Source organism: Prionailurus bengalensis, chromosome C1 (genome assembly GCF_016509475.1).
Source record: "Prionailurus bengalensis isolate Pbe53 chromosome C1, Fcat_Pben_1.1_paternal_pri, whole genome shotgun sequence".
Classification (NCBI taxonomy): Eukaryota; Metazoa; Chordata; class Mammalia; order Carnivora; family Felidae; genus Prionailurus; species Prionailurus bengalensis.
The window spans coordinates 196,435,512-196,496,459 of NC_057345.1; the positions used below are offsets into that span (position 1 = coordinate 196,435,512).

The 60,948-nt window shown below is 39.4% G+C and overlaps 1 protein-coding gene and 1 long non-coding RNA gene across 5 annotated transcripts; one reads left to right on the forward strand and one right to left on the reverse strand.

The window, feature by feature from the left end:
- Nucleotides 1-20,538: 20,538 nt before the first annotated feature.
- LANCL1 (LanC like 1) lies at nt 20,539-58,091 on the reverse strand. Of its 4 annotated transcripts, none has more exons than XM_043577718.1 (10): nt 58,035-58,091; nt 57,630-57,726; nt 53,713-53,830; nt 38,162-38,369; nt 29,830-29,965; nt 29,131-29,277; nt 26,743-26,925; nt 24,759-24,935; nt 24,247-24,319; nt 20,539-23,625 (listed from the first exon to the last, which is right to left on the reverse strand). In XM_043577718.1, the coding sequence occupies exons 2-10, from the start codon at nt 57,708-57,710 to the stop codon at nt 23,549-23,551; spliced, it is 1,200 nt and encodes a 399-aa protein (XP_043433653.1). In that variant the 5' UTR covers nt 57,711-57,726; nt 58,035-58,091; the 3' UTR covers nt 20,539-23,548. The 4 variants fall into 4 exon arrangements, with proteins under 4 accessions (XP_043433653.1, XP_043433655.1, XP_043433657.1 ...); XM_043577720.1 differs by having other exon boundaries at nt 57,814-58,062; XM_043577722.1 differs by having other exon boundaries at nt 57,902-58,046.
- On the forward strand, nt 43,696-46,164 carry LOC122481725. Its single transcript, XR_006296928.1, has 3 exons — nt 43,696-44,076; nt 44,166-44,234; nt 44,333-46,164. It is a non-coding gene; the product is annotated as an uncharacterized LOC122481725 (long non-coding RNA).
- Nucleotides 58,092-60,948: the final 2,857 nt, after the last annotated feature.

Genomic DNA, 60,948 nt, shown 5'->3' on the forward strand with positions numbered 1-60,948 from the left:
GAAACACCACTTTTCTGGACCCTGCCCTATTTTAATCCTGATTAAGTCTTTATTAATCTTTGAAATCGTTTCTCCAATTCATTTAAAAATATTAACTTTGTTAATAAATGGCAATAAGGCTTAGAATCTAGAGTTCCTGGGGCGCCTGGGTGGCTCAGTCGGTTAAGCGGCCGACTTCGGCTCAGGTCACGATCTCGCGGTCCGGGAGTTCGAGCCCCGCGTCGGGCTCTGTGCTGACGGCTCAGAGCCTGGAGCCTGTTTCAGATTCTGTGTCTTCCTCTCTATGACCCTCCCCCGTTCATGCTCTGTCTCTCTCTGTCTCAAAAATAAACGTTAAAAAAAAAAATTAAAAAGAATCTAGAGTTCCTAAAACAAATCCATTTCAGTAATTAAAAAGTAAGAAGATAGATTTCTATTAAAAAGGTTATTTTTCTATTTTTTTTATTGAGATGTGACTTATAAAAAGTACAAAATGAATTTTTACTACCACTTAACACAAGATATAGACCACTCTCGACAGCTCAGAAGGTCACCTTATGCCTTCTTGGGAAGCCATTTTGATGATTTCCAGGTATAGTGGATACTCAAATAGGCGTACTAATTTGTTGTCAAATTTCATATTTGGTCTCAAACCCTTTGCATTCAAAGGCTCAAGAAACTGTTATAATAGCAGGATTGGCAATTTCTTCCTAAGTCTCCAAGGAAAGTAGGAAAGGAATGGAGGGGTAAAGGAGCAAACGGCAAGTTCTATGTTCATCCCAGATAAAATTATCTAGGATAAACATAGAACAAGCACTGTCCAGCTCTTCTTCCTCCTTGATCATTCCAGAAATGATAAATAGCTAGTTGCATCTTTTTTTTTAATGTTTTATTTATTTTTTGAGAGAGTGTGAGTGGGGGTGGGGCAGAGGCAGGAGAAGAGGATCTGAAGCTGGCTCTGCACTGATGGGATGAGAGCAGCGAGCCTGATGTGGGGCTCGAACTTAAGAAACATGAGATAATGACCTGAGCCAAAGTTGGACACTCAACCTACTGAGCCACCCAGGTGTCCCATCAGCTAGTTGCATCTTTAACATTTGAATATTGAGTATTCACTAGGAGCCTGGGAGCCAGGTGTGCTAGACGCTTTTTGTACTTTATGTACGTTGCCCTGTGGAACCCTCAAAACCACTCTATAAAGTGAAGAGCAGTATCATTGTCTTCATTTTATACTTAGGGAATCTAACGTCCCAGAAATGTTAAGCAATTTGCCTCAAATCACACAACTTCTAAGTGTAGGAACCAGGATTCAAGTCCTTTCTGCCGTTACACCAGTTTTCTGCCAACAATGTAAATGCCATTCCAGTGCAAACTTCTCATCTATAAAATAAAAGATGGACTTGCCATTGGTGAAATAACTTGATTGGCGTGGATAGTCTCCAGTCAACAGCACTCGTGTGCAGTTTACCACTAGTTAGGCAGATAGGGAAAGGGGAGGATAAAGCTAATAGCAATCAGCATTGACTTCTTTTACTCCTTATTCATTTGCCTATACATTCTTTATATTTTTGTGGGCAATATATGAACTTGCAAAGAGGAATTCCAAAAGATGTCTACACAGGGAAGTAAAAGAGAGAGCTGAGCCAATTATCTGGACATATAAATAAATATTATGTGAATAATAAATATTTATGTGAACCATATGAAATTGCAGTTTTATGGGTCAGAAAACAGTAGCATATCAGCGAGGTTATGATTCAACTATTACTGCAGTGGAAGAGAATCTGTGATTTGAATATGAGCTCTTTTCAAAGATGAAGTCAGGTATTATTCTTTAACTCTACACCTGATGCTGTCTCTAAAAGCCAAGTCTATTTGCTCACTCTATTTTTTTATTTTTTTATTAAAAAAATTTTTTTAAATGTTTATTTATTTTTGAGAGAGACAGAGACAGAATACTAGTGGGTTAGGGGCAGAGAGAGAGGGAGACACAGAATCCGAAACAGGCTCCAGGCTCCAAGCTGTCAGCACAGAGCACGACACGGGGCTCGAACTCATGAGCTGTAAGATCATGACCTGAGCCAAAGTCAGACACTCAAACGACTGAGCCACCCAGGCGCCCCTATTTGCTCACTTTTTAATCGTGATCTTAAAAACACTCTATTTCACCCAGGAAGTGTGGGAAAGTGTAGGAAAAATCGCTCTCTCAGGAAGACTTCATTAATTTATTTTTGAGGAGAGATGATTGTAAGCATGTCAAGACAAGGAGGCCGCCTCTGTGATGTTACGGAACAGCTGCACAACTGGTTTGCTGCATACTGGCTTGCAGGACAGATGCAGCATGTGGTGCTTCTACTTGAGGAAGCTTCCCTCAGGGTTAAGGCAGTGTGGGCTTCACCAGTGAGAAAGTGCTAGGCCTTAAAATGGGAGCAAAGGGACTTGGGGACTAAAATAAAACTAAACCAAATGGTGGAAACATGCTCAAGTCCTTAATTTATCTGATTAGAGCCAACAGGCACCACAGCGTAGAACATTTGCTCCCATCCCAAATACCATTAAGGAACAGAGAACTATTTCTAGGCTTGGCTCCAGATTGGTGAAGGCATGAACTAACCGTGGATTTGGTTTCAGCTTGGAGTCACTGTCGAACGGTGACAGACTGCAGTCACTGCAAAAGTCTGTAGGCATCAAGTGTCCCCAGTACTGCCTGAAGAGGCTTCCCCGCCCCTCAGAAACATTCCTCTGACCCCATCCCAGTCCAACCCCACCTCTTCCCCTATATTTCTCTGCTTTGTTCTTTTAATACAGGAACATGGTTGCTTAGACTTAAGAGTTTTGAGTAGAGTTTGTTACGCGTAGTAGGCTACCTTAATACAGTAGTTAATCATTGCCTGTTAAAATTGCACTATGAAGAAGGTACAAAGGGGGGTAAACTATCTTTTGCTCTTCTGGGAAAATAGCTATCAGCAAGAAAAAAAAAGAGAAGGCTTTGTTTTAAGGCAGTGTATGGAAATTCTGACAACCGTCTCCTGACCTTCCGCCAAATCAGTAGGCCTATGCCTGCCCCCTTCCCTCTTCCCTCCATCAATCTGTTGCTAGCTGTGTGCCCTTGCATTACTTAACCTCTTTGGGACTGACTGTTCACTCATTTACAAAGGGAAATGTTTGAAGATCTCTTAGGATTTTCAAAGTGCCAACATGTAAATGCTATGAGTATGAATGTGAAAGTGGCTTTAAAAAGATTAAAATTTCTGTAGAGAAAATTATTACATAAAAATCTTCCCCAAATTAGCCCCTTCCAACTCTGTTGTTAGGTGACTGGTCAATACCACTAACTCTGTTCCACAGAAGTAGAGATGATTTTTCTAATAATTTAATTGAAATGTTTATTGAGCCCTTGTGCTAGATACAGAAGTGTGTCCAGGTTTGTGGGAACTGAGTCTTCTATGATTTGGGAGATGCTGTTTACAAAAAGGCAACTACAAATAAAACCTTAGATGCAAACATTTATTTGGAATGAGAAAGGCAATCATAGCAAGATACTGAGGGTTACAGGTTTAAGTCCCTTTCTTTGAGCATTCTTTAGGCAATTTACCAGAATTGCTTATGTAGAAATGCTTCTGATTGAAACCTGGCTTCATTTCCTTACCTAGATAGAACATTCTACGGCTTCCAGCAACTCCTAGTGCTCAATGGAGCCTATGCCAGCGAACATCCCTGAAGTTTAAGCTTCATGAAGCTTCACGGTAAATCTGCTTCTAATTCCCTAAGTTCTTTAGGGAATCAAGACACATAAAATAGGGTTCCCAGCCTCAAGAAAAATTACAGTGGTTTATAGCCACTACCCCAAGAAGAACTGTCTGGTAGTGTTTATTTATCCGGAACAGTTCCACAGGCCAGCAGAAGGATTCAAATGATGACAGTTATTTATTTAAAAATTAATTTTGAAATACATTTAGACTTACAGAAAGATTACAAAAATGTTATGCAGAGTGCCCATATAGTCTTCACCTACCTCCCTTCATGTTAACACTTTACTATGTGTAATTATGGATGCCAGGACATTAACATTCTTACAATACTAAATTACAGATTTTAAATTTTACCAGTTTCTCACCAAATTTTCACCACTGGTTTATTGTGTTTTAGGATCCAAGTCAGGATCCTACATTGCATTGGGTCATCCTGTCCCCTTAGTCTCTCCTGTTTGTGACAATCCTTCAGTATCTTTCTTGACTCTTCTGAAGAGTACTGCTCAGGTATTTTGTAGATGTTTGTCAGTATGTTAGTTGTCTGATGTTTCCTCATGATTAGATTGAGGTTATGTATTTTTGGCAAGAATACTACAGAAGTGATGTGCTCCTGGGCCATAATCCAATACTATTATTTATTTTCTTGCTAAATTTCTTCAGCTTTGGCTCTTAGGAGCAGCTTCGATTGGCTCTTGTGTCATTTCAGCATTCCCTCAATATTTTATTGAGCATTTCCTTACTTTGTGGCACCCAAAGAGGTTTCAGGCTCATCCTAGCTTTCCTCTTCCCACCCAAATCTGGATCAGTCACTTCCACAAGAAATTTAATATCTGGTCTTTTTGGTTAGTGGTTTCTTCTCTTCGTTCCTAAAATCCTGGGTCTTGAATAGATTCTTTCCTAAAACAACTCAAATACATGTATCGTCAATCACTAATAATAGGACTGTATATTTCTTTTTATTTTAATTTTTTTAAGTTTATTTATTTATTTTAGACACAAAAAGAGAGAGAGAACAATGGGAGGGGCAGAGAGAGAGGGAGAGAGAGAATCCCAAGCAGGTTCCATACTGCCAGCACAGAGCCTGATGCCGGGCTCAAATCCATTAACGAGGAGATCATGACCTGAGCCAAACCTAAGAGTCAGAGCTCAACTGACTGAGCCTCCCAGGTGCCCCTGCATATTCCTGAAATTGTAAAAGAACACAGTATGTGAGTTCTGACCACACTATCAAAGGCCAGGTGTGCTTCAAGGACTTCCAAGCAAGCCTTTCAAAGCAGTTGCTAAATAGATCATCATTGACATTTCCCTCCCCTTATCACCTACATTAAACTCGCCCCCCACCTACAGTTATGACAAGGCTACCCCCTGTGTTCATCTTCACTGCCACTTTTTGAGTTCTGATCTTTTCTGGGTTTCCCTGGGACATTGCACAGCCTCCAAATGGCCTTCTTGCCTCTAGCCTTTTCTTTCTTCCAATCCATTTTCCATGTGAATAAATCAATAATCTTTCTATTTGCAATTCTAGCCATATCATTTATTCTGCTGAATATAGAAGAGGATCATTTTTCCCCTCCATTTTTGGTGGTTTCTCTGAACCTATCATTAGTGATTTGGCTCCCTAATGTTCTCAAATTTTAGTGTAAATCAGAATTGGCTGGAGGGCTTGTTAAAACACAGATGAGTAGGTTCCACCCTCAGATTTCAGAGTCAGTAGGTCTGGAATGGGGCCTGAGAATGTACATTTCCAACAAGTTCCCACGTGATGCTGATGATGCTGGTTCCGATAACACTAGCCAACAAGGTGAAATCCAAACTGCTTAACAAGAAACCTAAGACCCTGTCACAGTTATGTCCTTGCACTTACTTCCCACCTCTCCCCACCTTTTCCTCAACTGTGCCTTCGCTTTTCACATCTTTGCATGACCCTGAATGTACTGATCCCGCGAATGGTTTTCCCATGCCTCCTTGTCACCCACGGTTTTACACATGTTGCAGACAACTATCCTGGTTCCCCGTCATTTCTTTATTTTTCTCGAATCTCAGAAGGACTGTCTCTCTTCTGTGGTCCAATACTACTTGGTAGCACTGGCCATGAGAATTACAACTTGGTATTGGATTAGTGGTTTACTTATTTGATTCTCTCTGTAGTTAATGAGTTTTCTAAAGGCAGGACAGTGCCAAAGTCTTATTCGGCTTTGGCTCCTCAGCACCCAACCCTTGTAGTATCTGGCTGACATCACATGGGCACTGAATAAATGCTGTTGAATGAAACACGACCTTTTCAAGGAAGGTATTGTGGTCTTCACACTAAAAAAGGTAATAAAGAGTTTATAAGAACACTTCAAGGTTTATTACTGTTATAGGTGAAAAGGATATTTTATTTATTTATTTTTTTATATATCAAATTTATTGTCAAATTAGTTTCCATACAATACCCAATGCTCATCCCCAAAAAAGGATATTTTATTTATTTTTTTAAGTTTATTTATTTTGAGAGAGAGAGGAAACAAGCAGAGAAGGGGCAGAGAGAGAGAGAGAATCCCAAGCAGGCTGTGCACTGACAGCTCAAACTCATGAACCCTGAGATCATGACCTGCGCTGAAATCAAGACTTGGATGCCTAACCAACTAAGCCACCAAGGTACCCCAAAAGGATACTTTAAGAGAGTACACTAAGATATGGAATTAGCCAAATGACTTAGGGGCTCTGAACAGTTCTTTAAACCAGGTAATTAGAATCAGTGTCCTCTCACAAGTCTGGGATGGGCCTATATGGTCTGGAAACACGGAATGAAATGGAATGGATATCTGACAATGCTGCTGTGATTGAGATAGGTGGTTCAGCCCTCATATCTGTCTAGGCTGTTAATTAGCTAACTAAGGAATTGCAAATTGCCCTTTGCATTCTGTTTTTGCCATCCACACTTGCCAGCCTAGTGACCGCCCTTAGTCTTAATGGCATCATACACATCTACCTAACTATAGAACCACAGTTCTCAACCAACCGTGATGGTTGTTAAGTAGATTTGGTGGTCTACAAACATGGGTGGAAAACAATCACACTTTAGTTTTTGCCATGTTTTAACTGAACTTAACCATTTCCCTCAATTATTTTTTTAAAATATTTATTTTTGAGAGAGCACAAGCAGGGGAGGGGCAGAGATAGGGGCACAGAGGATCTGAAGTGGGCTCCACACTGATAGCAGTGAGCCCAATGTGGGGCTTGAATTCACAAACCATGAGGTCATGACTTGCATCAAAGCCACACGCTCAACTGACTGAGCTACTGAGGCTCCACTCCCTCAATTATTAATGTAGGTAATGAAAACAGTAGTATTTGCACTCCCTGAGACTTTGTCATTGCTGGGAATGACCCATATTTTTAAATCACATGATAGCAATTATTTCTATTTGTCATACTTCAAAATAATAATAGATACAGAACTAGATTTAGTTATTAGATGTGCTAATAAAAAAGTACATATACAATATCACAATGAAAACTACTTTGGTATCTATATTTCAATACAGTTGTTTTCCTTTGTAATCTTACATATTAAGATGTTATTTACACACTGAAAACAAAAATCCTAAGTATTTATTTTATATATTTAAAACATGTTCTAAGAAGGGATCCATAGCCTGCAATAGATTGTTAGAAAGATCCATAACACCAGAACAGTTAAGCACCCTCATTGTAGAAGGGAAGGTTAGGATTGAATTTTGTTCACATTTACTCTGTAGCATAAATTTGGTAGGAGAAATTTTTAAAAGCAGTACCAAAAATTCAAATTCACTCTGGGTGCTCAAGTTTCCATTTAAAGTGTTTGTAAAACAATAGAATAGTTAATGAGCAGTAGCAGAACATTCTCTTCTATTGTTGTGTACAAACTGCAAGTGAAGCATTCTTTGATTTCTTGGGCTACATGCTCACAGTGCAGTAATAGTTAAATTAATTTCTAATATGTCTCATCTCATTATAGATCTATGCAATCGTCTCTTTCAATTTTAAATTGAGCTTCAGGGAAGATTAAGTACTTAGGTATTCCAGTTTGTATAAAATTTCTAGATCCATACAAATTAAACTTCCTCTGTCTAAATGACCCTAATCATTCTAATTTAACTAGATGGAGCCTATTTCCTTTTGACAGAGCTTGTCATGTTGAATCTTATCCATGGAGATGAACAGCATGCCAAATGGGTAATAAGTATTCCAGATGTTGTCTTGCCACTTTCCAACAAAGTTATTAATACAAGTCAGTTGCTTCTTGTCTTTTTTTATCCTCTAATGTTGGTGAGAATATAAACTTCCTTTCTCCCCATTAAGATATGGTAATTTAAAAAGTACAGTAATGGGGTGCTGCAGAGGAAAGTGATTTTATAAAAGTACCTCTCCATCGTGAATGGTACCTCAGGGACTCAGGGTAGTGTGAGACGTGTTGGGACTGTGGATGGGGGAAGTATTAGGGGATCTGAAGAAGACTATTGAGCCCTGAGGTTGAGATCGTGTGTGTGTGTGTGTGTGTGTGTGTAGGAGACTGAGCTTCAAAAGAGCCATTTCATTTACTGTTGGTTAGGAATAAGCCGATAAAATGGAAATAGCTGCTCAACTGACAAGGACCTGTCCTGGCTGAAGTGTGGCAGGATGCCCAAGGCCTGGCAGCCTACCTTCTATCTGCATCTCCCTGCACTATCCCTGGGGCTTCAAGAGAGACCTCCAACCTGTGACCTCTGAGGTTTTTTGGTGGGATTTCATGAATCTGTCCTTAAGGCAATGGAAGGAAGATGTGGGTGCAGTGTGGAGAAGAACAATGGAGGCTGGAGGGGAGAGTCAGAGGCCAAAGGACACCGAGCTTGATTCCAGGACAATCTGTGCTAGCTGAAGATATTTCTTTTAAGCTTTACCAGAAGGATCTGACGTTTCTTAGCTATAAACAAATTAGACATTCAGAGCTAGGAAAAGCCTAATGATACTAATGATAATTATAATATTTCCATTGTGATGGTTTCATCAGTCTCTTTCAAAACGCTTTGGGTTTTGTGAATTTGAAATGGATTTTCCTTCAGTAACACACACACACACAGTACTTTTACTTTGCCCCCTCTGTTTTTAAATGTAAAGCCATGGAAAGGCCTTTCTATTTCTAGAAGTATAAAAGTATCATTTAATATTACTCTACAGAAAGAAGTCCAAATAATTGGTGAAGTGAAATAAAGTTCTGGTCTTCAGAAAACAGTCTCACCAGCATCATAATCCACATATGAATAATCTTATATATACAGCCTTGCTCTCCTCCCCTCACTAACGACTTTGACTCTAGTTAGCAATAACCTGATGTTCAGTGTAAAATACTTTGAACTTTGAAGTGGAAGAAATTTACCATTAAGGCCATGGTTGTTTTGAAGTCATATACTGTTGTGAAGTCAATACTTGCAGCATTTCCAATATGGCTGAATTGTTGTAAGGAGTTTTTGTTGCAGACGCCATTTCTTAAATGTCAACAAAGAAATGCTATTCTGGTTGAAAGTATTTTCCCTCTCATCATCTCCATTAATTTTTCAAGTTCATTAACAACAAAATTATTAAACTGAACTCTACTGACATCTGCTGGACAAAACCTGTTTTTCATTGTTACCAACTCTAATGCTCAGGTTTTACTAACTAGATGGTTACTATTAAAACAACCAAGCAAAGTTGTACTTAACAAATAGAAAATAGAACTAAGCTAAATATAAGATCAGCATGTAGTAAATCTAAGTAAAGGTTTCTAAGTCCATTTCTCTAGCTGGTCAAATCGTATTTCAGTTGAACATTTAACATACATTTTCTCAGTGCTCTGTGTGTGCTATACAAGTACTTACACATTGGGTCCAGAACTTGGAAGGGCCCCTTCCTGCATGAGGTGCTGACTTAATAGGTCTTGGTTGGGCCTTAGAATGTGCATTTCCAACAAGTTTCAGGTAATGCTACTTAATGTGGCTGGTCCAGAGACCGTGTTTTGAGAACGAAGTGGGAGAATGTTAATTAACCTTTTTTGGCTTAAGCAGCCAGGTAATACCATTAACTGAATTAGGAAATTCAGCTGAGGGGCAACTTGAAGGAGAGGTAGAGAAGATGATAAACTTGGCCTTTTCAAGGAAATGGAAGAAAAGATCATCAAAGCCAGACCTAAAGAGGTTCATTTAATATATTTCAATAAAATATGAATGCAACTCCATTTTTAACAGGACACGTAAGAACTTGTAAAAGATAAACATTCTCTGTAATATGTGGTAGGAAATGTACTGGTAATGTGAGCCATCTAAATTTGGATAAGTTCCTAGTACAGAACACCCAGGAAATACCCAGGAAGCTTATGTGAACACGAGTATATGACCACACATTTGTATTAGCCTTTCAGTTTAGGAGTTGAGAACTAATGGGTTCTTCCTATTTCCAGTGAAGTTTCCAGACTTCCTGGGTCAGCCCTGTTCTTTAGTTCTGAAGTTTTCCTGGATGAATGGCACCTGAGGCACTGTAGACCCATAGCCCTTGATAAAATTCTTATTTAGGAAACATGGCAAATGAGAGACGATGGTAAATAAAGGCAAACAACACCTCTAGTGTCCATTTACTACTCAGAACATGCTGAGGAAAAAAAGTGGAAACAGGAATGTGATTGACCTGCTTTTGTGTTTCAAGCACCTTCAAAAAGTTGGCTGGCTAATTATGGCTCCTCATAAATTCTAAACAAGGGGCAGAGGGGTCTGATTTTCCTCATACAAGCCTTGACGATCCTAGATGACTCAAATTAACTTATTTTATTTTATTTTAATTTTTAATTTTTTTTAACTTACATCCAAGTTAGTTAACATATAGTGCAACAATGATTTCAGGAGTAGATTCCTTAATGCCCCTTAACCATTTAGCCCACCCCCCCACACACAACCCCTACAGTAACCCTCTGTTTGTTCTCCATATTTGAGTCTCTTATGTTTTGTCCTCCTCCCTGTTTTTATATTATTTTTGCTTCCCTTCCCTTATGTTCATCTGTTTTGTATCTTAAAGTCCTCATATGAGTGAAGTCATATGATATTTATCTTTCTCTGACTAATTTGGCTTAGCATAATACCGTCTAGTTCCATCCACGTAGCTGCAAATGGAAAGATTTCATTCTTTTTGATTGCTGAGTAATACTCCATTGTGTGTGTGTGTGTGTGTGTGTGTGTGTGTGTGTGTGTGTATACACCACATCTTCTTTATCCATTCATCCATCGATGGACATTTGGACTCTTTCCATACTTTGGCTATTGTTGATAGTGCTGATATAAACATGGGGGTGCATGTGCCCCTTTGAAACAGCATACCTGTATCCCTTGGATAAATACCTAGTAGTGCAATTGCTGGGTCGTGGGGTAGTTCTATTTTTAATTTTTTGAGGAAACTCCATACTGTTTTCCAAAGTGGCTGCAGCAGTTTGCATTCCCATCAGTGATGTAAAAGAGATCCTCTTTCTCTGTATCCTCGCCAACATCTGTTGTTGCCTGAGTTGTTAATATTAGCCATTAGGTGTAAGATGGTATCTCATTGTGGTTTTGATTTGTATTTCCCTGATGATGAGTAATGTTGAGCATTTTTTCATGTGTCGGTTGGCCATCTGGATGTCTTCTTTGGAGAAGTGTCTCTTCATGTCTTTTGCCCATGTCTTCACTGGATTATTTGTTTCTTGGGTGTTGAGTTTGATAAGTTCTTTATAGATTTTGGATACTAACCCTTTACCTGATATGTCATTTGCAAATATCTTCTCCCACTTTGTCAGTTGCCTTTTAGTTTTGCTGATTGTTTCCTTTGCTGTGCAGAAGCTTTTTATTTTGATGAGGTCCCAATAGTTCATTTTTGCTTTTGTTTCCCTTGCCTCTGGAGATGTGTTTAGTAAGAAGTTGCTGCAGGCAAGATCAAAGAGGTTTTTTCCTGCTTTCTCAAGGATTTTGATGGCTTCCTGTCTTACGTTTAGGTCTTTCTTCCATTTTGAGATTATTTTTCTGTATGGTGTAAGAAAGTGGTCCTGGTTCATTCTTCTGCATGTCGCTGTCCAGTTTTCCCAGCACCACTTGCTGAAGAGACTGTCTTTATTCCATTGGATATTCTTTCCTGCTTTGTCAAAGATTAGTTGGCCATACGTTTGTGGGTCCATTTCTGGGTTCTCTATTCTGTTCCATTGATCGGAGTACCATACTGTCTTGATGATTACAGCTTTATAATACAGCTTGAAGTACAGGATTGTGATGCCTCATGCTTTGGTTTTCTTTGTCAAGATTGCTTTGGCTATTCAGGGTCTTTTCTGGTTCCATACAAATTTTAGGATTATTTCTTCTAGCTCTGTGAAGAATGCTGTGCCAGTACCATACTGTCTTGATGATTACAGCTTTGTAATACAGCTTCAAGTCCAGGATTGTGATGCCTCATGCTTTGGTGTTCTTTTTCAAGACTTCTTTGGCTATTTGGGGTCTTTTCTGGTTCCATACACATTTCAGGATTATTTCTTCTAGCTTTGTGAAGAATGCTGGTGTTATTTTGATAGGTATTACATTGAATATGTAGATTGCTTTGGGTAGTATTGACATTTTAATGATATTTGTTCTTCCTATCCAGGAGCATGGAATATTTTTCCATTTTTTGTGTGTGTCTTCTTCAATTTCTTTCATAAGCTTGCTGTAGTTTTCAGTGTATGGGTTTTCATCTCTTTGTTTAGGTTTATTCCTAGGTATTTTATGGTTTTTGGTGCAACTGTAAATGGGATCAATTCCTTGATTTCTCTTTCTGTTGCTTCATTGCTGGTGTATAGGAATGCAACTGATTTCTGTGTGTTGATTTTATGTCCTGCCACTTTGCTGAATTCATGGATCAGTTCTAGCAGTTTTTTAGTGGAATCTTTTGGGTTTTCCGTATAGAGTATCATGTCATCTGCGAACAGTGGAAGTTTGGCCTTCTCCTGGCTTATTTGGATGGCTTTTATTTCTTTGTGTTGTCTGATTGCTGAGGCTAAGACTTCCAATACTATGTTGAATAACAGGGGTGAGAGTGGACATCCCTGTATTGTCCCTGACCTTAGGGGGAAAGCTCTCAGTTTATTATTGTTTTTATTTCGCTGTGTTAGTTGTGATCTCTCCTCTTTCATTCTTGATTTTATTTATTTGGGCCCTTTCCTTTTTCTTTTTGATCAAACTGGCTAGTGGTTTATCAATTTTGTTAATTCTTTCAATCAGTTTCTGGTTTCATTGATCTGTTCTACTGTTTGTTTGTTTGTTTGTTTGTTTGTTTTGGTTTCGATAGCATTGATTTTTGCTCTAATCTTGATTATTTCAAGTCTTCTGCTGGTTTTGGGTTTTATTTGCTGTTCTTTTTCCAGCTCTTTAAGGTGTAAGGTTAGGTTATGTATCTCAGACCTTTCTTCCTTCTTTAGGAAGGCCTGGATTTCTATTTACTTCCCTCTTATGACTGCCTTTGCTGCTTCCCAGAGGTTTTGGGCTGTGGTGTTATTTTCATTGGCTTCCATGTGCTTTTTAATTTCCTCTGTAACTTTTTGGTTAGCCCATTCATTCTTTAGTAGGATGTTCTTTAGTCTCCAAGTGTTTGTTATCTTTCCAAATTTTTGCTTGTGTTTGATTTTGAGTTTCATAGCATTGTGGTCTGAAAATATGCACAGTATGATCTCGATTTTTTGTACCTGTTGAGGGCTGATTTGTGTCGCAGTATGTGATCTATTCTGGAGAATGTTCCATGTGCACTGGAGAAGAATGTATATTCCACTTCTTTAGGTTGAAATGTTCTGAATATATCTGTTATATCCATCTGGTCCAGTGTGTCATTCAAAGCCATTGCTTCCTTGTTGATTTTCTGATTAGATGATTTGTCCATTGTTGTAAGTGGGGTGTTTAAGTCCCCTACTATTATGGTATTATTATTAATGAGTTTCTGTATGTTTGTGGTTAATTGATTTATACATTTGGGTGCTCCACATTTATAACAATTGTTTACAATTGTTAGGTCTTCCTGGTGGATAGACCTCTTAATTATGATATAATGCCCTTCTTCATCTCTTGTTACAGTCTTTATTTTAAAGTCTAGATTGTCTGATGTAAGTATGACTACTCCAGCTTTCTTTTGTCACCCATTAGCATGATAGGTGGTTCTCCATCCCCTTACTTTCAGTCTGAAGGTGTCTTTAGGTTTAAGGTGGGTCTCTTGTAAACAGCATATAGATGGATCTTGTTTTCTCATCCATTCTGTTACCCTGTGTCTTTTGATTGGAGCATTTAGTCCATTGATGTTTAGAGTGAGTACTGAAAGATATGAGTTTCTTGCCATTATATTTCTTGTAGAGTTGGAGTTTCTGGTGGTATTCTCTGGCCTTTTCTAGTCTTTGTTGCTTTCGGTCTTTTCGTTTTTCTTTCTTTCTTTCTTTTTTTTCCATCTTTTGTCCCCTCAGAGAGTCCCCTGAAAATTTCTTGCAGGGCTGGTTCAGTGGTCATGAACTCCTTTAATTTTTGTTTGTCTGGGAAACTTAATTTCTCCTTCTATTTTGAATGACAGCCTTGCTGGATAAAGAATTCTTGGCTGCATATTTTTCTGGTTCAGCATATTGAATATATCCTGTCATTCCTTTCTAGCATGCCAAGTTTCTGTGGATAGGTCTGCTGCAAACCTGATCTGTCTTCCCTTTTAGGTTAAGGACTGTTTTTCCCTTGCTGCTTTCATAATTCTTTCCTTGCCTGAGTATTTTGTGAATCTGACTAGGATATGCTTTGTTGATGGTCAGTTTTTGTTGAATCTTATGGGAGTCCTCTGTGCTTCCTGGATTTTGATATCTGTCTTTCCCCAGGTTAGGAAAGTTTTCCCCTATGATTTGCTTACATAATCCTTCTACCCATTTTTCTCTCTCTGCATCTTCTGGGACCCCTATGATTCTGATGTTTCTTTTTCACAAGTCACTGATTTCTCTAATTCTTAAATTGTGCTCTTTTACCTTAGTCTCTCTCTTTTTTTCTGCTTCATTATTCTACATAAGTTTGTCCTCTATATCACTGATTTGCTGCTCTGCCTCATCCATCCTTGCCACCATAGCATCCATTCGAGATTGCGGCTCAGTTATAGCATTTTTTATTTCAGCCTGACTAGTTTTTAGTTCTTTTATCTCCACAGAGAGGGATTCTAATCTATTTTCTACCCCCAGGTAGTTATTCTTAACATCGTGATTCTAAATTTTGGTTATGACATCTTGCTTGTATCTGTGTTGATTAAGTCCCTGGCTGTCATTTCTTCATGTTCTTTCTTTTGGGGTAAATTCCTTCGTTTTATCATTTTGAAAGAGGAAAGGAATTAAAATAAAAAAAATTAAAAGAACACACACATACAAATCACATAAATGATGCTAGATCCTAGGTGTGTTTTGGTCTGGTTATTGAAGGAGCTTGATAGAGGAAAAAAAAGGAGAAAAAGAGGGAACAAAAAGAAAAGAAAAAAAGGAAAACATTTTAAAATTTGAGAAAATGAATACAATGAAATAGAATAAATTGAAATGATGGAAGTAAAATAAAATTTTAAAAATTTACAAAAAAGTAAAAAATATAGTAGAAAAAAATATATATATATATATTTTAACGTTTATTTTTATTTTTGGGACAGAGAGAGACAGAGCATGAACGGGGGAGGGGCAGAGAGAGAGGGAGACACAGAATCGGAAACAGGCTCCAGGCTCTGAGCCATCAGCCCAGAGCCCGACGCGGGGCTCGAACTCACGGACCGCGAGATCGTGACCTGGCTGAAGTCGGACGCTTAACCGACTGCGCCACCCAGGCGCCCCAGAAAAATATTTTTAATAAAAATTGAAAAAGTAAATTTTTTCTTTCTGTATTCAAGAAAAAGAAACAAAAAAAATTGAATAGGTGGACCAGTGAACAGACTGAAATTCGATGAAATTACATCGTTTTCCCCTAGAAATAAAAGTATGAAGTATTTTATAGTCTGTGAACTAAGCAGGCAGAGAGATTTGTGGTGTCCCTGAAGAGTGAGGTTGCCCCAGGTTAGTGTAGCGGCTCCATTCTCCATTAGATGGCGCTGCTTAGCTTACTGGGATGCATTGTTGTGGCGCTTGTAGGTGTGTATGTGCACACGTGGGAGGGGTGAAAATGGCATCACCCAGCTACCCAGTCTCTAGTATCGGAACTCTGCTCTCCCATACCAGCAATCATGCACGGGTCCTTTGTCTCCAGCTTCTGTCCACTCCCCGTTTTTATCCTGTGACCAAGCCATCAGGTTGCCAGGCGGCACCTCCCTCCAGAGTTTTATCTCATATGTGGCTGTGTTTCCTGACCCCTCACTTCTGAGGGACTGTGGCTTTGACCCATTCAGATCCTCTGGGGAGGGTCTCACCGAGCAATAGCTGGGTGCTGGCCACACCCAGGAACGTTCGTGGGACTGCTGCTGCTGATGCCCAGAGACTGCAGCTGGGTGTCAGCCTGCCCCAGAAAAAGTTCATGCAATCGTGTAGCAGCAGCATTTCAGGGATTATGGAAAAACAGCACACATTTGGTGCCAGGCTTCACCATGAGCAACCTTGTTCCAGCACCAGCATATGTGGTTGTTCTCTGGGGTCTGCTGGGACCGAGTGGCTGCAAAGCCTCTACCAAATGTCCTTCTAGCAGTGGAACTGCTTCTCCCTGTGTGGCCCGAGATCCTCCCAGACCTCACTCTGCTCCTGGGGATTCACCTTTCCCATCAGAGAACCACCAGGTATTGAGCTGCAGAGTTTCAGACTCTGTGCTCCCCCTGTTTATAGAATCCTAATGGAATTTAAACCCTCTCCTTTCTCCCTTTTTAGTTCAGTCCCTGCAGCTGTTTCCACTTTTCCACTTTCTCTCCAGCTGCTTTTGGTGGGAGTGCTTTTCCTGTACTCTCCCATCTCCGTCCTCGCTCTGAAAGCAAAAACAGCTCCTTGCCCTCTGTGGCTTCTCTCTCCCCCAGTATACCTCTACGTGCTGCATACCTGCTGAGTTCTGTGGTTCAGGTTGTGCAGATTGTTGTGTTAATCCTCAAATCAGTTTTCTAGGTGTGCAGGATGGTTTGTTTAATGTTGATCTTGCTGTATTTCATGGTCTCGAGACACACACAAAAAAAGACTTCCATGCTGTTTCACCATCTTGGCTCCTCCCCTCAAATTAACTCTTTAATATAAATATCTTCCATATGATTCTTAAATTACCAGAAGCTTATTACTCTCTTTGGATTGAAAAGATACCAAATTTTGGCAAATTTTCCATTAAAATTATAAACAAATATATGTTCCAAATCTGTTTCTTTCACTTGCTACCATCACCACTACAGAAAATTAATCACCCCAAGACCTATTGCCTGATGTTATGTGCAACTGAGTCACATCAGAAATCAGACTCCAGGGGTGCCTGGGTAGCTCAGTCGAGCATCCGACTCTTGATTTTAGCTCAGGTCATGTTCTCAGTTTGTGGGCTTAAGCCTGGTGTCAGGCTCTGCACTGACGAAGCAGAGCTGCTTTGGATTCTCTCTCTCTCTCTCCCTTTCTCTCTGCCCCTCCCATGCTCATGCCCTCTCTCTCTCAAAGTATGTAAGTAAACATTAAAAAAAAAATCAGACTCCAATCATTCCAGCTTTTATGCTCTTTGTACTAGTGCTCGTGCTCTTTAATTTACACGTATCAGTCCTATCAATTCATCAGCCAACTCGTGACCTCACTTCCTTCTTGTCTACTAAGTCAGGATTCCATGCTGGAGTATCTGGGTCCATCGTACTGAAAGTACCCTCTGTGGACAGCAGTACAGGTATTGTCTGAGAGCTTGTTAAAACTGCAGCATCTGGGGCGCCTGGGTGGCGCAGCCGGTTGAGCTTCCGACTTCAGCCAGGTCACGATCTCACGGTCCGTGAGTTCGAGCCCTGCATCGGGCTCTGGGCTGATGGCTCAGAGCCTGGAGCCTGTTTCCGATTCTGTGTCTCCCTCTCTCTCTGCCCCTCCCCCGTTCATGCTCTGTCTCTCTCTGTCCCAAAAACAAAAAAACAAAAAACTGCAGCATCTCAGGCCCCATCAAATGGCATTTTGGTATCATTTTAACAAGATCCCCAGGTGATTTGTATGCATATATGGTTAAGAAGTGCTGACCTCAAATTTTTCTTAACAAGTTTCCTTCACTCTCCAACACCTGCCTTTCCCCCACTCACAAAGAGAGAGTCCTGGTGAGGCTCTGTATCATACCGAAATTATTTATTTATATTTATCTCCAGATGTAAACAGTCTTTTGTGAGCAGGTATCATCTTCCGAATCCTAGCTAGATGCTGTACCTAGCATACGCTAGTAGCACACTTAATATTGTTGGGATTGAAGCGTAGGTCATGAAACCAGGTACTAAAATGCTAATGAATAAAAGCAGGTTGATTACCTTTTTAAAAATTTTTGCATTTTAACCAGATTCCCAAAGGAAATGGATTTAACCTAAATTATTAATAATGCTGATGCTGGGAGTTTTGAGAAGTTAGCCAACTGAGTGAAAGTAATTTTGGGGGCAAGTGACTTTATGTGCTCAAATTTCCCTCCATCTCACCCATCATCAGGGTGATCCAAATGAAAGAACTCTGAGTGCTTCTCGACCGGCCGAGTGGCTTTTAAAGTGTCTTCTTCCCTGCAGGATTATAAACTCCAAATCTCCAATTATAGCCAGACACTGTGGATCACAGGAAAGATCTGGGCATTCTTGAAATTTGTGGAACAAGGAAGAGTAGGTGGGGGCTGAACAGGAATATTCAAATACATTTCATTGTAACCTATCTCATCACTCGTCTTCCTCACAAGGCTGAGTCACCAGAGTAGGGATGTCTATCCTGTGCACACAGAATGCCCCTGCCAGGCACCTTGCATACAGACATCCATGCTTAATGAGTTTGGGGGATAAAATGGTTTTAAAGCATTGCTCATGGCATGTTTAAATAAAATGGCATGTTTGCAGCATATAAACAGTGCCACCACTTTGGATTTTACCGGCAAGGGGGTGCCCATCTTAATTCCTAAATGCTGAATCCTGAGAGACCAATATTAACCATCCACTTTCACAGTGAGCCACCGCAGTATTTTTTGGGTCACAGATGCCTTTCTTACTATCCCAGCTACATCAGGGAAGAGAAATTAGGCAACTATGACATTACTTTATAAACTGATTTATCAAGAGTCCTGCCTTTCCCTGCGTAATGACTAAGTGCCTCAGAAAGGCTTTCCAAACACTTATTTGTAGAGTGACAGAACATTAGCTGCAGATTTAATGTCACCATGGTTGTCATTTGCATGTGCATGGAAGTTAACATAATGTAGAAATGTGAAATTGAACTGGCTGAGTATGAACAGTGGTCCTGCTAAGATCCATTTCTCTATGCTCATTATTTCACCTCTTGGTTTATTGTGTGCACTTTCTCCCATTACTCACAAAATTGTCAAAGAAGTCCCTGAGGATGCACAAGCACAGGGCTTCTGGAAAATACTGTTTCAATACTTTACATAATGGGACCAATCAAGCCAATATGTTCTCCATTGTAAAAAAGCCAATGTTCCCTTGCTTTGTTAATTGACCCTCAGCTTTAGAAGGAAAAGGGCAAGTCTGGATGGGAAACAGAATGTGAAAGCAAATCATCAGGGAGTGACTTATAGGTTTTTCTCAGTTTCAATGACGCTTAGAAGAATCGAGAATGCACAAAACTTTTAATGACACTGAATCCACAGAGGGAACTATCTAGGGAAAAAGAAATGACACAAAAAAACTTATTATTCTATTCAGAGAATGTAGGGGGAGGGAGACAAAGGTCTTTTCTAATGCAAAGTTAGGGGAAAAAAAACAACTATGGGTTAAATCGCAGGAGACTTAGTTCTTCAGGTTTTATTTGTTCATGAGCTTACAAGTGTGGTGCAATTTAATATGCCTGTCATTATTTTTCCTCCATTCGAAGGACGAGCCAGGGAGTGGTAAACCAGACAGCGGGGCTGGCCAGCCTTACCCACTGCAGTGTAATCTTGCCGACAGGGAGCAGGAATGCTCCAGACATCAATTTGGGGTCTCTGGGTGGCCTCTGTGAGCCACTGTCCCCTTCACTCCTCATCACCTGCATCTAAAGATGTGATTATCACCAACTGTACATTCATTCATTCAAAGGAGTGTAATAAAAATAACTGTGCATTTATCCTTCCTATGATGAGTCATTTAGACACAACACTAGAGGGATGAAGGGCATTTTAATGATACGTGCCAGAGGATGAAATCTTAATTCAGGGATGAAAATAAGGATTTATTATTTGGCAGATCTCTGTTGTGCCATCACACTACACAGCTGTGGCATGAAAGTTAAGTGCCACAAGGTCCTGCCAGGTGATACAGCAGAGCTCCTTTCCTACCTCTGAATATACACTTCATAATTATGCCTCATGTAATCTCTTCCTCTCTTCAAAGTTCCTTTCAGAATTGGTCAGCAGGGAAATCAATTTCTAGAATTAGGCCTTTACTTATTAACCACAGGGTGGATTCTCATATGTATGAGATGGTTAATACACTGCTCTGTTTGGATCCTAGTAGATTCCTCCTAATTCTATAATAATCAGATTTAAAAATATTTCCCTCTGAATCTATCTTGTTTGATAAAATAATGATGAAAAGTCAGGAACAAATCCTAGGGAATGAGAGTATAGAGGAAAAGCCCTCATTTACCATATAAAGAAAAGATTTCTCAAGTTTAAACCAAAGCAAACAGAAAGCACATGACATATATAGTCCTAATAAGATTTTATTGAGAATCAGTAAGTGAAATCCTTTACAGAACATACAAATACCTATGACCCCAGCCCTTCCCAATAAATGGCAATATAACACTGGGGTGGGTTCCCTGAATATTTCACTCTGTTCTGTATCTACAGGAGAAACAGTTCTACAGCTCAGTACTAGAGAAATGGGGTGCTCTGACCTATTGATGGGAAGCAAAGGTGGAGTTAGAATTTGGTATGAGTAATAAAGGACTGCAGATAAGTTCTAGTAGCCAAAGGAGTAGATGAATAAATGTTCACTCTTCACATTTTGTATTTCAAATCAGCCAGTAGCAGGCGGGATCAATCTTGGGTCCACTTTTACCTAAAACTCTTCCTACCATGAAGGCTTTTGATGCCAAATAATTGGAACTGACATCAAAGATGAAAAGGAAATCAATGACTCTAAGGATTAAAGACCAACAACTCGAAGGAGACCAAAACCCAATGGGATGATGGAAATGGCTGTGAGAATGTTAACATTTTTACATGATGAAAAGTTAACTACTGTAATTTCTCATCACCACAGGAACAGAAATGCATGGCAAGATAAATGAACACTGCTCAAGAAGCTTTTAGGATTTTACTACCTCATTTTTGTATGGGGAGGGAAGAGATACTATGAAGTTTTTTGGGAGGCAACTTTTGGAAAGGTTTTTTTTTTTTTTCACCAAAAGAAAAGAAAATATCTGAGGGAAAAATGATGTAACAGAAATAGAACTGCAATGATGCCTCTTCCTTCTAAAACTAATAAAACTATAAAAGTTTCAGTTTCCTCCATGGCTTTAGGATATTGGTCTTAGTTTTATGGCTTTTGCTGGAGTTTAAAATCCTATCCGATTTTCTTACCTCTTAAGCATAAATAAAAGAAATAATGGCATGAATAGAAAATCCACCAGTTTAATTAAAGTCCTAAAAAGCTTAAGAAAAAAAAAAAAAAGAAACCTGAATTGTGTTTGTATTGATGACTTTGTTAATGGATGACAGTAAATTGCAACCTAAATATTAATGACTCTTATTCAGAATGTTCTTCTCCCCACCTAGAAGTCTTCCTGGGGTTAAATTAATCAAGATGCTGGAGATGCACTGTGATCAAGTTTCCTCTGGCTAAGAGAAAGTGTGTTTTGCTCTCTTTCCCTTGGTAATTACAGTAGCTAAAAGTACAGGCACAGTATTGTAAGACATTTAACTAAACCAAATGGGTTTTTTTCTTTCAAGTTGGATATCCAGCCAAAGGCAAATTAGCTTTACTAGGAATGCCAACAGTGCTCATCTGAAACACCCAGGAGAAAGGCAAAGTTTACCAGCGGCTTCAGACATCTGAGAGGCACAAGGTTTTCCCAACTAGTGCGAGTCACTGAGGAATAAGCTAATCCTAGGAACTGAGCAGTGGGCTGGTTTTTAGATCCTTCCATCAGAAGCCTTTAAAGGGTCAATTTCCAATAATATAAGCTATTTTGGGACTAAATGTAAAATAATAGGGGACTACTATCCTAAGGAACCAACATATACCCATTGGGATTTGGTTCCAATTTAAAATAAAAACAGCATGTTTTTATGACCAAGAAAGCCATGAAATAGGCACATTTAAAATTCTTAGACCCTGATTTTCAAAGCTGCAAAATGTTCTAAAATCAGTCAGAACATGCACAAAATGATGAAACAAGCCTGGGAAAGGCAGCAAAGGAAGGAGGAGGAAGGGAAGCTGATGAGTGAAAACATTTGTAGAGAATGTGAAGCACCAGGGACCCTTCATCTACCAGGTTAAATACAGGATCCTGAGGGCTCAGAAACTGATGAGTGTTAAACCTAGGATATGCAAAGAGATGGGATGTGTTTGTTCTAATCCTTTGCACTGGATAATACCTCCCAAATAAACAGCATTTCAATGGAAAGCTTAGTGTTTTCATTCAAGTTATTGGCTATATAGCACCCTTTCCCCCTTTTAGAGAGATGCAGAGTACTGTACTATTCAGTGAAAAGACAAACATCCAGATAGATTGAAAGGAAGGAAAATATCTTATGGCTTGTACCAAACTGCGAGCAGTAACGCATAGTCATTGCCAAGTAAGTAAAACACAAATCTAAGTTTACAAGGTCAATTGGACAAGGTGAACTCAAATCCTAAGTCACCACATACTCACATATAGAAAATCATTTCCTGATCTTATACTACATCCAAGGAACAAACAAATATACATAAATAGTTCAAAGATACAATAACTTATTTTAGGATAAACAATAAACTTTTTTGTTAGCTTATCTTAAACTAATCTTCAAACCAGAATTTTCAAAACCACCATTGCATTTTAGAAATCTTTGATAAAAATGTTGACTAATAGAACCTGGATGCTTTACTACCAAAAAGAAGTAAATCTGAAAGTATCGTTATCTAGTTAAACAAGCACTATGGTCCTTAAACCAGTTTGCATCTCTTGCAACTTTTGTCTCAGAAGCATATAGTTAATATTTTTGTCCCCCTTCATAATCAACCACCTAAAGAAAAACAAAGTTATAAAACTGTCCGCCCTGTTGGAGGAAAAATACTAAGGAGGTGGATAGCAATATCCAGCAATAACCATATATTTTTCTTTATCTACATTTTTAGTTTCTTTTAAACAGTTCTAGAACAGCAAAGGATGGTTATATTCATAAGCTTAAGTAAGAGTAAGGTTTCCTCCAAGTTCTGAAATATATACATCTATGCCCTCAAAACACTGCACATATCACTCACCCTTCCTTTAGGAAGAAACTGAAGTTAAAGTTAAAGGATTTCCTTGGATACTTTTAAGTAAAAGTAAATGATAAACAGAAGCAACTGAACTGAAGACAAATTCCAAAATTAAAAAAAAAAAATCAACTAAATCAAGTACACGGTTTGACCCTATGTCTCCTTGAAAAGCAATAAAAGCATTTTGTCCAGGTTTGATATACAGAAAGGCTCATGCAGTGAGTTGCAGGGGGCAGGCTTTCCTTTTACAATTCAAACGCAGGGAACCTGGCTTTTGTGGGCACTAGAAGGTCAGCCAGGAAATATATTGTTCCAGCCATTCCTGAAGGAAGAAAAAGAGGCAAAAGTTATCACACTACATGACTCCGTTTTATAGAGTGGCTTCATTCTCTAGCACCAAAGACATTATGATACTAATGGCAACGACTTAAAGGAACCAAGTATCTGTTTAATATATGATACAGGTCAACACGCGAGGAGATCACTAGTGAGGTGCTCAGTCTCTTCATCCAAGTGGAAGACAGGAGGGAGAGTTGAACCACAGAAGTTCAAGGCACAGCCCTGTCATTTATCACGTCAGCTCCTTGACATGGCACCACGGGCCACTTACCTGTCTGAGCTTCCGTGTCCTCATTTGTGACATGAGGATAATAATGTCTGTATGCTTTTGCTGAGATGATTTATGGTGGCATCTGCAAAATGCCAGGCCTATGCTTGGCCCCATAAAGGGTAGTCACCATTATGACTACTTGTATTAGGTCTGAGATGGTCCATGTACTACTTGATTTTTAATATTGAGTTGTCATATTAGGAAGTAAAGAGGTAGTTTAAGAATGACTATAAAATTAACTTGTTGATAAAGCTCAAATTCAAATACATTAATTACCAAGCAGAGAAGTAGATGCTGACATTATAAGGCAACTAAGTAAGGAGTGAAAAATACCTTCAAAGAGGGAAAAGGGGGTGTCCGGTGTTCTGCATCCGTGTTCTCCGTAATCTAAGCACCACTCAGCAAACTGAAAGTGAGACCATGTTAATTATGGTGATTTCTTCCAGAGACCCCCAAAAGTTGATAAGGATTCCGTAAGAATTACTCTGAAAAGTCCAAAGCTATCTTCAGGGCAGAAAAAAGGGGTTAGTACGGAGAAACAGATGGTCTGAAAGAGTATGAAGGATGGGAGGGAGGAATGTCATGAGCCATCTGAGCCACTGTCTCCAAGGTTATCAGAGAAAAATTTCTTTCTTTTTTTTCCCCCCATAAATGTTGAATAGAACTGTGTCCTTATACAAGAAAGCTAATTCAACTGAAGGGGTTTAGAAGGCTTTTCTTAAATAACTGGATTTGTTCTACAGACTCGTGGTTATAAAGGTAAATGAATTAAATCAGATTGACTGGAGCCCTCTCTACAATCTCCTGGGGGAATGTGTTTTCTTGCCGGTGGTTCTGGTGCCTACCTTACAGGCCCTATACAGGTACTTCACGTCCTGTGTGAGGTTGTACAGTGTCAGGAAGGCATAGGCGTTCCCGGCAGTGCCGTGGCACAGCCCGTACCCCTTCTTCAACAACCCATACTGCCAGATCATGTCAGCACACTGGTACGCATCATTGAGGTAGTGTTCTTCTCTGAACACCTGCAGAGCCAAGGGAAAGTTTTATTACAAGGGATATAAAAAGAAACGTCTATTGACATTCCTTCCTGATGGGAAAGGGGGGGAGATAGGGCAAGAGGGGTGAGATAGAGGTGGCTTGGTAAGAAAGGGTAAGGGATTTAGAGCCAGAGAGATGTGTCGTGTGGGTGGGGACAAATTATAAAAGCTTACTAGCTTTGCTTTTTTTTTTTTTTTTTTTTTTTTTTTTTTGCTTTTAAATAACTGCACATGACCTTGTCTGTGCCATCCACGTTTTGTGTGCGCTCTGTGTTTATGTACATAGGTGTTAGTGGTGAAGTAGCATTGATTTTACTTGTGACTTGCTATTATCATCAGTTAATTTCCAAAGAACTGCATGCTATCTTCTTTGGTTAACAATAATGCCCTTCACTGTTAGGAAGTTTCCTTATAAATGGGGAAGAAACTGTATATAAATTGATTATAAAAACTGATTTGATTACAAAATACTATGTCAGAAAAATACAGACACATCTCTCCAATCTTTTGTGGCCTCCTATATATTGATCAAAGACTCAAGAAATATTCTCAGTAGACAGCTTTAATATCTCATTGCAAACTAAATGTTCTTAAAAGTAGAATAAGGTGGTTTAGAAAGTTCTTCCATTATATGCAACTTTCTGAAAGTAAAATTTGATGTACTAAATGCTTACTTATGAGATACCAATGCCTATTCATAGTCCACAGATTTGTAATTTGTAGATTGTGCACCAACAGACAAAGATATCTTGGTTTACTTCTATTTTTTTTTCTTTTTCTTTCAAATAAAACCCTGTTCTTTGATTATGGCTCTGCCATCACATGCTTTTTAAGAAATGATATTTGCATTTCTTTTATTTGGTAAAGTAAGAGAAAATATAAAAGTTGTAAATTTTGTCATTTGAAGTGTATAATTCAGTGGCATTAACTACATTTACAATGTTGTATAATCATCACTACTATTTCCAAAACGTTTTCATCATCTCAAACAAACTTGGTGCCCATGAAGTGATCCTGCACCTCGTCCCCCATCCCTCCCACCGGGCACCAGTCCCTGCTAGCTTCTGTTCTATTCTCTTCCTGTATGCATTTGCCTGTTCAGATATTACATATTAACCATCACATCATATAAAAGGAATCATAGAGTATTTGTCCTTGAGCATCTGGCTTATTTCACTTGGCATAATGTTTCCAAGGTCCCTGCTGTTGTAGTATGGATCAGAAGTTTATTCTTTTGTATGGCTGAGTAACGTTCCAGTGAGTGTGTAGGGGCGGGATATCACATTTTGTATTTTGGCAATTGTGAATGATGCTGCTGTGGAACATATGTGCACAAATATCTACATGAATCCTTGTGTTTAAATTTTGGGGAATATAAACCTAGGAGTTGAACTGCTAGATCATATACTAATTCTACGTTCAATTTTTTGAGGAACTACCAAACTCTCTTCTATGGCAGCTGCACCGTTTTACAATCCCACCAGCAATGCACAAGAAAGGTTCTGTTTTCAACCGAACTTCTGGGATACTTCTCTTGGCTCCACTACTGCTGCTACCATCTTGACTATTCTACCTGTCAGTGAAGCAGTCTCCCGATCTAGGAAAATAGTATCTGCTTTGGTACAGAGGGATACTGTAAGAATGATTAGAGTCCATTTAGCAAAGTGATCTTAGGTCCAACAAGTAATGTATCTACTGCTCCTTTAAAGATTATACATAAAAATAATTTTAAGTTATAGAATTTTATGTCACATTTTCCAAATTATTTCAAAAATGAGAAAACTCACAGTACCTTATAGGCCTGGATGAGCATGTAGATTACTCCAGGTGAACCATGACACCAATGGACTAGCAGATCTCGATTATCATCCACACAAGGAGGGTAATTGCCAGAAGGAAATTTCAGCTGGCAGACATAGTCTACACTGGGCTTGACCAAACCATGTAACTTCATATGGCTCACCTGAAGGCTGGGCTAAAAATGAGGAAAGGAATCATTAGTTCTGCTGAAGCAAACAGATCTTCCTAAGTCTCAGGGATGAGATTTAAACCAGAAAGAAAACATGACCACAAGGAACTAGATTTGGATTCCATTCCATATATTTTAACCTATTGGAACAAACTAAAATTAGGCTATCAGTTAACTCTTGAGATCTACGTACATACTATTTTTCAATATTTATCGTTGTATACATACATATAATTTTCCTAAGTCAATGCAGGAGCACAAGAGACCTTTCCTAAGGTTTTAATACCTTAAGCAAACTCTGAAAGCCACAAAGAGATGCATTAGACAACACAAGCATAACTTTCACCATTACATTTAGAGAAATGGTAGCTGTTTCCAATAGAGGAGGATACTAACAAGTTGGAAGACCTGGAATTTAGATCCAGGTTCTAGATTAAAGCCTTTTGCAGAGGATTTGGGACTGATATTTATGCAGGATTATTCTGATACAACGATATATGGATTGATGGGACACACTGCCATAGGGCATATGAGCCTCATTTTTGATCTAAGTTTTTAGTTTCTCCTTTGGTCCTGTCCTTAATTCATTGCATTGCTCGCTTTTTCAAAGAAAAAAATCAAAGTGTCTTTGCCAAGCAGCGGGTGGGCATGTGGGGTGAGGGAACGGGCAGGGGCATGAAGCACATGTACTGACCGTGCACGAAGTTCTCAGGGCATGTACAGATTTCACTTTACCCACGGAATATCGTACAAGCTCAGTTTAAACTGCTAGAGGAGAATTTTCCTTAAATTTGCAGAATTTATCTCAAATGAACTACAAATAAGTTTGTTTTATGTTGATACATAAGCACCTACTGGAATGGACTTTTTGGATTAAGAATTAAATCATTTCAAATAGACAATAATCTGCCAATGGAAAATTTGGAACACAGGTTTCCAGGTTTCTCACTATAGCCACCAAAAGGAGGCAGATGGACAGTAAAATGACTCCTGATGATCTGCTTCAATGAAAGGTCATGAGGCTGTCCAGTCACTGACATGTAGGACTCTACTTCACCTTTAAACTTCAGAATACAACTCTCTTTTCCTGAAAACTTAAGAATATATATTTACTTCTGGAAATACAGAGCCAGTGGAGGCTTATGCCAGAAAAACAGTCTAAGTCTGAATTGTCAAAACCCCTCATTCTAAAACTCTTAATTGAGAAGCGCAGAACAAATACAAAAGTTGGTCTCTTACTGCCACTAACACTCCAAGTGTGACTTTGCATTCAAAGGCAATAATAACCTTGAGTTTTTCAGCTTCGTTGTCATTGTTTAGCTATAGGGAGAGGGAAAGTCTGACATTGATTTTGCATTATTGCAGCCGGCTACTCAACCAGCTAATAGTATGTATATCTAAGCACTCATGTTGAACATATTAATGAAACACTTTTCTTTATGCTGCATTGTACTTTGGGAAGGTGAGGGGGGCACCTTTGCTGCCATTAAAAATCAATTTTCTTTTGTTATGTATTTTTATTCCCGAGTGCCAATTTCTCCTTAAAAAGAGCTACATAAGCCCCCAGAAAGGATGCTTTCATGAGAAGTCCTCTTCTGACCTCCCCTACCAGGTTACGCTTGCTGCAGTAAATTTTATTTGGCCTTAGTCTTTTCGACTTTGGCTAACGTCCCTCTATAGTATTAGATCCAAAGAGCTGTTGGGCACAGTGCATTCAGCTATTTTTCAGGTAAGTTACACAAAATCCGCCAAAAAGGCTCTGTGGCTTTGCTCTCTAAGTGAACCTAAGGCAACATATGGTCATTTGTTTTCTATTGATTTTGTTCTTACTTCTGGAATTTGTTTCAATGGGTTGTGTCTAATCATATGCAATAATATTAATCCAAGGCATCTGCTGAGACAGCAGAGTAGAGCACGAGGCACTGCGTGCTGAAGGACAGGAGAACACTTCAGTCTGCAGGAGTGGCACTAGGTGGGCAAGGGCGGTCACCTACAAATTGAATGTCATCTCACAGCGCGGTGCCTTTTATGTGCATGCACTTTCACATGCACCTTGGCAAACGCTGCCCTTGTTTGTCTAGGCCAGGAAACTGCAAGGAGAGTGATGCAGCAGTCGGCGGGGTGCAACACCCAAGGGCAGTGCTCGTGTCCTCACCCCGGACAGTCCAATCGGCAGGCGCATTAGCAAGTTACACCATCTTCCCCTCTTACCTGCAGCAGGTAGTAATAAATTCCTGCCAGGCCATGAGCAGCCCCCACATAATATTCTTGGTACCATTCATACATCAGTGGAGTCTTTGCTGTGAAGTTTCTCTTTTTAGCTAGGTTTTCCCCAGAGGTTAAGATTGTTTCACAAACCTACAGGGAGAAAACCGATAGCAATAATGAGAGAACCAGAATAAAAATCTTCCCAGTGGAACTTTCTGCTAAGAGGTATGGAGAACATAGTGAATGGGACGTGATCTTTTGGCCATGGACGGGCACAGATTAATTCTCCTCGCAGAAAGTAGGGGTGACTGTATTCTGCCTAAAGGACAGAGATACAGAAATCCTGAACTCTCTTTACTAGAGCTGACAAGGATTCACTTGTCCGAGGAAAGCATGAATTCCTTCAGGCATGAAAGGAGACACCTGCATGTGAGAGGTGAGATCTGGTTCTCATCTTTGGAAGGGCCATACTCTCACACGGAGCAGGCTGCACTTCTCACCCCAGTCACTCTCTGTGTTTCCAACAGCACTCAGAAGGACAGTGTCAGCTCTCTGATCCCGCCTGATCTTTAGAGGCCGACACACCTATTTTCCACCTGGGCTATGCTAACTGGAGAAACAAAACCAGTAGTTGAGGCATCCTAACAAGGGGATCCTAACTGAGATCCTAACAAGATTCCAAAAAGCACAAAAATGTGGTACCTGCTGAATATGGCTTTGAGGAATCTTTTCCACTCCAAAGTTCTTATTCACAAAGAGAAGAGCGTAAATGTAGCCCATTCGTCCATAGAGAATTTCATTTGGAGCATGGGGATCAATCTTATTTAGATGAATTAGCCTGGGAATAAAAATACATGCCTAAGATAACTTGAAAGGGATCAGATAATGGTATATACTTAAACTGGGACATTCAAAAATACATACACATAAATATATGCATAGAAATATTATATATTAATTTACTATTACAGTTAAACATTTTAAATATATTATAATTAATATATAAACTAAACATTTTCATATATTTATATTATAAATTGTTATATATTATTACACATTAAGTGCACTGAGCCAGACCACAAAGGGTAGTCCGGGTTCAAAAATTATCCCTCGACTAAATTTTTCTTCAGTTCACAATAGAAATGAGACACAAATTCAAAGGATGAAATCTATTTGCACTGAATGAAAAACCTGCTACACCCCAGTTATTTACCTTCTTCCTTAGTTCATTTCTTAACATGTCATCAGGCCTCTGTGAAGTGTCTGTACAACGGCCTGATGTACCACAGCCGATAAGACGTGAGATAGCACAGTGGCATCAGTCAGCCTCCCTGTCTTCCCAGTTTCCCAGCCGTCCCACCCTTCTTTTCAGAAACAACCACGGTTACCAAACTCTTGGATAGTCCTAGAATTATTTTATGCACATGGAAGCATAAATATGCATATCTATATCTCCCCAAATGTTCTGTGGCTTGCTATTTATCAATACATCTTGACAAACATTCTACATCAGCACATCCAGAGTAGTCTCATTCTTTATCGTAGGTGTATAGTATCCCACTGAAGGGATATATTATAAGATATTGATTCCCTACTGATAGACTCAGCGTGGCTTGCCACAAAAAGTTGTTTCCGGTTTTGGCTCCATGTAAGACGGAGTAAGCACACTCCAGCCTGCCTCTCCTGGTAAACGCAGCTCCAAGACCTGGAGAGAATGCGCAGAGCGGCTCTTTGAGGACTCCAAACAGTAAACAGCAGCAGGCAGAGTGGGGAAGACCAGAATTTGAAGTACCACCAAACCAGTGGTGAGTTTACCGTATTTTCATCTATGGTATTCCCCTGGCCTGAATTCAGAATAGTCCCAAACCTGGAAGTGAGCCCCAAGGACTGAAAGAGAGTCCCGGAAGAAACCCTTGAGTTCTGTCTCAAGAAACAATGGGAAAGGGCATGCATGCCTGACATCAGAGACAGTGAGTAAAGCCTCTCAGTTTTCTTTATTTTCTCTCTTCTTCCCTCCGTTTACTCACACCCCGGGCCGCAAGCAGTCTCACAGGGTTGGCAGAAACGAAGGCAACAGGAGCCCATGGAAGCCAGGTCTCTGAGGGAGGGACCCTTCCTCACAGACTGGAGGAGCTGTGGTCCCAGGAGGGTGGGGTAAGCCTCTACTGTTTCACTCCTTTCTCATGTTGCCAGCATTTAGCCCCAGATTCAGCTGCAGTCGTGGGAATACTTGGCAGAGTGGATTTCTTTCCAGAAGACCAAAAAGGGAAGCCCCAGGGAACCAGGAACTAGGTGGGGTTCGCAAGGAAGGGAGCTCAGGACAGCAACCATATTTGTAGTCTGAACTCAGAGAATGAACCTTTCTGCCTTTCGTAGGGGGGTGGTGGGGAGGGTGTGGAAAGCAAATAGGATAAGTAGGGAAAATGTCTTTGCTCTTTTGGATTTTTATCACATGAAATTTTGAAAGTACATTTCAATTACCCCTAAATTACCCTATATAGTCAATGTGTTTTCAGTTATTAAAACAATATAATTTTTGGTGAAACTTGACAAAATATCAGTCTATTGGAAAAGTAAGAGGGAAGAGCCAGGGAATTTCAGGAAAAGAGCAGTAATGAGAGGACATCGGCCCTACCAAATAATAATGGCTTTGTCCTCAGGTAGCAGATGACACTGACCGCACTGCCTGAGGACAAAGCCATTATTTGTTTGTAAAATTCTCTTGTTGTCTGTGTAGAAATTTACTTTCAAAGTAGTTAAGTATAAACAGTGCCTGTGCAAGTATCTCATCTAACTTTATATATTGGGAATTATAAGCATACAAGCACTATTTAATATAAACACTATAATAAACATTTGAAGTATCCAGAATCACACCCCTGGGGTGACTGGCTATACTTGAACGACTTATCAGGAATCACCATTCAGAGGCACTCAGCACTTGAAATAAGTTTATCAAAATCTACACCAGATGATTTGCTGATAAGTGTAGTAAAGAATGTTAAAGACGGTTTTTTTGTTGGTGGGATGAATGGTGAAGACAGGTGGAAGGTGTGGAAGATGGTACTGGCTCTACTACTGTTTGATCAATAAGACCTAATAAGATTGTCTGGGGACAAACGTGGTTTTCTCTAAGTCACAAGAACAGGGCAGGAGACTACCTGTGTGTATGTGTGTGTGTCTTACTTCCTAATCAGTGTTTGTACACTTGGTTTCTTTATTTGGTAGAACTTGGTTCACTGCTCGTGCTTTCATTTTAACGTACTTAGTGTTAAGGTTACAGCTGAGGGGGGATACAGCTCCTACTGCTAATCTCTGGAGGCCACCAATATCTACAAACAACAAAAACAAACAAAAACCTAACAAGTGCTGCCACGTCTATAACCAACGGGTATAATGAAGACTGTCCTGGCTCCATAGGGAAGGTACTTGTGGAAGAACAGACAATTCCTTTAGCCCAGCCCTCCCCACTCCACTTCCATAAGGCTGTGGTCGGGGGAGAGGAACACTCACAATTTAAAGTTAACAAGCCACGTCTTAATAACCAGAATGAGATGCTTTTAGTGACTGAGAGGGGCTAACAATCATGAAATAGACTGAGTAAAAGTTATAAAAGTGTCCTTAAGAGAACTCACTCCTGGTCAGGAAAGAGGGGTGTGAAAAAGCATGGCAGGTTGCAGTTACTGACAGTTCTATTATACTTTGTCGGTTATATTGTACCTCAACAAATGGAGGCATCTCATCAGATTGGTTAAACATGCAAATGCTGGCTCATGTATGTTTTTTCTTCTATATGTATAGGCATTAAACTCGCAGTGGAACAGTGGTTATCTTAGGAATAGGGACATGGTGGGCAAAGGTCACTTTCAATTTTCTTGTTGTTTCTTAAGATTTTCCCCAATGTTAACAGGACTGTCTGGTTCGTAGAATTATGGGCCATTTTTTTTTTCTACTTCAGTATCATACAGAGACACACCCTTAATATTTTTAAAGAACTTAAGAATATTTATTAAGAAAAATTCTATTTTATTCTCATGCCAGAACTGGTAACTCAGTAATGTTGAGATCTTAACAAAATAAAATCTTTTTACTGGATAAAAACTCAACTGTTGTAGTAAACAGAAGGAATACTTCAGAGGTTTGATTTAAAAATTTATTACCAAGTTTTAATGTAAGCATATTAAATTGTATTGAATTTAGATATGAAAAAGCATTTTTGGTCTGCTATTATAAAGGAAATTGAATTATTCAAAAAAGGAAAATTACTGTGAATTTTTTAAACAAATACTGCTCTATGGAAGTTACTCAGAACAATTATTGCATTAACTCCAATGATGTTCTCACCTAAATGTGTTTGAACCGCGTTTCCTTTACAGGCCAATGTTATGGATTATATTACCACTAGGTGGCGATACATAATCAGCATTCCAATTATTTTGCAGCCAAACGCATTTGCATTTTGGAAGTTTAAAGTAGATAGCAAAATCCTTTCAAATGTTTGAAGATGAAGTATTGCTCAGAGTATCTTCTTAAAATAATACTTCAGACTTTAGGGTAAGAAAGGAAGTATTCCTTTTTTTTTTTTCTGGATTTGAATTCAAATCCTTAAAACTCATTAGCTGGTTCTGATGATTACTAAAGGTAGCATTTTTAACTGCATGTTTTACAAGCTACATTCTCAAGATAAAGTGAAGAAATTATAGCATATATAGTCATAAGGTTATTTTGTGTGTTTTCAAAAACTCAAAACCAGAAGCACATCATTGCAGCTCCATTTGTTTTGCTATGTTGATATTAATAGCAACCAATCTTCAGAAGAGACATGGTACTGAAATGTCACTGAAGGAAGAATAAGGACATATAAAACCAGGATAGTTCTGTTCCACTCCTATTTCCCGAGGGTGTTAGTGGGGAGAGTTTTTACCTTATATCATCTAAAGGTTTGTAACTTTTTAAAAAGGAGTCCTTTTCTTACTCATCACACTACAAAAGAGAGAGTGGATACTTTCTGACCAGAAAGCCCAAATTCATTATTCTAAGTCTTGGCCCCAAAGCACTTTGTGTATCACATCAGTCACTGAACAGTCAGTAGGAACAGTCAGTAGGCAGTGCTCTCTCTGCACGGTGGCACCGTGTGTGGAAGGAAGGGTGAAAACGAACACAGTACAAATCAAACAGAACGAAAAAAATTGTGCTATTTATCCTTTTCCTTGCCACCTACCTCCACTAATAGCAGGACATTTGAACATGAACACAGACACAAAGACACACACTCCTTTTTAGGGAGTTATAGACCCGTCTGAAAAAAGTGTTAAGTGTTCTCTCCATGCTGACTACAATCTGGGGTTTTCTACAGACCTGTGGAAGCCCTAAGATTCTCAGAGCCCCAAAGTTAAGAATCCCTATCTTAGGGAAACATTGACTCTTTTGTCTCTATAACTCAAAATGATGATTCTGAAAGACCATCATATTAAGAAAAACCAGGAAAGGTAAGCTGAAATGGGATGTTGGTGGCGGAGCATAAGAGGTGCCACACACAGAACTCTGCCATTTCCAAAGGGCTATGTGATGTGAGGAAGAAGGGTCAGTAAAAAATGAAACAAACCAGTAGGTTTAATATCTAATGACATCAAATTATTTCAATTGAATTGAGAAGACTTACAGATTTTTCCCTTAAAAGGGAAGAAATGTGAAAGCAATTTATAAATAATTCCTTTTTTTTCCCTGTTGTGCCATGAACTCTAGAAATGAAAAATCAAAACTGTGGCCATGAGTAGCCTATTTTCCTACCGTATATCCACATTCTATATGTTTCATCTTAACAAATCTATTGGCTATAATTATTATCGAAATGTTGATAAAGTTTTTAAAAAGATGTAAATAACAAAAACACCTTTATTATCAAGGTGTCAAAAAAAGAAATTTTAGTTTACCGTTAAGAGTATTTTATAATAAAGCAATATTAATATATGGTACTATTCCCCCAAAGAGTGTTTCTTCGAACAGTAGGCCCTGAAATGTCCTGAGAAAAGGGGCTGTCTACTTGACAAGTTTGGCAAATTCCACTCCCTACAGTCACGAGTTTCCCCCGCGCATAAAAGCTACTGAAGGCTCTGAGCAGCCAGTAAAGGTGCATATTTAACTTTGTTTAATTAGCACGTACCCAGTCTGAATACATAAATCTTGTTTTCATGTTTCACATAACAAACAATTACTATCTGGTTGTACATATTTTGAGGAAGGCTGGCATTATGAATAAAATACTGGGAACACTACAGCTTATTTTTATGATACTTAAGAATGATTCACTGAATGAGACTCCCTTCGGAGTCTATAAAGCAGATGTGTGGCTAAAAAAACCCAGAAAGGTAGTTTCTGTATTGCAAATCTAGATGGTATATGCATTTGCCAAAACTCAACAAATATCAATCAAACTTGGGCAGGTAACTGTGTGTAAACTTTATGTCAAAAGAAGAAAACTAAACAGGTATTGAACCCAAGTAAATGATATATATGCTTTAGTATTTAGAAGGAAGGATACCGATGTCTGCAATTTACTCTGAAATACATCCCCCCCCCAAAAGGATTAATAGTGGATAGAGGAATACATTGATGGATTAGATCTGTGATAAAGCAAGTATAGTAAAATGTGAATGTGAATGCTAGAATTTATGTGGGTAGGTATACAGGTATTCACTGTTCTTTCAACATTTCTGTACGTTTGAAATTTTTCATAATAAAATTTTGAGGGGGGAAAAAACCTGTAGTTATTAGAATTTTAGGCCAAAGCCTGTTAATGAAATACACACCACTGCACAGTGTAAAGTTAACCAAAGATCCTCCACAAACGAAATCAGTGATGATAATGCCATTCCAACAGTAATTTATAAGAAAGAGTAGTGGGAATCAAAAACCATGGTCAAACTGGGGGCAATCACTGATTAAAATGTTGCTGGACCCAATTAAAAAATGCACTAAAGACCTTAACAGACACTTCACCAAAGAAGAAATACAGATGGCAAATAAGTATATAAAAAGATGCTCCATATTGTGTCAGGGAAATGCAAATTAAAACAAGGACAGGGCGCCTGGGTAGCTCAGTCCGTTAAGCGTCTGACTTTGGCTCAGGTCATGATCTCACAGTTCGTGAGTTTGAGCCCCACATTAGGCTCACTGCTGTTAGCACAGAGCCTGCTTTGGATCCTCTGTCCCTCTCCCTGTGCCCCTCCCCAGCTTGTGCTCTCTCACTCTCTCAAAAAGTAAATGAACATTAAGAATAAATAATAAAACAAGCAAGAAGCAAGGAGATACCATGACACATCTATTAGAGTGGCCAAAATCTGGAACACTGGCAGGATGCGCAGCAATAGGAACTTTCATTCATTGCTGATGGGAATGCAAAATGGTACAGTCACTTTGGAAGATAGTTTGGAAATTCTTACAAAATTAAACCTACCCTTATAATATGACCCAGCAATTGTGCTCTTTGATATTTACCCAAAGGAGCTATAAGGTTACGTCCACACAAAAAATTGCACATAGACATCTACATTAGCTTTATTCATAATTTCCAAAACTTGAAAGCAACCAAGATGTCCTTCAGTGGGGTAATGGATAAACTCTGGTACATCCAGACAATGGACTGTTATTTAGCACTAAAAAGAAATGAGCTGTCATGCCATGAAAAGACATGAGAGAACCTTAAATACATATTACTAAGTGAAAGAAGCCAATTGGAAAAGGCAACATACTGTATGATTCCAACTATGACATCTGGAAAAGACAAAACCAAGAAGACAGTAAAATGATGAGTAGTTTCTGGGGTTAGGGAGGAGAGAAGAGGGATTGATAAGCAGGGCACAGAGGATTCTCAGGGCGGTGAAACTACTCTCTATGATAGTATGATGATGGATACACGTCATTACACATTTGTCCCAACCCACCAACTGCACCACACCAAAAGGTAACTAATGTAACTAATGTAAATTATGGGCTTGGGTGACCATGGTGTGTCAGCATAGGTTCATCCACTGTAACGAGTGCGCCCCTCTGGTGGGGAATTTTGATAACGCGGAGATTATGCAGGTGTGGGGATAGCGCATATATGGGAAATCTCTGTACCTTCCTCTCAAGTTTTCTGTGAATGGAAAATTGCTCTAAAAAGTAAAGTCTAGGGATGCTTGGGTGGCTCAGTCAGTTGATCATGTGACTTGATTTCAGTTCAGGTCAAGATCCCAGGATCATGGGATTGAGCTCTGCGTTGGGCTCCGTGCTGAGTGTGGAACCTGCTTAGGATTCTCTTTCTCCCCCTTCCTCTGTCCCTCTCTCCCACTACGCTCTCTCCAGTAATAAATGAAATGAAGAAAAAAAAAAAAAAGTAAAGTCTATTAAACAACAAAACAAAACCAAAAGCCTTTGCTGGAATTGCAACTTCCTGTGTATTAATATGCTCAGCAGAGCCTAACAGCACTGCTTGCAGTATTGCATGGAGCCAGACTTCTTGATAGAATTTGTGCTCAATAAGCTCTAGTCAAACAATAATTGTAGTTTATTAGTACCACAGTTTAGTAATTCTTCATAATTCACAAGCTTCTAGTGAGCTGCTCTGCTCTACATTAAAAATAAGAATCTGGATTTGCATGGCATTTGCTCCTACGAAAAACAATTTTGAATCAGTCTGTCGTCTGTTAGGAGCCCTCCCCCAGCTCACGAGAGGAAGTGAAGCACATTTTTTGGATTATTGATCTTGGACACCACCTTATGTAAGTAATCACACGATCAAACTTTTGATCTCATTTTTGTTATTAAACTAATGTTTGATCTGGTGTGTGTCAGTGTCATTACATCTTACAATAAAATAGGAACTATAATGGTTGTTCCTTAACTAAATCGGGATTATGTGTGAAGTGATCAAATGACAGTAGTAAGATTTACTGCTGGAAGAAAAGTACCTTCACTAAAATGTTCTTGTGCTAACACATACAGAATCCATTATGACATCTAGATCATAATCCTCAAAAAGAAATATGATTACCGGGTGATGCAGTCTTCCGCCTGCTTCTCATTGTTCATCTTGTGATACACCACAGCGCCCACCGCCAGGGGGCCCGCGTCCCCGCACAGGAAGGTGATGGAACGCTTGGTCAAACTGTTCAGACCTTGCTTTACGTAGCCATGTGCCATCTGTAGGTAAGCAGGGTCCCCGAACACATCATAGAGATGTAAGTAAAGCACAGAGATACCTGAAAAGCAAAAAGAAAATAATGTAACGATGTTTTATTTTGGTTTGCTGCCAACTCAGCAGTGTTGATTGTCGATAAGCCATAACACATATATAAGTAAACTCTCTGGAAGTTTAGATGACCTTAGTTCTAGACTCAGCAGCTCTAAGAACCAGACAAAGGCACTTGCTCTGCTTCTTCATCATTGCAACTGTACATAATAGGAACTCTGAGACCATCTCTGAACTCTAACCTAAGTTTATTATTAACCCTTGCTGTACTCTACTGTGTGTAAATGTATTCTTCTTGATGGTTAAATGACAGGTTATCAAAACTATATTTCTAATAGTCACTTCTTTATTTAACATATAATCATTTACTTAATAAGTAAACAAGTAATACTTGTTCTTGCGAGCTACAGAAATTCAAAGACTAGGGAGCGAAAAATTCAATTTCTCTTTCTATGGGAAGGTAATTTTGTGAATGAGAAGGTAGGGACAGTAACCAAATTCCCTACTCCAGTATCGTTCCAGGCAGGGATTATAAAACAACTACTAAGTTATTTGAGATCTGAGAAAATAAATTCAATTCCTCCTTAATTTCTTTTCTCTGTCAAGGACTCTGCTACTTGAGAAATTATACTGTAAAAACTGCCAATGACTTTTGCTTTGGGCCTTCCTGGATTTGCTTCTTATCCTTCAAGAGAAGCCTGATATATATATATATATATATAATTGAGGTGTTGTCTGAATGCCTGTCACAGTAGATAGAGCCTTCCCTCTGAAGCCGATTGATCTCAGGGCAGACTCAAAGATGTGGAGTAGAGAACCTACCTGCCTGCAGCATTTCCAGAAACTCATTTCTCCCCTTAAAGTACATTTTCCATCTCATTTACCATTTTTAGAAGATACAGAGCCTCTGTTTAAATCTAAATTAATAGAGCCAATCTCTTCATGGATTTCAGTGCAGTAAAAATGCAGTCTGCAAAATTACTTTTCACTGTACTGAGGACAATTTTAAATTTAGATAGTTTTCTCATTTTGCATGGGTAATCTCCAAAGCTTTGTGCTACAGACAATTCAATTTCACATGTATATTAAGGCCAAATTTTCATTTCCTGCCTAAGTTAATAACCTTGTCTGCTCTTTCAAAGTGGCTTGGTGTTAGGAATTCCACAAGCTGATGATCGGATGTACCAGTGCTGAAGGTCTGCAGACCTAAGTGTACAAAACCATGTATGTAAGAAAAAAAATCTCCTTTTCACAAATGATCAATGTCAAAAGCTTCTTCTGCAATTAGGTCCTTAAATGGCTTCATCTCCATCCACACAAGGCATCTGCCGGTGATCCATTTAAATTGTTACCCTTTCATTTTGGCCTCCTATTCCCATTGCTGCCTGAACTCCCCTAATTGAGTTCTGTAAGCACTGCAGCCAGATAATGACATGACTGAAGTCTGAGAAAATACAAAGTGATTAAATACAAGCCCAATGATTGTTTTCCTTTTCAAACCTTTGTCTCTCATTATCAACAATTCCTCTTGGCCTAAATATTTAACAAACAAAACCCACTGAAGTTTGCAGTGGTAAGGTTTGATGCATTTCTCACGAAAAACAGGTAGGTAGTCATTTCTCCATTCCACCATATTTCATTTAGATGGAAAACTTTCTTTCTTTTTGATTAGCAGAGAATTCTCTTCCTGGGTTCTGTTCCTCTCCTTCTCATTCTGGACCTCAGCATCCCTGTATTTTGGTTCAGCGATCTGCGCCTCAGTTTACGGTGTCTACCTCCTGTCACAAGACACCCATGGATGAAAGGGTTTCAAGTGAGGAGTGTTGCTGCCAATTCACAGAAGTTTCTTGTATAAACTTACTAGAAATGAGTCTAGGTCCAGAAAGTAAGACAAAATGTGTAAGTCGAAGACATTTAATGACTCATCAATTCTGTGTACCCCAGATGACCCGATAGAAAAAATGGGGGAACTGTGTGTGGCTAAATGTCTTAAACCCGATCGTTATGCTCTCCCAACCTTTAGCAATATTCATGCATATAACATCACCTTTGCATAAATACTGAATGCTGAGAGATAACTAGCAAGGTGGGAAATGAAGACACAACCTTGAAGGCTTGGCAGGGAAAACTCACCCCAGTCCCCTTACATATACCTGCAACCCTGGCCTCAGTCTATGCTTTAAAAAACTTTTCAAATGTTAATTTTTATAAAAATAAATTTGTTATTCATGGAAAAAGTCAAATGGTACTGCAAGGCTACTATGCTTCTCACCCACTGAGATATTAATATGCCTCTAGGGCAGGGCCAGGTTTGGGAGGGAGGACTGCAGTTGTATCCATTCATAAACTCATCCCCAAGTATGATTTCAGCCTGTAAATGACATTTAATATAATGAGAAAGAACATTCGTACTGGCTTCTAGGATAACAACCATCCAAACTGGTCATGAGACTCAACACAGGATGATATATGGAGCTTAATCTTTTTAATGTTTCATTTTTCTTTTTATCACAGGATGTGCCACTTAATCAGAGTATTTGGGGCTTAAATTTGAGCAGCAGATAAAATTTCATTCTATATTGTTCACTAAGCGAAAGGCAGGATAAAGGAGATTTGCTTCCTTCTTCTACCCTTTCACCTTTTCTTCCAGAACAGAAAAGACTAAAGTCAGACGTAAATTTTGATTGCATTGGGGTGCCTGGCTCAGTTGATTAAGCGTCCCACTCGATTTTGGCTCAGGTGATAATCTCACAGTTTGTGGGATCGAGGCCTGCGTGGGGCTCTGTGCGGACAGTGGAGAGCCTGCTTGGGATTCTGTTTCTCCTCCTCTCTCTCTGCCCCTCACACACTCACTCTCTCAAAATAAATAAACATTCAAAAATAAATTTTGATTGCATTTAGTTGTAAAAATATACTTCAAATAGTTTTAGATATTAGAATTACTTTATAAAAAGGAAAAAAAAAAAAGGTGCCTGGATGGCTCAGTCGGTTAAGCATCCAACTCTTGATTTCAGCTCAGGTCATGATCTCACTTTTTGTGAGTTTGAGCCCTGTGTCAGGCTCTGTGCTGACAGTATGAAGTCTGCTTGGGATACCCTCTCTCCCTGTCTCTCTGCCCTCCCCTGCTTGTGTGTGTACTCTCTCTCTCAAAAATAAGTAAATACACATTTAAAAAAAGAAAGAAAAAAAAATAAAGCTGCCCCCTGCCCTTAAATCTGGAGGGATTTTGACATCTTCATTGACATAAAATTGATGTTAAAATATCCTATTTCTTAGCTGGTCCACTCCCTGATAACTACTGTCATTATTAGGCTATGAAAACTAATGCTTTTTTGGTCTGAATTTTATTGTCTTGTTAAATTTGCTCATATATATGACTTAAACTTATTGACATATTCTAAATGGGAAAATAATCCATATGAAGAGAGATACATTAAGAAATGAATAAAACAAAATCTAATCCATTATTTGCCCATTAATCCCAAAGTCATTAAAGGTGACCAATAAAGCATTCGGGATAACTAATCCTGTTCAGAAATGAGTATTCTCCTTCAGGAACAAGAAATTATTGCTACTCTGGTTGGTCGTACTTCATTTCCTATAGGGTATAGGAAAGTTGTAATAGGGATACCCCCTCTATTTTACATGCAAATCCAGATAAATATAAGATCAGGAAAAAAAATCATTCAAGTACCTTTTAGAATCAAGCATGTGAAGTCAGTAAATGCTTTAGATATGGCAAGTGCATTCCTTAGTTATTCACAGCTTTGGAGGCTGGGTTGGTAGAAGCAGCATGGACAGAAGTGGGTAGAAGCATTCCCTCCATCCCAGGGTGAAAAACAATACCATCAAGGAGAAGGAGGTATGATGGGGCGTGGACCACAAGGGGAAGACTGAACTGGAGCCAGTGCATGGTACTCCCGGAGAGTGGAATTAATTACCTGAGAAAATCCATGTGGATGAGAAGGCTAGGAGATGACATGGTTAATAAGGACAGTTGCCTTGGGGGTTCAAATTAAAACCAGACATAGAAATTTAGGTTTGATGCTAATCTATGATTGGTTTATGTCGAGGAGTAGTATTTTTTTAAAAAGGCATTTTTCAAAGGTAACCCGATGGGTTAGTCCAGGCCCTCCAAGATGGGACTGAACATGCAGGACTTTGTTAGGGAACTGCATCCTGGACACCTACCACATGAAGAAAACACCGGCAATTACACGCTTTGGCTTGAAATCACATGCCACTTCCACCTGCACCCCCTGGACTCGAAGAGGCTGCCTCACGTAACTACACTGCAGTTGAGAGGTTTAATCCTCCTAGGAGTCCAGAAGGAGAGGGACACCAGATATGGGTGGGCACTAGGCACGTCTACCACAGGACATGGCAGTGGGGAAGAGGCAGAGAATGAGCCAAACCTGTACAGTTCAGGTTTGGGATGTTCACTAGACATCCAAGCAGAGAGGTCAGATAGGCAGTTGGATGTAGGAGTCCAGAATTCAGGGGAGAAAGGCTGGACAAATGTCCTCCAGAGGTGTGGGGAATCATGTGACTACTAGAGTAGTCAATGATTCTCTGATGCACTTCAGGAGCAAGTGGGCTGCAAGATTCATCAATCCTATGTAGGCAGGGGTTGCTTTTAACTAAAAAAAGAAAAAACAAAACAAAACAAAACAAAACCCAAAAATCAAAAACCTCCTTTGTGGTCTGAAAGGCCAGAAGCAGTCCAGACATACACTACTTTGAGCTTACAACTCCTAAATCTTGTCTGGTTACTTATAACTGGGGGGCCAATATGACAGCTTCTAACTGTAAGTGTCTACACAAATTTAAGTTAATTAAAAGTGAACAATTTACAATAAAGTGTCTCAGTCACACTAGCCACATTTCAAATGCTCCAGAGCTACAGGTGGCTAGCAGCTGCCATAATGGACAACAAAATAACTTCTCTATCACTGCAGAACGTTCTAAGGACAGCACTGCTCTGAACACCAGAGACAGATGTCATTCTGCATAAGAAGTTCAGGAAGCCTGGCACTGCCCCCACAGTTCATCCTAGAAATCTGTTTTTGGAATGTTGGTAACTAATTTAAAGAAAAAATGATACCGTGAGGACTGAAGAGAACTTTGCTGTAATAGGAATCTGTCCTGATTTTTAGTATGGAAGCTCTGAACTAGATTTTTCTATTCGGTTTCCTTCTGTAGCTACTACTTGGGGAAGGGAGGATAAACTGCTTAGGGACACTTCTAAATCTGCAATTTCCTTACTCAGCTACTTATCCCCAGTAGTACTATAAATATAGCCAGCTGTTGAGAAGTAATTAATACCAAGCCTTTGAATTTCTGAGGGATCATTAGTCCTATTCATCTTGACCAATCAAGACCTTGGTGTCTCTCAAATGTATATGGAGATGATAAAAATCTCCACAGATGTATGAACTCTCAAAAACACTTGTCTGTGAGTCTGCATTTTAGAGATTATGCCTTAACATTATTCATTTATTTTATGACCAGTCTGCACTGATGTGAAAACCTCTGCCATTGCACATCCTCTTACGAAGTATTTGCTTGCAGGTCAGGGTCTTTTCAAGATTCTCTTCGTGTAATCTGGTGGGAAGAGCCGTGTTCAGATTGCAATACTGCTGGAGTCACTAGAGATGCTAACACCAAGGATGGTCTTAATGGTTCTGAGTGGTACGGAAGCGGGGACTCCCTGGAAGGTGATGGATGACTGAGTTTCAAATAAACTGTTCCCTAGTCAAAACTTTGAAAGTTCATCAATTACCACATTTTTCTTTTCTCCTTTCAGATTTATGAAAACATAAGTGACTGTTTTCTCTAATTAACCCCGTACAGTATGATCATCTGTCTACATCAGGTTGGTACTTTCTGATATGCTGTTTATTTTTTCAACAAAATCACAGTTGTCTTTAGGGCACAGTTCCCATTCCTAGTCACTGCTGTTTCTGTGCACAGCGCTCTCCACGGAGCCTGCAGTGGACACTGCCCGGACCAGTAGCTCTGCTCAGCTGTCAGAGGAAAGCCAAGCATGACAAGCAGCTGCGCATCGGGAGTACAGGTAGCATGGGGAGAAGACCAGTGTGCCTCTGCACCATTAATTACGTAGTATCGCCCCGCACAGAGAAGTAGGAAAGGCAGAGGGCAAAAAAGCACTTGGAACATGTGTCTTCTTTTCTCTCTGATGCATTTCCAGAGCTGACTGTCTGAGAGGAAAACAGATTTTCAAAAAAGGACACATCATACTTTCCTCCTCCTTCCCTCAGTACCCTGCTTCATAACTGTCAAATTAGGAAATGCTCCTAGTCTTTTATTCAGACTGCCATTAAGAGGTGATAAATCTTTCAGCATAGTGGTCATTAAGAGCACGGGCTCAGAAATTGATGTCTGGGATTGAAGCCTCACTCTACCACTCACTAGCTGTGTGATTTTACCTCACTTACTAAACCTCTCTGTGCCTAAGCATGTTTACCTATAAAATGGAAATAATAGTAGCTACTCTATAGCTACTGTGGATCATGCTGATCAGTACAAGTCCCCAGCACACAGTGACTAAATAAATGCCCAACTCCATTATACTGTGAACTTTACCGAGTGTTGAAAGAGTGACTCCATCTTATTTGTGATGCCTGATTGAAAGGGACAGAAAGTACAGAGGGAACTATACTCTTCTTCCCATGTCCCTGCCTCTCTCCACCCCTACTGGCTCCTCTGACTAGAAAAATGTTCCCTATACACGTGCCATCTGGCCCCTCTCTTGAGCTTCTGGGAGTCTTCTGTGTTTTCAGGCTCTCCCTCTTTTCTCTCCTGTTTCCCAAGGGGTAATCCACACATGGGCTATCCAGATGCTCTGTTTGAGTCTAAGGAGGTAAGTTCAAATCAGGTGGCAAGAAGGAAGAAACCCACTTGACATCCAGGTCTAAACAATAGGCTCTCTATCCAGCTTTACCAAGTATAAAGCAGATGTCATGAGCCCTACCTAATTTCCGAGTTCATTTCTCAACTGGATCAGAAGTCAAGGGGAAAGAGATGTGATTAACTCTTCTACATCCTAACAGAAATGAAATGAGTTGAATTCCACTCTCTTCCCATTCCATCTAGTTTTGTTTAAGTGACTGTTTTTAGCTTGCATAGGTGGTAGCTAGAATAGTAATAGCAGGACACTGTCCATTCATTCATTCGTTCACTCATTCAACAAATATTTATTAAGCACCAACTATGGACCTGGCATTGTGTTAAATGCTGAAGATGCTCAGAATCAAAATGACAAAACATAGCCCCGCCTCCTTGGTGTTGTCTAGAAAAGTCAAATTGCTTAGATAGGTCTTCTTTCTTTCCCTCCTGCCATTTCTTCTGGTCTATCCACATTCTCTTCCTGTTCTGTTTTGCCCAAGCACACTGGTAGCATTTGAACCCTATACTTGTTTCAAGCCCGTATCTTAGCCACTTAAGATAACCTACAGTGTAATGAAATCAACACAGTAAAAAGTGCAGTCAGAAAGGAAGTAGGTGATACTCTGGCAGTTCTCTATCTAGTGCTCACTGTGAAGGGCTCTAATAAACCCAGTGTGGATCCACGCCCTTTTTTCCTTCCACTTGCCTTGGCAGTGCTGGCTGCGAGGCACAGGCGCTTCTCATGAAGGTGAAGGACACTTGGCTGGGGCTCAAATTAGACACTGAAATGCTGGCTCTCATTGAAAAGTTACGTAATAAAAAGATGAAGTTGCAAAGAAAAGATACCTGGCCAGAGTGATTCCTTTCAAATAAGTCTGGTATCAGCAGAAACTAAGCCCCACATGCTAAAGCTGTAGCTCAAAGGCTATACATTTGGCAGATCAGAGGAACAGCATCTTGAAACACTTTAATGACTTGCATTTAGAGCGCAAGTTAATATTACTCCAGGGATTATGCTGCATATCCTCTTATTTAAAATGTTATCTAATACTTGAAAAGGGGAAATATATGCTGATCTTAGCCTCATTAACTTTGTGAGTTGGTTATAGAAGATTGGGTTATGTCTTTTAGAACTAAAGCCCCTAGAGTCCTGTGTGTGTGTGTGTGTGTGTGTGTGTGTGTGTGTATGTATTTAAGTGTGAGCTGATCATCATTTCCCTTAGGAATCATCATAGTTAAGACTGGGAAAAAATGAAATTAAATGAGGGCTAGCACTTTCGCTCATTCTTTCTTAAAGACACTAGTGAGATTAGCTATCTCTTGGGTTTACTTAACTTTTCTACTATGCTATCTGCAAGGGAAGCAATCTTTTCTCCTAAATGCTTATTTCTAACACAAAAATACCTCATCTGCTCATTTAATTCTCTGTAATATCAATTCCTCACCAGTGCTTTATAATTTCTATTTTATTAAGGTACTTTAAAATCTCTTCCTCCCTGGAAGCTACCTGGAATGAAAACCAGAGCAGCCCAAAGATAGGTGCCATCAGGCTCTCGAATGAGTCCCAACAGATTCCAGGACACCACCTAGGACCACTTAGTAGCTGGCCATTGGGTATGATCTTAAGGGGACTCCATGCTTGTCATTTTTCCGTACTGTCTGCTGCTATGTGCACAGGCATAAAGAGCAGTTCTTGATGGAGCACCTAAAGAACAGAAATGTTTTCCTTGCTTCACAAGCTGGGAGCACATTCTGTAAAGAACTCCTGTAAGTCCAGCAGGAAAGGATTATGGCTAAGAGCGAACAATTCAGTGCTTATTGCTGGCACATGTCATACATCAGTATCACGATGCATTACACTTCAATGTACGAAATTCTATAAAGGATATTCTATAAAGGAATTCTATAAAGAACTATAAAGTTCAGTGAGAGGAACTGGGCCTGTTCATTGCAAATATTGCTTATTAACAGCTGTAACAGCTACCGATTATTTCAGACTAACAGATACTTCATATGAGAAGATCCACAACAAGCGTTTTCAAATACAAGCAATTATGAGGAAAAGCTTCTGTTCTGGCCCAGTGAATTTTCTACCCTGAAACCATGCTGAATATATTAATTTAGGATTAGGAAGCATGGAAACAACTTCTATAGCACAATGCTGGAGATTTCATTTTTCTGGCTGCAAATGCCCATAAATCTTTCCACGGTTTGCTTTATGTCTGATCCCAAATAACTTCTTCCTATAGACTTTTAAATAGTTATTACTCTTGCCTGTCTAGCTCATGTTTCCCTCTTTCCTTCCAAATTCCTTTCATGTTTTATCCTAATTGTTTTCTAAAACACTTAAAACTCACTAGTCATTAGTCACCTCTAAAATGTTTGGACAGCACGAGTATCATCATGTTACCACTGCTCAAGCGACCCCACCCTACAGCTCATGTGCGCACATTCTCCATACGTGATACATCCTAAAATGGAGGGAGTGAACCCAGATGTAGAAGTGGAGAGTAAATACACACACAGGCACACACTCTCATGAGGTAAAGACAGGGCCTCTAAAGCCAGACTTGCTGAGCTGAAGCTTAAGTTTCTAATTTACTGGCTATGTAACCTGGAATAGGTACTCAGCCTTGCTTTGCTTCAGTTTTCTCATCTGTGAAATGGGGATACAAAGAGTATCCACACCACAGAGCTGTTCTGAGATTTAGGTTAGTTAACGAATGCCAAGCACTTAGAATGGTGTCCTGGCATATAACATTAGTTACTGGCATATGCATGCACACACTGGATCCTGTCATTCAAATGTCAATCCCAGCAACGTTTTATTAATAGGCATCATTTTTACTCTTTACTTCTGTCCTTTATCAGTCAAATGATCATGAAACTGCATATTGATGATCCTCATTCCCTTGGGAACCAAAATTTACTCCATATATTTTATTATTAAATTACTGAATTCTTGTTTCTGAACATCAGTAATAATTTGTTAACTCTCAATTACTGCCTACAAAATTGATTATTCACAATACTTCATTCCTGGATAAGCATGAACCCCAGAGCGATGTATTTCCGTAACTGCCTCAATGGCCAATATGAGACAGCTGCAGGTTCGAACAATTCTCCCCTCCTTTCTTTCCTAGGGTAAAGGCATCTTATTTCTGTGTTGTGAATAATAATAATTAAAAAAAAAAAAAAGGTAAAAGTCAGTTAAGCCTCTGACTTAGGCTCAGGTCATGGTATCACAGCTTGTGAGTTCAAGCCCTGCATCGGGCTCTGTGCCGACAGCTCAGAGCCTGGACTGCTTTGGATTCTGTGTCTCTCTCTCTTTCTCTCTCTCTCTCTGTCTCTGCCCCTCCCCCACTTGGGCTCTGTCTGTCTCACTCTCTCAAAAATAAACATTTAAAAAAAAAGGTAAAAGGAATACAGACTGTAAAACTGCACTGTGACACACACAGCATGTAAATATGTAGGCTTTAGTGAAAATGATGCTTGAATCCTATTAAAAGCCTACACTGACCGTTCTCATCACTGTGTTATATCCTCTGCTTCCATTTTGTAATAAAAGCCAAGATAATTTCAGTTGTAAACTAGTTTGTAAAGGCAATGTACTTTCTAAAGCAATGACTTGCTACTTTTAAATTTTTATTTAACCTGTACACATCACCCTTACCAATAAAGCATTATGCACACAGTGTTTTCTAAAGCATATATAACACAGGTACAGAAATTCTAATAAGTAGCTTGTCACTCTTAGTCTCAATTTTTCCTAAAAAAATAGAAAGTGGGAAAAATGATGGGAGTCCAATTTTTCAGTTTTAAGTGCATATGTGATATTAAAAACACATGGGCACGGCGCCTAGGTGGCTCAGTCAGTTAAGCATCCGACTCTTGGTTTTGGCTCAGGTCATGATCTCACGGTTTGTGATTTCGAGCCTTGCATTGAGCTCTGTGCTGGCAGCAAGGAGCCTGCTTGGAATTCTCTCTCTCCCTTTCTCTCTCTGCCCCTCCCCTGCACATGCTTTCTCTCTCAAAATAGATAAATAAACTTAAAATAATAAAAGAACAAAACAAAACCACATGGGCTTCTTTTTTTTTTAATTTTTTTTTTCAACGTTTATTTATTTTTGGGACAGAGAGAGACAGAGCATGAACGGGGAAGGGGCAGAGAGAGAGGGAGACACAGAATCAGAAACAGGCTCCAGTCTCTGAGCCATCAGCCCAGAGCCCGACGCGGGGCTCGAACTCACGGACCGCGAGATGGTGACCTGGCTGAAGTCGGACGCTTAACCGACTGCGCCACCCAGGCGCCCCTATGGGCTTCTTTACTAAAACTTTCATTTTCAAGACCAAGTGAGCAACTGAGGCAAATCCAGTCATAGCATGAATGAGGTATTATGAAGCTGGACAGTTTCCATTTGTAGCTTTTTATAGTCACGAAGCAGAAACACAGACATATGACTATGGGGTTTACTATGGATTAATGCAGGGTACAAACAAATTAAGAATTTTATAACCCTGTGACAAGCAAGCAGGAGTTTGAGAGGATGTGGAAAGGAGAGGCAGGTAACATTTCAGTCACGCTGAGAAAACGCTAACATCTCCCAGTCTTTAGAACCAGTTGCAGCCCCTTTCTTGTTAGAAGTTACACTTAGCTCTAGAAAAATTACTTATGAATTGGCATTCCTATCATACTTGCTTTCAATGGCAGGTTTTATGAAAGGACTATTACTTATTGAAATGAAAACAAAATTAAAATAAAAGTGTTTTGAAACAAACTCCAAATGTGAGTCTCCCTAGACACCCAGAGCAGGCAAAATATTGTTTAGGAAACTTCAAAATATTTTAAAGATAAAAATTCCCTCCAAATTGGCAGACGTTAGAGATCTTTCTGTAGGTGGAAAAAAATTAAGGCTCATTGTCCAAATGCTTTGTGCAAACAATAAAAAAAAAATCATTTTTCTTGTTATATAGGACTTATAGCAGAGATTACTAGGATCTTACCACAAATCCACTTAACCCCAGCTAACAGACTACGTTTACTATCCTTCCTGACAGGAGTGACCATGTGACTATGTTCCAGACAATGAAAAGTAGGTAGAGTTGAAATGTTGAGTGGGGCTTCCAGAAAGTCCTTTAAAAGGGGACGAGGGAAGCTTGTTGGATGAGAGGGCTCAGTTGGTTAAGCTTCTGACTCTTGGTTTCGGCCCAGGTCATGATTTCACAGCCATGGGATAGAGCCCTGCGTCGGACTCCATGCTGACTGCACAGATCCTGCTTGGGATTCTCTCTCTCAGCCCCTCTCGGCTTGCACTCTCTCTCTTAAATGAATAAATAAACTTAAAAAAATAAATAAAGGAGAGGAATGCATTCTTTTTTTTTTTTTTTTTGCCTCTTTTTCCTTTCTGCAGCCTGAAAGGCTGATGTAATGCATTAATCTTCAGCAGTGATCTAGCCAAGAGGTAGACGCCAGTGGCTGAGGGATGATAGAGCAGAAAGATATCCTGAGGCCATTATATCAACCCTGAACTGCACTGGCCTTCTTTTACAGAAGAGAAAAATAAACTTCTATCTTATTTAAGTCACTGTCATTTTGGTTTTTTCATATATGTGCAGCAGAACCTAACCCTATTCTAAATCCTAATTCCATCTGAATGAGCATTAACTATTAGATCATACTTCCACTGGGGAATGAAACTTAACAAAATAGGATGGTAACTTAAAGTTCTAATTAATAATAATCATAAAGTTCTCTCATACAAACTACATAATGATCACCAAATGCTCAATAAATACCAATGTTGAAGAAGGTGATCAAGTTTTAAAGCTTTTCTGTAATAAATTAGTGTTTCCCAAAGTAATATAATTTTGGACAAGTTAGCAACAAGAACAAACAACAATATTTATAAAAAATATGACACTAAATTTTGGGAACAAATTAAAGAAAACAGAATCCTTATTTTCTAAAAAGTATCCCTCTTTGGAAGACAGAAAGGGGAATACAAAGAGTAACATACAAATTAATACATAATTATGTAAACACTGGTTTGACACACAACACCAAGTGTGTTTATTACCTTAAAATGTTTATGAATCCACTTAATGGCAATAAAATAGCAATAATGAAGAGATGATACTTGGTAAGATAGAACAATGGGAAGAGAAGGTACTGACATGATTTCTTGTGTCAAATTAGCATTACGTAGTTTCTTATGCAACTCAGTTTTATGCTATTCAGACCGTCTGAACACTGGCAAGGGAACAAAAGCATTTTACTTACGAAAACATTGGAGGAGACAGTCCATTTTATGTGGGAATAATGGCTTTTTAACAGTGCTCAATTAGCAGACATCAGGATCCCTTCCCTCCAAAGCCATTAGCAAATTTATCTAGAAGATTTTATGCTACATCATAAAACAACCCAAACTGCTTAGTATGCCAATTTGCCTAAGACACTTGCCATATAAGCTGCTTTCAGGAGCCAGCAGTAAGTATAAATACTTAAAGACAAAAAGTTGAAGGATATTGGCATTCAAAGGAGATGACACTGGAAACTCATACTGCCAAAACATTTAGCCACACTTGCATTTTGCTTGGAGTGGAATTCCTTTTCTATTTCCTCTTCTATTTAACCTTTAGGATCCCATTCAGCCCCAGCAGTAGAGGGCCTGACTGATGGTTTTTCAACATTGTCAAAATACTAATTCAAACCTGAAGTCAATCCCCACTTCTTTTCTCCCTAAAGCAACGTACCTTATAATATGTAATAATAGCTCACCTGAATGAGTGAGTAGGACAGAGATTTCAGTCATTCTTTTTGTAGTCAGGGAATTAAATCTAGCCATCTGTCCTAGTATTCTTTTTTTTTTTTTTTTTTTTTTTGGCCAGGAATAACAAAATAATAGAAACTCCAAATATATTGGGAAAAGATCTGTAAGTGTGGGCTTTAGATGTGGAAATCAAGAGGAAAGCTAAAGATAACCATGCATTGTACTTGTTCTATTTTGCTCAAATACTTGTAATTTTATTTTTTTTAATTTTTTAATTTTTCTAAAGTTTATTTATTTTGAGAGAGAGAGAGCATGAACAAGGCAAGGGCAGAGAGAAAGGGAGAGAACATCCCAAGCAGGCTCCCCTCAGTCAGCGTGGAGCCTAACGTGGGGCTGATCCCACGAACTGTGAGATCATGACCTGAGCCAAAACCAAGGGTTGGACACTTAACCAACTGAGCCACCCAGGAGCCCCAATTCTCACAATTTTAAATAAAAAATAGTAATGTTCATTTAAATGACAAATGTTGTTACAACTTTCTTCTTGAAGCAAAATACTTTCACGTTTATTCTCATTTTCAATAAACCTTGTATTAAGCGTCTAAAATCCCCCAAAATTATAAAACGAAGCTAAGAAGGCAGGCCGAACATTAACTAGTCCATTCCTTTTATTTTAGAAAATAATGACCTTAAATATCCCTAACAGAATTTTATTCTGATTTTTATCTGCCTCCCCACCCTCATAAGGACAGAATCACTTGTCATTACTAAAAGGTTTGCTATTAGTAAATTCCTGCCATAGAAAAACTCTCCAAGTGCAGTCCACAGAGGACTATATACATCAGGACCACTGAGGCTTGCAAAATGCATATTCCTGGGCCTCACTCAAGACCTGCTAAACTGATATCTCCACTGTGAGGCCCAGGAACCTGCATTTTCATGACAAGCAACACTGCCTTAAAATCTAATTCCTTGAGCTGAAAACTTGTTCCTCCTTTTGCCTTCTTTTCTGAGTAACTGGAAAACAGGGAGTCTCTAACCCGTGCTTCTTCAAGATTATAAAGCCGTCTTTCTGTCTCTCTACATCAGTAAACTCAAGTTCTTCAGCGTTCCTTCTTTGGTTTCTCTCTCTCTCACTTCCTTGAAACCTATATACTATTTCTTCCCAAACTTTGTCCACGTCTCAATGACCAGCAAAACAGTGAATGCAAACCAACTAGCGATGACTATCTGGAAGGATCAGTTCAAACAATCTACGGTTCACGCTGGGTTCATGTACGATCCCTGTTTGTTTCCTGTGGATAAATTGCCTTTATTTCTGTTTCACATGTTGTATTCTGAGATGCTTCCCAGCTCTTCCCACTGAAATTCCATCTCCAAATTGACTATGTAATGCTAAGCATCATGTTTTCTTTCCACAAGCAGCTATCCAAATTTGTGTCAGGTATGACATATTCCATGAATATGCTTACCCTGCCCTAAATTCAGAGCACTGTTAAAAACCCAAAGATATCAAGGCAAGGCTGAGAGCACCGCATTCTCCCGGAAGCAATTACTCATATACAGATGCAGTAAGCACTTAAGGGCGTCCCATTCTGTCAGACAGCTCTCCAAAGCTAATGCTTTGGCTCTCCTCTGTAATGCTTATGCCAGCTCACGGTCAGCACTTCATACCTGTCCAGCCAGTGTAAACAGTGCTATCCCGAGGGTCTGCTGACTTTAGGCCTCTCTCCATTTGCTGAAGAAGCTCTCGAATCTTATTGTTCAAGCGTTGTGAGAACTCGGGAGTTAGCTGTAGGTATTAAAGGGAAAACAAGTATCAAAAAATATGGACCACTCAACTTCCCAGACTATAGGCTATCAAAAATAGGAGGGTACTTCATTTCCACTTAGGTCACATTTTTTTTTTTGCCTGGGAGAACTGGACAATTATTTTATTCTTTTTTTTTTTTTTTTTTTTTTTCAACGTTTTTTATTTATTTTTGGGACAGAGAGAGACAGAGCATGAACGGGGGAGGGGCAGAGAGAGAGGGAGACACAGAATCGGAAACAGGCTCCAGGCTCCGAGCCATCAGCCCAGAGCCTGACGCGGGGCTCGAACTCCCGGACCGCGAGATCGTGACCTGGCTGAAGTCGGACGCTTAACCGACTGTGCCACCCAGGCGCCCCCAATTATTTTATTCTTAACAACAAATTAATAAAACTTTAAAGTGCTACTATATTTTCCTACTCAAGGCAGGAAATACTTTTGTTGCAACTTAAATGTTTTACATAAAATTTGTAAATAAATGCTAAAATAGACTGCTGTACTTTCCACCTATTAGGGAACATCTGTTATTTAAACCAATATTTTTTATTATAATAAAAATCATTTTAATAAACTAAGCACAAATTATAAGATGTTTGCTATTTTCTAGCCATTCAAGCAGCAGCAATATTAATTTCCAAAAGAAACACTCTAGTTGTTTTTGTTATTTAAAAAATGAGGATAGGGGCGCCTGGGTGGCGCAGTCGGTTGAGCATCCGACTTCAGCCAGGTCACGATCTCGCGGTCCGGGAGTTCGAGCCCCGCGTCGGGCTCTGGGCTGATGGCTCAGAGCCTGGAGCCTGTTTCCGATTCTGTGTCTCCCTCTCTCTCTGCCCCTCCCCCGTTCATGCTCTGCCTCTCTCTGTCCCAAATAAATAAATAAACGTTGAAAAAAAAATTTTAAAAAAAATGAGGATAAACATTTATTAAAGTCCATCTGTGAAAAAATGGATAAACAATTTTTACAAATTGTACAAGTAGGATAAGAAAATCAAAATAAATTCAGGGATATCAGGAGGCTTAGGCAGAGTAGAAAGAATATCAGACCTAGTATCAAAAAACCCGTGCCCAGCATACTGCCTGGCAAAGGAGGGGCTTTGCCCAGATGAATAAGGCTGCCTATATCTTTATCTGTGATTGGCTGGGTGATCTCGCTCTATATATGACTTCTTTATGCTTCAGTTACCTCTATAAAGTCAGGATGATAATACCTGCCCCACCAATTTCAAAAAGTACTTTGAGGATCAAATGAAATCATGGGCCTTGGGTCTTTCACATTCAGGGATATAAATATTGATATTTAAAAAAAAATTAAGCAGTCCAAGGGTCTATAACAAGTAATTAGTTGGATATGGATTAAAAGCACACTAAAGTGGGGGCTGTGGGTTAGTGACATCCATATGAAGGCCCATAGATGCTGGGCAAACTGTTAGGCCCACATAATCATTATGTAATTCATCCTACAAGCAACCAAAAAACATTTTGAAAGTTCTGTATACACTGAATCATGAAGTGTCTTAAAAGGTCACTTTAATGTATCCCTCAAAAATTTTAGGAACCTGCTGTGATTCCCAGATTTGGACTTTACAAAGCAGTAAAATTTGAAAAAGGTTGGGGAATATCACATGGTTACAAACATTTCATTTCACCATGTAAGGATTATAAACAAACCTAACTACTACCTGTTAGCATCATAATTTCATTTTTTTAAAAAGGGCATCTCAACACTGAAAAAAGTAAGAAGACAGTATCAGAATTATTATAAAAGATATAAAATTTTACTTCTGAAGACCATCTCTGATAAGGCAAACCAGACTATCAACCATATCTGGATTATTTATCCTGAAGCACCACTATGATCCCTTATTTTATACTCTGAAGAAGAAACCACATTGTTTGACAGACACACTCCCATTATTTAACAATTTCTGCCAAGAGCTTGAGATTTCAACAAGTCTTGAAAATACATTTAGTAAGATAAAATATACTTCAGTATTAATATAAAAGGTCTATAAATCTCAACTAGATAGAAGAGTGCATTTACATGAGAACATGTCATTTTCTGTTCATAGATCACGGATAATTTATCGTCTTGCCTGGCCTTACTCTGAGCCCAAGAATGAGAACACCTCAATCTCAGGAAGGGAAGTCACTTCCTATTTGTCATATAACTGCATTTAATAAAGGTAACCTGCCTGAGAAAATTGATTGTTTGTGGCAGACCACAAAATTATTCAAACTCTAGCAATAATTTGCAGAGTTTCCAAAAGCCCCCCCCCCCCCTTTTTTTATAGACGCGAGAAAACAGACCAATTCCTAATTGGAAGGTCTGTGTTAACAAATTAAGGAGGACAGATCTCCAGGGTCTGAACCTTGATGTTCGACGTTAAACAATTTTAGAACTGGTATGCTGGTTTCTTTCTGGAATCTCTCCAAAACCATGTGTTAGGTGATAAATCACTTTATTTTTGGACCAGAGTTTAAATTTATGAATACCTTTTTTTCTCCCGTGGAAACAGTTAAATTGGTAAAAGCATTTAATTTATAAACAGTCTGAATAGCAAGCTGTATTTTACTGAAGGCTTGTGTCATTTGGATAAATCCTCAAACATTCTCTTTGCCAAATTAGCATGAAACAGCAGGTCTTTCTCCAACAAGACCAGACAAAATACTTGAGCTTCAGGATCGGCAAAGCTAGACAGAACACAGGTCCAAATGGCCAAAAGGAAGCCATATGACGTCAAGATTGTTCTAAGAGGCTTTGCTTGGGTAGTTCAATTTTGGTCTAAAAAAAATCGACTGACTCTAGATTCATACATACTTTGGTACTCTTCTATCCTGCAACTCTTCTCCATCTATTTCATCCCTCCCACTTGCATTACTGATGATTATGTTAAGTTAATCCATAGTGACAAGTGTTTTAAGGAAAGAACCAAGAGAGCCACATAAAGTTGACTTGGCAGATACAAAATCTCTAAGGCCTTTATACATGTGAAATGCTTTGCGCATGATGAGTTTAGAAGGAATAAACTGGTAGAATTAAAAGTGTGTGCACTTCAAAGAGATCACTCTTCCAACCTTATGCACTCTGATTTCTCAACTAGGTATTCTTAAAAAGAACTGTATTCCCCCTTAACAATTACATTCACTCAAAGAGGCATAAGAAAACACAGGCCTCTGGTATCTTACATCCAGCTTCTCTTTTGCTCAGTGGCTTATAAAGTGCTAACCATTAATTTACTGGGTTTTTTTTTTTGTTTGTTTTGTTTTTGCTTTCCAGCTGTGGGGGTGTTCTGCAAAGTGGCAACAGTAGGAAGAATTTCAGGCCTATGTCCCTAATTTCTCTTAGCACTTTCGGTTTAAAGATGTCTTTACCACACTCTCCAATTTACACTCATTTACCCTGCCCGTATATGTGTACAAATATAAAGCAATAACATGGCACATGTGACATACCACCAGGACTCCTCCCTTCTTAAAAATGCATACCAAAATCGAACAAAACTGCAAAATTACATGGAAAACGCCATATTCGTCATTTTTGTAATTTAAATTATCAATGACTGAGGTTATTTCAATTATAAATTATTAGTAACAATGACTTTTACAAATGTTAAAACTCAATTTGCATATTTTGACATGTATTTGATATATTTATCTTCCAATTATATATATATTTTAAAAGGGGATGCTCATCCCTTTCTTTCAGGCAAAACTGAGCTCCTTTCTGAACACCAGGGCCTGGATGGAGGTAGGGATGCAGGCAGATGTATCCCAAACTCACCCTCCCGGCAGAATCAAAGTAGCCTTCGGCCAGGGATTTGTTAAAATCGGCATAAGGATTCGGGAAGGCCCTTTGAGCCATGACGCCGGAAGCAAGCCTGCAGAACAGGGGAAAAAAAAGAACCTAGGTTGAGACAGGGGCCTCGGTCGAGTTGCCAGGACAGGGGCAAGCCGCCGGGCAACACCTTCCTTGCAGCTCCTGGGCCACCCCGCGGTCTTGGTGGTCTGAGTGGACCCCGCGCCGATCGTGGCCCGGCTGAAAGGGCGCTGCACCTCCGCGAAAAGGCTGTCAGGGCCCCGCGCCCACAGCGATGAAGGGACCCCGTTTTGCACCCTCCGTTCCCACTCCCGCGATTTGAAGCTACGGCACAGCGTCCAGAAGCCCAGCCAGGCCTCGGCCTCTCACCCAGCAGCCTCGGACACCAACAGAAGCCACGCTTTCACCGCCCACTTCCTGCCAGTCGGACCAATCAGAACCTTCGGCACTCTGGAGGCCCGCCCTCTTCTCGCTTACAGTTTATTAAAGAGACAGGAGTGTGATTTCTAAAAGCTATAAGGGTGATTTAATTCCTGGGTACTTCGGATGCAGACGTACCTTAGGGTAACGTGCAATTGTGCCCCATATTTCCTGACTTTCTTCTCTCTTAATATTTGTTTATTAAAAAAATAATTCAGGTCCACATGATTCATAAAAATTAGGAATGTATGTGTAGAAGAAAAAAGACTGCCTTGAGATCTGAACATATTCGTATTTCTACTGCTCAGACTGAATAAAACAGGGAGGATAATGTCTCTCCAGAGACCTTCCAAACTTTTTCTTTTGTTTCTAAAAAACAAACAAACTCCCAAAACCCAAAGAGACAAAACAAAAACAAAAACAAAAACAAAAACAAAAAACCCACTGCCACCATTAGCTTCATCAAGGACAGAAAACTGGATTATGTTGAAGAGTTGTAAAAAGAGTCTTTTGGGGATAATTGATAATTTAACCTCCAAGGTACTGAAGAAGAGATGTGAATGCCTAAGGGACAAGCTGTCAAATGGCAATTAACACTTCAAGGAAAATGCATGAAAACACAAATCACAGCTCTTAAGAATTTTGATCTGCTCATTAGCCTAAATTGGACTGTAACACTGTGTACCCGAGTACTTAAAAAAATTAACGAAGTCCAACAAAGCAGGACATCCATAACTTTGAAATTCAATGTTTTAACTGTCTCCATTATCTGAAAATCAGTCCTTTCATTTACACTTAAATCCCACCTGGTACACATTGGGCCCGTTCTGTTGCTCAGAGAATTTTGGAGTTCAGTTTAAAAAGTCAGAAACAGTCACTCACTCTGCTCTTTGCCTTCCTCTGGTTTCAGTGGAGGACTCTCAAGCATCAAACATCCAATGACTGAAGCTCAATCACCACCCCACTGCCACCTTGGCTTCTGACCCCCTCTGGCTCAGTCTGTTTTTTAACTGTTACTTCTAAGACATTTGTTCTTCACCTAATTCATGAAGATTTAGTAGAGGCCCTCAGTGAATCTTAAATTGTATAGCCTTCCTATTTTAATAGATGGGTGTGTGGGGGAGCAACTCATAAGGAAGAAGAGGAAAGGGAGTGAGAGGCACTTTATCAATTACTTTTCTTGAATTATTAATGGCTTACTATCATTTTATCTCATTCACAGTCTTTGTATGAGCAATTAAAAGCAGTGTGGTATTTAATAGATTAATGACTACTACGGGGAAAGAGGCAAACTAAGACTGTTGATTGTGCTTGAGCAGAAATAAAAGAAGAGTAGAAGCGGGCAACGATGGAAGGAGAGTAAGTAGGAGAGTAGGATGGGAAAGGGGAAAGGAGTATCTTGGTCAGCTTGAAGGACAGCCTCTCAAAGACCGAAGAAGTAAATGGAAAAATGCAGTGAGGATGTGTAGAGACTATAGGGGTTCCCAATCTCAGCACTATTGATATTTGGAAAGGGATGCCTCTCTGTTGCCTGTCTTGTTCATTGCAGTATGTTTAGCAGCATCCCTGGCCCCTGCTCACTAGGTGCCAGTAGCACCCAATCCCTGAGTGGTGACAACCAAAAAATTTTTTACAGACATTGCCAAATGCCGACTATCCCTGGGAGGAGGCGACAAATTACCCCAGGGATTGTGAATACAGAGATAGTATAACCAAAAGTGTTTAATAAGATTAGGCAACTGTCTGGTTAATTCCAGTATCCTCATTCAAGATTTAGCTTGCTGGAATAATGTGCTGAAAAATACAGGAGGAACTTGGGGAGAGGTTTTGGTGTGTGTGTGTGTGTGTGTGTGTGTGTGTGTGTGTGTGTTTAAATCTCAGGTGCAGAAACGAGCTAATTATACTCCTTGGTTTTTAGTATAACATTATTGGTGCATACAAGACTCTATTCTAATTTTTCTCTTAGTTCCCAGTTCCCACCCATTCTTCTCCTCTAGAAGGCAAACACCACAATATGTTTAATTTATATATCCTTTGGAAAATATGGGTTTTGTAGGAATGTCCTTTGAAGACTTTATTTAACATTTATTTATTTTTGAGAAAGAAAACGTGTATGTGCGAGTGGGGAAGGGACAGAGAGAGAGAGAGAGACAAAGGATCTGAAGCAGGCCCCTTGCTGTTAGTGCAGAGCCCTGCTTATGGTTCAAACTCAGGAACCCTGAGATCATAACCGGAGCCGAAATCAAAAGTCGACTTCTTAACCAACTGAGCCACCCAGGCGCCCTCGTATGTGTTTTAATAAATGGAATAGTGCTGCAAATACTCAACAACTTGTGATTTAGATCTGTGTTGCTCTATATACAGTTGGTTGTATTAGATAATGTATAATATCTTCATAGTTGTCTCCACCTCGTTTTACTTATCCTTTCCCCTAAGGATGGGCATTGTTTCTCACTTCCACATCATAGATAATACAGCCAGGTAAATCCAGGCACATCTTCTCAATCTGTATGTGAGTATTCTTGAGATATATACCATAGTCCCCCCTCATTGGTGGTTTCTTTCTCCGCAGTTTCAGTTCCCCATGGTCGACCTTTCGCTGGAAGCAGATGATCCTCCTTGTCACAAATTGTCAGAAGCTCAATAATAGCCTAATGCTACCTCATGATGCCTACGTTGTTCACCTCACCTATCTCACTGTGCAGGCATTTTATCATCTCACATTATCACAAGAAGAAGGGTGAGTATACTGTGATATAGTACAATAAGATATTTTTTAGGGACTCCTGGGTGGCTCAGTCACTTACGCCTCCAACTCTTGATTTTGGCTCAGGTCATGAACTCATGGTTTGTGAGTTCGAGA

Excerpts from the sequence above, each read along its gene's own strand:
- LANCL1 (XM_043577718.1), bottom strand. The coding sequence starts at position 57,710 with ATGGCTCAAAGGGCCTTCCCGAATCCTTATGCCGATTTTAACAAATCC. Across the intron at positions 53,831-57,629 it reads ACTTTGATTCTGCCGGGAGG|CTAACTCCCGAGTTCTCACA; the intron begins GTGAGTTTGGGA and ends TAATACCTACAG. Across the intron at positions 38,370-53,712 it reads TGTTTACACTGGCTGGACAG|GTATCTCTGTGCTTTACTTA; the intron begins GTATGAAGTGCT and ends TTTGCTTTTCAG.